This window comes from Ranitomeya imitator, chromosome 4 (assembly GCF_032444005.1).
Source record: "Ranitomeya imitator isolate aRanImi1 chromosome 4, aRanImi1.pri, whole genome shotgun sequence".
Classification (NCBI taxonomy): Eukaryota; Metazoa; Chordata; class Amphibia; order Anura; family Dendrobatidae; genus Ranitomeya; species Ranitomeya imitator.
In genome coordinates, this window is record NC_091285.1 from 399565159 (window position 1) to 399637247 (window position 72089).

Genomic DNA, 72089 nt, shown 5'->3' on the forward strand with positions numbered 1-72089 from the left:
TTTTTTTTCTCTATTTTCTAAAATTACTAAAACAGCAATACAAAGAGAAATTATTGCTTCACTATAATTTGGTGATTTTTTTTTTCTCCGGCAGATAAGACAGCTTAGAAAATATGATAACAGCATGCTGCAAATCTGCTAAAAGGACTAACCAAGGAGTATAGTACACAATACAAAGGCCTTAATGCCATATTAAAAAATGACCTGATATAACTCATTAGAATTCGGTAATCATGGATGACAAACTACCATAAAAGAAAGAAACGTGAAGAATTCCAGATTCTATACAATGGCGAATAAAATCATTCAGTGAGGATATTGTCCTAGATGTGCATTTACTTTATGACCCGGTGACTTCAGGCTACGTCTACAATGATAGCTATAGCTATATGTGAAAAATATCTTTATTTCTATCTATTTATCCATCTGTTGGTTCCATTTGTGTTCAATTATATAAAAAGTCACACATATAAAGCTGATTTTCAATGTTTCCTGTTTCCAGATGCAAGGTAAAAACCCTCAATTTTTCTGACATCTCTATCCTGCCCACTCAGCCAAAGCTTGGCTGCTAGGATGTTTTTGAACTTTTTTTGAGTTAAATGAGAAAGACACATGTAGAAATGCAAAAAAAATGGTAATTTTTTTAGAAGGAATCTGCCACTAGATTTTTGCTACCCCATCTGATAGCAGCGTGATGTAGGGGCAGAGACCCTGATTCCAGTGATGTGTCACTTACTGGTCTGCATGCTGTCAATACTTTATCTACCAGTTTTATGAATGCTGAGCTCCGTATAATCCCACCCACACCATTGATTGGCAGTTTTCTGTGTACACCGTGCATAGCCAGAAAGCTGCCAATCAGTGGTGGCTGTAAGGTTACACAGAACTCCTGAATATCTAGTGATTATCTCCTCTTAAAGTGAATTTATCAAAACTACAGCCCAGTAAGTAGTACATCACTGGAATCAGGATCTCTGTCTCTTCTTGGTGGCAAAAAATGGTGACAGATTCCCTATAACTTTTGCTATTGGCTTACTATGCAGTTTTATAGAAGTAAACTCAAAAGTGACAACCAACACAGCTCAACTTTAAAATATAATATAGCTGCACTTCCTGTTGTCACTTACCAAAAAAATGGCTGTGGCTGGTATTGGATCTCAGTCTCATCAGCATAGATTGGGGAGAAGTTAGCTGACCAGAGGAGTAACTATAGCAGGTGCATGGGGTTACAGTCGCATCCAGGTCCTATACTGCAGCATAAGGGGGCCCAAAAGGTCCCTTAAAAAGTCCAATATTATTAAAGACCTGTGATAGTTGTGGGCCCTTTTGCAGATTTTGCACTAGGGCCCATGAGTTTCAAGTAAAGAAACTAAAGCTGAACTTATAAACAATGGGGAGGTGCAGGCCCTTCGACCAGCTAATCGAAAAGTGCAGTAGGAATAGAATCCTAACAGATCTAATAATAATTGTGCATCTTTAGTATACTCCTGCTGACATACCCTCCATATTTGTAAAGCAGTCTTAAATGGCACAATGCACCAAATCAAATGAACACAAAACATATACTTCCAAACCGGCGCCATTTTAGCAATGTCAGCTGTGTGTCTCCAGGTAGTCACTTGACATTATGTCATGTGAGCACTGTAGCTGGTCAGAAACCATTTATGGGCTGCAATCTTTAGTCAGACGGAATTCTGTCTAACAGACTGTGAAGGCTGTAGCTCATCATCCATCATCCAATGGCAAAAATGCTGGAATGGTGCTGGTCCAGGAGGTATGTGTTGTTTTTATTTTCTTTGGTATAATGTGGCATATATAAAAAAGGGATTGTCTAGTAGTAGACAAACCCTTTAAATATGTCAGTGTAAAATATAATGATACATCTACATTTTTACAATATAAATATCCAATCTAATATATTAAATTAAATATTAAAATAATCAATATAATAATACATCACTAATAAAAATAAAATCATAATAAATAATCTAATGTTTCATAAAATCAAGGAGCATATTGCAAATGGACTATAAGCGACGTAGTATAGAAAAATCTAAAAGTCTCAATCATCAGTGTGTTTAGCAGATCACTGTTCCAGACGGGCAGCTTCGATTGGAACAGTTTGGCTTCTGTCCAGAACACCTCATTTGGGTCGTTGGATGACAGCACTTGTGTTAGTCCATCTTCATAGAACACGTTCTTAGACTCTTCCAGACACAATGAGCCGGAGTCACATTCCTCACTCATGAAGTCAGGTCTGACCCTTATTTAAGGGAATAGTTGTCAAATACCAGGTGTGCTGCACAACGTCCTTCATGCGTCTTTCAAGCAAAGCATCTTGAAAAGTACTTGAGATCAGAAAGATCGCATAGATATTAATTTGTAATATTCGTTGCATAGGAGGAAATAAGACATCTTGATGAAAAATGGCAATTAAATCATAATAAACAGTAGTAACATAAGATACTGCACAGTTTTTTTTCTACAGATCTATATGGCTGACATTCCTTTTTTAGGTCAAGGGGACAAAGTTACCTTTATAGCAACGATTACTATTGACCATGTTTTTTCATATGTAAAAAAATCAGCTGGCATCTCACTTATGTCTACATATTCGGAGCCACGTCATTTCCAGTCATGTGCTCCCTTCTACAGTGCCTTGAAAAAGTATTTATACCCTGTGAACTTTTCACATTTTTTCACATTACAGCCACAAGTTTAAATATATATTATGGGGATTTTATGTATGTGGGGAGTAAGTATTTGTGAAGTGTAAAGGAAATTATATATGGCTTTCTCATTATTTTAAAATTATAAATCTGAAAATTGTGATGTGCATTTGCATTAAACCCCCTGTAGTCTGATAGCCCTAAATAAATTCTTTAGTGACCAATTGCCTCCAGAAGTCACATAATTAGTAAATCGAGTCCATCTGTGTGTCATTCTAAGTATAACTACAGCTGTTCTTTGAAGGCCTGGGAGGTTTGTTGGAGAAGATTAGGAATAAAACGACATCATGAAACGCAAGGACCACACCAGACAGGTCAGGGATAAAGTTGTGGAGAAGAGTAAAGCAGAGTTAGGGTGTAAAAAAATATAGCCCAAACTCTGAACACCTCACGGAGTATTTTTCAATTCATCATCCAAAAATGGAAGGAGTATGGCAGAACTGCAACCCTACCAAGACATGACCGTCCACCTAAACTGACATCCCAAGCAAGGAGAGCACTAATTAAAGAAGCAGCCAAGAGGCCCATGGTAACACTAGAGGAGTTGCAGAGATGGTGACAGCTGTGGGGATGCTTTTATTGAGCATGGACAGGGAAGCTGGTCAGAGAAGATGGATGGAGCTAACTACAGTGCAAAATCTCTTAGAGGCTTCAAAATACTTGAGACTGGGGTTCACATTCCAACAGGACAACAATTTTAAACTTACTGCCAGAGCTAAAATAGAATGGTTTAGATTAAAGCATATTCATGTGCTTGAATGGATCAGTCACAGTCCAGACCTAAATCCCATAGATAACCTGTGGCAAGACTCGAAAATTGCTGCTCACAGAGACCTCCATCCAATCTCACTGAGCAAAGGCTAGTTTGTAAAGCAGAATGGACAACAATCTCAGCGTCTAGGTGTGCAATGCTGGGGAGACAGACCCCAAAAAACTTGCAGCAGTAATTGCAGGGAAAGGTGGTCTTAGAAATATCCACTCAGGGAAGCTGAATACAAATGCACGTTACAGATTTATATTTTTAAAATGTTTAGAAAACCATGTATCATTTCCTTTACACTTCAAAAATACTTATTACATTGTGTTGGCATATCATGTAAAATCTAAATAAAAAACATGTTTTGTTTATGGGGGGAAAATGTGGAAAAGTTCATAGAGTATGCATACTTTTTCACTGAACATCTACTATATAATTGACTAAGGGTCACTTCCGTCTGTCCTTCTTTCTTTCTGTCACGGTTATTCATTTGCTGATTGGTCTCGCCAGCTGCCTGTCATGGCTGCCAGGACCAATCAGCGATGGGCACAGTCCGGAAAAAAATGGCCGCCCCCTACTCCCCGCAGTCAATGCCTGTCGTCTGCATACTCCCCTCCGGTCACCGCTAACATAGGGTTAATGCCAGCGGTAACGGACCGCGTTATGCCGGGGGTAACGCACTCCATTACCGCCGCTATTAACCCTGCGTGTCCCCAACTTTTTACTATTGACACTGCCTATGCGGTATCAATAGTAAAAAATGTAATGTTAAACATAATTTAAAAAAAAAAATAAACCTGCTATACTCACCCTCTGTAGTCTGCTGAGCGGCTCCCGCTGGCCGCCATCTTACGCTGCTGTTTCTGGTGGCAAAGATGGTATGGCAGAAGGACCTGCCATGACGTCACGGTCATGTGACCGCGGCGTCATCACAGGCCCTGCGTGCCTGCGCTAGAAAGACCTGCCATGACGTCACGGTCATGTGACCGTGACTTCATCACAGGTCTTGCGCCCATACTAACGCTGGGACTGGAAGCTGCCGTGGACTACAAGGGGCCTTCCGAAAGGTGAGTATATGTTTATTTTTTCACCTGTGACAAACCTGGCTGGGCAATATACTACGCAGCTGGGCAATATACTACGTGACTGGCCAATATATTACGTGGCTCTGTGCTGTATACTACTTAGCTGTGCAATATACTACATGGCTCTGTGCTGTATACTACGTCATTCGGCAATATGCTACGTAACTGGGCAATATACTACGTGGCTCTGTGCTGTATACTATGTCGCTGTGCGATATACTACATCACTGGGCAATATACTACGTAACTGGGCAATATACTACGTAACTGGGCAATATACTACGTGGCTGGGCAATATACTACGTAACTGGGCAATATACTACGTGACTGGGCAATATACTACGTGGCTGCGCAATATACTACGTGACTGGGCAATATACTATGTAACTGGCCAATATACTACGTGGCTGCGCAATATACTACGTCACTGGGCAATATACTACGTCACTGGGCAATATACTACGTCACTGGGCAATATACTACGTGGGCTGTGCAATATACTACGTGGACATGCATATTCTAGAATACCCGATGCGTTAGAATCGGGCCACCATCTAGTGTAAAATAATTACACACAGAGCCAGCATCACTACCTGCTGCACCCAGGGAACTGCCGGGGCCCTGATCATGCGGGCGGGCCCACTGAACCTGGAGACACAGGCACGCTATGGAGTCCTTGAGTCAGGGGAGCCTGGTGACCCCCTTGTGTTTTAAACTGTTTGAAATACTCACCTCACCTCGTTCCCCGCTTGCTGTAGGTCCTGTCTCTTTCGCGTCTTCTGACTTTGATGTCTCAGGGCAGAGGGCGTGATGACGTAACTACAGCACGCCCTCTCCTCTGAGAAGTGCAGAGAGCCAGAAGAGGCTGAAGACTTCAGAGCTGAGGAGACCGAAACTGCAGCCAACAGGGAATGAGGAGAGGTATTTGATTATTTTTTATGCATGCAGCATTATATAGGTCTCATTCTGTATAGAGCGTTATATAGGGCCCATTATACTGTATGGAGCATTATATGAGGCTAATTCTCTATGGAAAATTATATGGGGCCCATTCTCTCTAGAGCATTATATGAGGCCCATTCTCTATGGAGCATTATATGGAGTCCATTCTTTATGGAGCCTTATATGGAGTCCATTCTCTATGAAGCCTTGTAAGGGTCCCATTCTCTATGGAGGATTATATGTGACCCATTCTCTATGGAGCATTATATGGGGCCCATTATTCTGTATGGAGTGTTTTATGGGGCCGATAATTCTGTATGAGAAAGGAAAGTCAGCTTTTCATGTTGTAGGAATGCAGATGAGAAGTCCTGCAGGGATGGCCTGGAGCGAGGCAAAATCATCAATAGGAAAAGGATTGGAAATTCAGTGAGGCATATGTGGTAAAATCCAGAAAAAACTTTATTACCAAAAATGAAGAAAATTCAAGAACAATGATAGTGTCTGAATAAGGCTATTAAGCCTAAACGCATTCGTCAGTGTGCCACTGGTGACTCCATCCTTGTTCTTGAATTGTATTCATTTTTTATAACAAAGTTTTTTCTGGACTTTACCACATATGCCTTGCTGGATTTAAAAATACTTTTCCTATTTAAGACTTTGCCTCTCTCCAGGCAAACAGGAATAGTTATACACAGGTGCTTCTCACTAAATTAGAATATCATCAAAAAGTTAATTTATTTCAGTTCTTCAATACAAAAAGCGAAACACATATATTATATAGAGTCATTATAAACAGGGTGATGTATTTCAAGTATTTATTTGTGATAATGTTGATGATTATGGCTTACGGCCAATGAAAACCCAAAAGTCTTTATCTCAGTAAATTAGAATACTTTATAACACCAGCTTTAAAAATGATTTTAAAATCCGAAATGTTGGCCCACTGAAACATACAGTACATGTTCAGTTAATGCACTCAATACTTGGTCGGGGCTCATTTTGCATCAATTACTATATAAATGTGGCGTGGCATGGAGGCGATCAGCCTGTGGCACTGCTGAGGTGTTATGGAAGCCCAGGTTGCTTTGATACCAGCCTTCAGCTCGTCTGCATTGCTGGGTCTGGTGTCACTCATCTTCCTCTTGACAATACCTCATAGATTCTCTATGGGGTTATGATCAGGCGAGTTTGCTGGCCAATCAAGCACAGTGATACTGTTGTTTTTAAACCAGGTATTGGTACTTTTGGCAGTGTGGACTGGTGCCAAGTTGTGCTTGAGAATTAAATTTTCATGTCTAAAAAGCTTGTTGAAGGAGGAAAGCATGAAGTGCTCTAAAATTTCCTTGTAGACGGCTGCGCAGACTTTGGTATTGATAAAACACAGTGGACCTACACCAGCAGATGACATAGCTCCCCAAACCATCCCATATTGTGGAAACCTCACACTAGACCTCAAGCAGCTTGGATTGTGTGCTTCTCCATTCTTCCTCCAAACTCTGGGACCTTGATTTCCAAATGAAATGCAAAATTGACCTTCATCTGAAAACAACACCTTGGACGACTGAGCATCAGTGCAGTTCTTTTTCTCCTTGGCCCAGGTAAGACGCTTCTGGCACTGTCTATTGGTGATGAGTGGCTTGACACAAGGAATGCGACACTTCTCCATGTCTGTGTGTGGAGGCTCTTGAAGCAATGACTCCAGCAGCAGTCCACTCCTTGTGAATCTCCCCCAAATTTTTAAACGGCCTGTTATTAACAATCCTTTCAAGGCTGCGGTTATCCCGGTTGCCTGTGCACTTTTGTCAACCACACTTTTTTCTTCCACTCAACTTTCCACTAATATGTTTGGATACAGCACTTTGTGAACAGCCTGCTTCTTTAGCAATGACCTTTTGTGGCTTACCCTCCTTGTAAAGTGTGTCAATGACTACCTTCTGGACATTTGTCAAGTCAGCAGTCTTCCCCATGATTGTGGAGCCTACTGAAACAGACTAAGGGACCTTTTTAAACACTTAGGAAGCCATTGCAGGTGTTTTTTTGATAATTATTTTAATTTACTGAGATAATGACTTTTCGGTTTTCATTGGCTAAGCCATAATCATCAACATTAACAGAAATAAACACTTGAAATAGATCACTCTGTTTGTAATGACTCTATATAATATATGAGTTTCACTATTTGTATTGAAGAACTTAAATAAATTAACTTTTTGATGATATTCTGATTTTGTGAGAAGCACCTGTAAGAGAGGTGAGGCAATAGACCAGTTTAAGGAATGCACAACAGAATCCAAGTCTTACATGTGGTGAACGAATGGAGAGGATGGTGCAGGAGTATCTAGAACTGAATATCAATACAATTAGGGAGGGACTGGACCCGTTCACATTTTGGTCTTCCAAAATTGATGAGTAGCCTGAGCTCGCCTCACACGCCTTGGAGGAATTATGGTGCTCGGCAGCTAGAGTTCTCTCAGAACGTGTCTTCAGCGCTGCCAGTGGGGTCCTGACAGATAAGTGCAGCCGGCTGTCCCCTGAAAGTGTAGGCCACCTAACTTTCATCAAGATGAACAAGACATGGATCTCCAAGGACTTTTGCACCCCAATCGCAGACTGTACAGACTAGGTGATAGTGCATTTTTTAGTGTGATGCACTAATGTCACCTAACTGCACTCTGTGATATCTTTTAGTGTGGCTTTTGTGCCTGCTGTGGCTGCTTCTGATGTTAACACAAATTTGTGGAAATGTGAACAGTCGGTTCCCTGAAAAATGCCCACAGGAAAATTGCCCACACGGAAAATTGCCCACACGGAAAATTCCCCACACGGAAAATTCCCCACATGGAAAATTCCCAACACGGAAAATTCCCAACATGGAAAATTCCCCACACGGAAAATTGCCTACACAGAAATTTGCCCACATGGAAAATTGCCCACACGGAAAATTGCCAATTGAAGCATCACAAAGATTCAGATCCATGATATTTGAGGTGCAAGGTGAAGAATGCTCCTTCCACCAGCCCAGAACAGCAGCACATGCAGAAACAGCAGCAGTATGATCCAGAGGAGCAATCACTGCTATCAGTACCCACAAAAGAATCACTGTATTATCTGTGTAGTTACATGGGACTGCAGGTCAGATCTAATGCATTATCATCTCAGTGGGTGCCCACCAAAAGCAGGGTGCTGCTGGCTGAGATAGATGGTCCTGGAAGCCCAGAAGGTACCGCAGAAAGGTGAGATTCTGTCAGAATCTGTCAGAGGAGCGGAAGTGCCATAGCAGCTCCGCTCTCCCATTGACTTCAGTGGCAGTGAATCTGGGGCCTGCACTTTCTTCCCTGTCCATTTATAACTACCAAGAGTAAGAGTGAACAGACCCTACCTAGTTATGTATCATACACATATACTGCAGGTGCAGGCAGGCATAGGATGGAAGGAAATGCAGAGTGGATTTGAATAAGGGTCTCTAGGCCCAGACACACCACAATGAGAGTGGAATAAGGGTCTCTAGGTCCACACACACCACTATGAGAGTGAGCCCAGACACACCACAATGATAGTGGTCTCTAGACCCACATACACCACAGTGAGAGTGGAATAAGGGTCTCTAGGCCCAGACACACCACAATGAGAGTGGAATAAGGGTCTCTAGGTCCAGACACATCACAATGAGCGTGGAATAAGGATCTCTAGGCCCAGACACACCACAATGAGAGTGGAATAAGGGTCTCTAGGTCCACATACACCACAGTGAGAGTGAAATAAGGGTCTCTAGGCCCAGACACACCACAATGAGAGTGGAATAAGGGTCTCTAGGCCCAGACACACCACAATGAGAGTGGAATAAGTGACTCCTTAATAAACTGTTCTTAAAAAACTTGTCGGTAGTTTTTTATGTGGGCAATTTTCGCCGACATTCTTCTGTGCTGCAGAGCATCTCACCTATAATTCTATACTATTCTCTGTTCTGCAGAGCATCTAACGTATACCTGCATACTATCCCCCTGTCCTGCAGAGCATTTAACCTATAGATCTTTGCTATTCTCTATCCTGCAGAGCAACTCACCTATAATTCTATATTATTATTCTTCCTGCAGAGCATCTCACGTATACCTGAATAATATCCCCCTGTCCTCAAGAGCATTTAACCTATATATCTTTGCTATTCTCTGTCCTGAAGAGCATCTCACCTATAATTCTATATTATTCTTCTACCATGCAGAGCATCTCAAGTATACCTGCATACATTTAACCTATATCTCTTTGCTATTCTCTGTCCTGCAGAGCTTCTCACCTATAATTCTATATCATTCTTCTGTCCTGCAGAGCATCTCACGTATAATTCTATATTATTCTTCTGCCCTGCAGAGCATCTCACGTATACCTGCATACTATCCCCCTGTCCTGCAGAGCATTTAACCTATAGGTCTTTGCAATTTTCTGTTCTGGAGAGCATCTCACCTATAATTATATATTATTCTTCTACCCTGCAAAGCATCTCATGTATACATGAATATACTATCCCCTTGTCCTACAGAGCATTTAACCTATAATTCAGCCTACAACACCTATAATATACCCTACGGTGGTAAGCCGCACATCAATTATCCACCTATAGAAAGAGGCACCACACATTGATAATATAAAAGACAACTTTATTAATATCAAAAAGGACCATGAATGGTCATAAAAAGCCTAAATAGGCAACAGGTGAGAGACAACAAACACAGAGAAAAAAAGGTAGACAACTGGCAAAAAAATCACAAAGATATGTATATACAGTATATATACTGGTATATCCATATAACTCACATTACAAAAGATAGCATGGTGAATTTCAACGGCTAAATATAGCGTGGCAGTTTAATAGATAACATTACAAAGTATCATATATAGGACTCAGCATGTAGTCTAAATATAAGGGGCTAATATGCCATATATATCCGCATGTAAAGTGTCCAAGAACCGCCATCCGCTATAGAGATATTATTTAGTACACCAACACATATTTACCAAGTAATGGAGAAAGAGCCAGGAGTCCACCACACCCGACACGTGTTTCACAATGAAATATAATTCAGCCTGTGGGCAATTTTCTGTGGGCATTCTTCACCTTGCACCTCAAATATCATGGATCTAAATCTTTGTGATGCTGCAATTGGCAATTTTCCGTGTGGGCAATTTTCCATGTGGGCAATTTTCCGTGTGGGCAATCTTCCATGTGGGCAATTTTCTGTGTGGGCAATTTTCCGTGTGGGCAAATTTCCGTGTGGGCAATTTTCCATGTGGGCAATTTTCATGTGGGCATTTTTCTTGTGGGCAATTTTCCTGTGGGCATTTTTCCTGTGGGCATTTCTCTGGTCACCTTTTTAATCGCGTGTTATTCCACTTTTTGTTCGGTGGTATGATGATAAAGCATTGTTTTTTGCCTCTTTTTTTTACGGTGTTCACTGAAGGGGTTAACTAGTGGGACACTTTTATAGGTCGGGTCGTTACGGACGCAGCAATACTAAATATGTGTACTTTTATAGTTTTTTTTATATAAAGAAATGTATTTATTGGAACAATTTTTTTAATTATTTATTTATTTAGGATTTTATTTTTTTTTACACATGTAAATATTTTTTTTTTTTACATTGTCCCTCCCAGGGTGTGACATAATGCTATAGTGTCAGATCGCTGATCTGACACTTTGCAAAGCACTGTGTCACATCAGCGATCTGACACGCAGTGCTGCAGGCTTGCCGGCGTCTGCTCTTAGCAGGCGCTTGCAAGCCACCTCCCTACAGGACCCGGAAGGAGCCCCGCAGCCATTTTGGATCCAGGGCCTGCAGGAAGGAGACGCTCAGAACCACGCGATCACATTGCGTTGTTCCGAGGGTCTCAGGGAAGCACGCAGGGAGCCCCCTCCATGCGTGATGCTTCCCTATGCTGCCAGAACACTGCGATCATGTTTGATCGCAGTGTTCCGGGGGTTAATGTGCCAGGAACGGTACGTGACCGCCCCTGGCACATAGTGCTGAATGTCAGCTGTGATAATCAGCTGATACCCGGCCACGATCGGCCGCGCTCCCCCCGCGAGCGCGGCTGATCGGTGATGACGTACTATCCCGTCGGTGGTCATAGTGGACCAGACCCAAGGCTTCCAGCAATGGAGGCCTACACCGATCCCTCACATCCTCGTCTTAGGCTGCCGTCACACTAGCAGTATTCGGTCAGTATTTTGCATCAGTATTTGCAAGCCAAAACCAGGAGTGGAACAATTAGATGAAAAGTATAATAGAAAGATATGCACCGCTTACAAATACCGATGTAAAATACTGACCAAATACTGCTAGTGTGATGGCAGCCTTACGGTGATGTTCAATTGAAAGCTGTAAATGCTGTCCCAGACCCCTATACCTCATGCCTAGCTGATTGCTGCAGTGCCATGCTACAGTTTGTATTGTGGGTAAATTGAGGTCACTTGCCTGGTGTCTGATCCTCATTTGAAGTGTTTTGGCAGCCTTTTGGGCCATTATAAGGTGTTGTGCATGCGTTTGTTTTTGCCTCCCATTGACTTGAATGTTCTGCGAATATTCAACGAATTAATCGTTGAATATTGCGAATTCGGAGATCGCAATCCGAACCGAACATTGAAATATTCGCTCATCTCTACTGACAATATTAAGTTGGACTTGTTGGGCTGGCCTTACAGTAATGTGAGTAAATGCATTATGTTCGCCCCTTCACTACTGTGCCAAAAAATATATCTTTCATAAATATCAGATCAATGCAAACACCGATATTCATCACTGACCACTGGCTCCAGAATGTATGGTATTTGAACAGAGGAAGCCCCTGTACTTCTCTGCCTCTGAGTACAGGCAGACTTAGTGGCTGGTTGTCAGTAGATCTATTTCTGTAAATACCTGTTAATTGTAGAAGGTCCTACTTCAATGGAGGATGAAGTGTGAGCTCTTTCTCAATTCCCCATTTATAATTAATTCCATATCATTAATGTAAGGGTGATGTGTCCCCTCTTCAGAGATATCTTAATGGATTTTAAACATTTTCTCTATAACAGCCACCACATGAGAGAGCAGAAGCGATGGTGGTGTCCGATCCAGGTTACAGTGAGAGCCAGAAGATTAAGGAAATTTTAAAGGTAAAGTCATGGATGTAGGAGAGTTTGTTGCAGACTGAATGTGGGCTCCAGAAAGAGAGACAGAAGGCATGCAAAGAATATTAATGAGATTTACAGGTTCTGTAGTGTAGCAGGAAAGGAGTTAAAACCGACCCCCTTCTTGTAATAGTAAGTTTAGGTGACCTATCTCCTGAGACTAGGAGAAGGAGAATACAGAGAGTGTTCAGATGGTTAAGTGATTTGCAAGAGCTTCTGTTGTGCTATATGGTGGGAAAGAATGGATCTGTGTGATTTAAGAATGTGTAAAGAGCGTGTGAGCTGTACATAGGAGAAGAGAGGAGAGAGGGGCTGATATGGAAGAAGAGTGCCTACTATGTGAAAGGGTGGTAGATATGAGTGACTGTAGCAGCTAGAAAATCAATGAAGTACAAAAGAACTGGGCAGAAGTTTGTTTAAATGTCTTGCATGTCTTACGTCTCTCCGGCCCAAGTGCCATGTTTTACTGCCATGGCACTTTAAAAAATATGGCACTTTTATAAGTCTGCACAAATGCCTTCCATTTAGCTCTGTCTAAATGTCTGGAAAGTTTTGTTCTTAGATCTAGCACTAATCAATCAACTTGAGACAGCAGGAAGCAATAAGATGAAGAGAGAAACAAACAAGCTTACAGGTCAACATGGATCTTAAAGGGACACTGTCACCTGAATTTGGAGGGAACAATCTTCAGCCATGGAGGCGGGGTTTTGGGGTTTTTGATTCACCCTTTCCTTACCCGCTGGCTGCATGCTGGCTGCAATATTGGATTGCATGCAGCCAGCGGGTAAGGAAAGGGTGAATCAAAAACCCCCAAACCCCGCCTCCATGGCTGAAGATTGTTCCCTCCAAATTCAGGTGACAGTGTCCCTTTAAACTGTAAGGCCACATTCACACATTCAGTATTTGGTCAGTATTTTACCTCAGTATTTGTAAGCAGAAAACAGGATTGGGTGAAAAATACAGAAGTGGGGACATGTTTCTATTATACTTTTCCTCTGCTAGTTCCACGCCTGATATTACTTTACAAATACTGAGGTAAAATACTGATCAAAAATTGAACGTGTGAATGTGGCTAACCTTACAGCATCAGGGAACAAATCCAGTAAGATGAATGAAATATATACCATTAATGGAGATTTGCAAAAATGGAGTGAGATGCAGCCTTCAAAAGGGTTAATCGCGGGAGATGAATGAAATCAGATAAAATTACATATACAGTATATATATATATATGTATAGTATTCAGACCCCTTTACATTTTTCACTCTTTGTTTCATTGCAGCCATTTGGTAAATTCAAAAAAGTTCATTTTTTTCTCATTAATGTACACTCTGCACCCCATCTTGACTGACAAGAAAAAGAAATGTACCATATTTCCCGGCATATAAGATGACTTTTTGACCCCTAAAAATTGTCCCAAAAATTCGGGGGTCGTCTTATACGCCGGGTACGGCGTGTGCAGGGAGCGATCCTTGCATGTCGGCGTGTGGTTCCCAGGGTCTGGAGGAGAGGAGACTCTCCTTCAGGCCCTGGGATCCATATTCATGTAAAAAATAAAGAATAAAAAAAAAAAACATGGATATACTCACCCTCGGACGGCCCATGGCTCAGAGCGCTGCTAGCGTCTGCCTCTGTTCCTTAGGAATGCGGTGAGTGAAGGACCTTCGATGACGTCGCGGTCAGGTGACCGGTCACCTGACCGCTCATGTGACTAGGATGGGGCCAGTCCCCTGACTGCGACCTGGTACCTACACCGACCACCCCGGTGGATACGGGCCCTTTTCATATTAAGTGCAAGGATTCAAAAAAACTTTCTCAATAAGACATTTTCTTAACAAGTCTCATAAAACTTTCTCTGTTAAATTCAGCCACCTTCAATGGGATCCCTTACCAGGGTATCCTACTCTTTAGTGCAATATGGGGGACCCATCTCAATCCCCCAACATAGGCTTGGCCATGACTACAAGGCATGTGTGGTCTCCTGGTTGGACTTCTTCTTTGGCCACACCAGATGGTTTTTCTTCTTGGTCATTAAGGCAAGTAATCTTTCGTGCAAATAACAGACAACATTGGCACTGGTTAATTGTAAAACTGATAAGGAACACCTTAAGAAGTGATAACTATATACATTGGAAAGTTTGTGGACCATTCACCGTCCATAATCACAGTGTCTCTTTATTAGCAAGAAATAAACCTTACCACATTAACTTAACCATTCACAGTCATTCTTCCATTTTGTTACTAATCCTGATTAGGGTTGAGCGAAACGGGTCGTTCATTTTCAAAAGTCGCCGACTTCTGGCAAATTCGGGTTTCATGAAACCCGACCCGACCCCTGTGTGGGGTCGGCCATGCGGTACGCGACTTTCGCGCCAAAGTCGTGTTTCAATGACGCGAAAAGCGCCATTTCTCAGCCAATGAAGGTGAACGCAGAGTGTGGGCAGCGTGATGACATAGGTCCTGGTCCCCACCATCTTAGAGAAGGGCATTGTAGTGATTGGCTTGCTGTCTGCGGCGTCACAGGGGCTATAAAGAGGCGTTCCCGCCGACCGCCATCTTACCGCTGCTGATCTGAGCTTAGGGAGAGGTTGCTGCCGCTTCGTCAGAAGCAGGGATAGCGTTAGGCAGGGTCCATTAACCCCCAAACCGCTTGTGCTGTAGCGATTTCCACTGTCCAACACCACCTTCGGTGTGCAGGGATAGTGGAAGCTACATTTTTTTTTTTCCTCAGCGCTGTAGCTCATTGGGCTGCCCTAGAAGGCTCCCTGATAGCTGCATTGCTGTGTGTACGCCGCTGTGCAAACCAACTGCTTTTTTCAAAGCACAAATCCTGTTGTTCCTTCCTTTCTGCACAGCTATCTTGTTTGCTTGTCCACACTTTTTATTTAATTTGTGCATCAGTCCACTCCTTATTGCTGCCTGCCATACCTGGCTGAGATTACTGCAGGGAGGTAGTAATTGTAGGACAGTCCCTGTTTTTTTTTTGTTTTTTTTTTAATTCTCCCTAAAAAAATAAGTTGTGGGAGATTAAGATTGGCATTTCTGCTAGAGTGCCATCCCTGTATGTGCCATCTCTCTCACATAGTGGGCCATAGAAAGCCTATTTTTTTTTTTGTTGATTTGGTTTCTAAATTCTACCTGAAAAAATCAATAAATCAATCAGTGGGAGATAAATATTGGCCTCTGGGCTTGTGTGCTACTCCTGACTCCTGTGTGTGCCATCTCTCACTCAGTGGGCCATAGAAAGCCTATTTATTTTTTTGTTGATTTGGTTTCTAAATTCTACCTGAAAAAATCAATAAATCAATCAGTGGGAGATAAATATTGGCCTCTGGGCTTGTGTGCCACTCCTGACTCCTGTGTGTGCCATCTCTCACTCAGTGGGCCATAGAAAGCCTATTTATTTTTTTGGCTGATTTGGTTTCTAAATTCTACCTGAAAAAATCAATAAATCAATCAGTGGGAGATAAATATTGGCCTCTGGGCTTGTGTGCCACTCCTGACTCCTGTGTGTGCCATCTCTCACTCAGTGGGCCATAGAAAGCCTATTTATTTTTTTGGTTGATTTGGTTTCTAAATTCTACCTGAAAAAATCAATAAATCAATCAGTGGGAGATAAATATTGGCCTCCGGGCTTGTGTGCCACTCCTGACTCCTGTGTGTGCCATCTCTCACTCAGTGGGCCATAGAAAGCCTATTTATTTTTTTTTGTTGATTTGGTTTCTAAATTCTACCTGAAAAAATCAATAAATCAATCAGTGGGAGATAAATATTGGCCTCTGGGCCTGTGTGCCACTCCTGACTCCTGTGTGTGCCATCTCTCACTCAGTGGGCCATAGAAAGCCTATTTATTTTTTTTGTTGATTTGGTTTCTAAATTCATAGTTACATAGTTATTAAGGTTGAAGGAAGACTATATGTCCATCTAGTTCAACCCATAGCCTAACCTAACATGTTGATCCAGAGGAAGGCAAAAAAACCCCATGTGCAAAGAGTAAGCTCCACATTGGGGAAAAAAATTCCTTCCCGACTCCACATACGGCAATCAGACTAGTTCCCTGGATCAACGCCCTATCAAGGAATCTAGTGTATATACCCTGTAACATTATACTTTTCCAGAAAGGTATCCAGTCCCCTCTTAAATTTAAGTAATGAATCACTCATTACAACATCATACGGCAGAGAGTTCCATAGTCTCACTGCTCTTACAGTAAAGAATCCGCGTCTGTTATTATGCTTAAACCTTTTTTCCTCCAACCGCAGAGGATGCCCCCTTGTCCCTGTTTCAGGTCTATGATTAAAAAGATCATCAGAAAGGTCTTTGTACTGTCACCTCATATATTTATACATTAAAATAAGATCACCCCTTAGTCTTCGTTTTTCCAAACTAAATAGCCCCAAGTGTAATAACCTATCTTGGTATTGCAGACCCCCCAGTCCTCTAATAACCTTGGTCGCTCTTCTCTGCACCCGCTCCAGTTCAGCTATGTCTTTCTTAAACACCGGAGACCAGAACTGTGCACAGTATTCTAAGTGTGGTCGAACTAGTGACTTGTATAGAGGTAAAATTATGTTCTCCTCATGAGCATCTATGCCTCTTTTAATGCATCCCATTATTTTATTTGCCTTTGTAGCAGCTGCCTGACACTGGCCACTGAATTTAAGTTTGTCATCCACCCATACACCCAGGTCTTTTTCATTGACGGTTTTGCCCAGAGTTTTAGAATTAAGCACATAATTATACATCTTATTACTTCTACCCAAGTGCATGACCTTACATTTATCCCCATTAAAGCTCATTTGCCATTTATCAGCCCAAGCTTCTAGTTTACATAAATCATCCTGTAATATAAAATTGTCCTCCTCTGTATTGATTACCCTGCAGAGTTTAGTGTCATCTGCAAATATTGAAATTCTACTCTGAATGCCCCCTACAAGGTCATTAATAAATATGTTAAAAAGAAGAGGGCCCAATACTGACCCCTGTGGTACCCCACTGCTAACCGCTACCCAGTCCGAGTGTGCTCCATTAATAACCACCCTTTGTTTCCTATCCCTGAGCCAGCTCTCAACCCACTTGCACATATTTTCCCCTATCCCCATTATTCTCATTTTATGTATCAACCTTTTGTGTGGCACCGTATCAAAAGCTTTTGAAAAGTCCATATACACTACATCCACTGGGTTCCCTTGGTCCAATCTGGAACTTACCTCTTCATAGAAACTGATCAAATTAGTCTGACATGAACGGTCCCTAGTAAACCCGTGCTGATACTGGGTCATGAGGTTATTCCTCTTCAGATACTCCAGTATAGCATCCCTTAGAATGCCCTCCAGTATTTTACCCACAGTAGAGGTTAAGCTTACTGGCCTATAATTTCCGAGTTCAGTTTTTGTCCCCTTTTTGAATATTGGCACCACATTTGCTATACGCCAGTCCTGTGGCACAGACCCTGTTATTATGGAGTCTTTAAAGATTAAAAATAATGGTCTATCAATGACTGTACTTAATTCCTGCAGTACTCGAGGGTGTATCCCATCCGGGCCCGGAGATTTGTCAATTTTAGTGATTTTTAGACGCCGCCGCACTTCCTGCTGGGTTAAGCAGGTGACATTTAATTGGGAATTTTTATCACTAGACATTTTGTCTGCCATGGGATTTTCTTGTGTAAATACTGATGAAAAAAAGTCATTTAGCATATTGGCTTTTTCCTCATCCTCATCCACCATCTCACCCAGACTATTTTTAAGGGGGCCAACACTATCATTTTTTAGTTTCTTACTATTTATGTAGTTAAAGAATATTTTAGGATTATTTTTACTCTCTCTGGCAATGAGTCTCTCTGTCTCAATCTTTGCTGCCTTGATTTGCTTTTTACAGAATTTATTTAATTTTCTGTATTTATTTAATGCCTCCTCACTACCTACTTCCTTTAATTCTCTAAATGCTTTCTTTTTGTCACTTATTGCGCCCCTTACAGCTCTATTTAGCCATATTGGTTTCCTCCTATTTCTAGTATGTTTATTCCCATACGGTATATACTGTGCACAGGTCCTATCCAGGATGCTAATAAACGTCTCCCATTTTCTTTGTGTATTTTTGTGTCTCAGGATATCGTCCCAGTTAATTGCACCAAGATCCTCTCTCATCCGTTGGAAATTTGCCCTCCTGAAGTTTAGTGTCCTTGTAACCCCTCTACTACACATCTTTTTAAAGGATACTTGAAAACTTATTATTTTGTGATCGCTATTTCCCAAGTGACCCCCAACCCTTATATTTGATATGCGGTCTGGCCTGTTGGTTAATATTAGGTCTAGCAGTGCCCCCCTTCTTGTTGGGTCCTGAACCAGTTGTGAAAGGTAATTGTCTCTCATAATTGTCAAAAACTGATTACCTTTGCTGGAACTGCAGGTTTCTATTCCCCAATCTATTTCAGGGTAGTTGAAGTCCCCCATAATAATGACTTCTCCTTGAGTCGCAGCTTTATCTATTTGCTTTACGAGGATATTCTCCATTGCTTCCATTATTTTTGGAGATTTATAACAAACCCCTATCAGTAATTTATTATTTTTCCCCCTCCCCTTATCTCCACCCACAGGGATTCTACATTTTCATTAAATTCACCTATATTATCGCGCAGGATGGGTTTTAAGGATGATTTTACATATAGACACACCCCTCCCCCTCGCTTATCTGTACGGTCATTTCTGAACAGGCTGTAGCCCTGCAAGTTAACAGCCCAGTCATGGCTCTCATCCAGCCATGTCTCAGATATCCCCACCATGTCATAATTATGCTCCAACAACATTAGTTCTAATTCGTCCATTTTGTTGGCGAGGCTTCTGGCATTAGTATACATGCACTTTATGTTCCTCTCTGTACTTCTATTTCTTAAATTATTAACTGTTCTGACCCCACCCCCATGCCACCGCCACCCCCAACTTCCTTATTTGTGCCCAGGACTCTGTCTGCACTATCTTCCCCTCCTATAAAATGAATACCCTCCCCCCCAATTCCTAGTTTAAACACTCCTCCAACCTTCTAGCCATTCTCTCCCCCAGCACAGCTGCACCCTCCCCATTGAGGTGCAGCCCGTCCCTAGCGTAGAGCCTGTAGCCAACTGAGAAGTCGGCCCAGTTCTGCAGGAACCCAAACCCCTCTTTCCTACACCAATTCTTGAGCCACTTATTAACCTCCCTAATCTCCCGTTGCCTCTCTGGCGTGGCACGTGGTACCGGCAGTATTTCGGAAAATACCATGTTGGAGGTCCTTGCTTTCAGCTTGCAGCCTAATTCCCTGAAATCATCTTTAAGGACCTTCCACCTACCTCTAACTTTGTCATTAGTGCCAATGTGCACCATAACCGCTGGGTCCTCACCAGCCCCTCCCAATAATCTGTCCACCCGATCAGCGATGTGTCGGACTCGAGCGCCAGGTAGGCAGCACACCGTTCGACGATCCCTGTCTTTGTGACAGATTTCCCTATCTGTTCCCCTAATAATTGAGTCCCCCACTACCAGCACCTGTCTGGCCTGCCCTGCTCTCCTATTTCCCTCCTTACTGGAGCAGTCACTCCTCCGGCTTTCAGAGGACATGCCTGGCTGCAGCAGTGCTACCCCTGTACTGGCACCCCCCTCATCTGCCAACTTAGCAAACTTATTGGGGTGTTCCAGATCAGGACTAGCCTCCCTGGCACTCTTCCCTCTACCCCGCTTCCTAACTGTCACCCAGCTTGCTACTTCATTGTCCTGCAGCTCCATCCCACCATCACCCCCCTCATCTGTCCCATTGAGCGTCTGCTCCGTGAGCAGAAGACTCCTCTCCATATTGTCTATGGATCTCAGTGTTGCCAGCTGCACATTTAGAGTCAGAATCTGGGTTTCCAAATGCACAACGTGCTCACATCTCGCACAGCAGTATGCACCCTCGATCGGCTGCTCAAGGACTGCATACATGTGGCAAGATGTGCACTGGATGGCATTAACAATCGTGGAGCACATTTCCTAATGGGGATTGCACCAGACAGAACAGTTCAATTAAAAAATAAATAAATAAATAAATAAATACAAAGTATTAATAAAAATCAGACAGCAATTCCTCCCCTGGAAACTCCCTGAATCCAAAGTCACTGAATCACAAGTCACACTTACCGCCGTCCACACTTACACTCAGCTCACACTCAGCTCGCTCACACTCGCTCTGCTGAAGATTTATAGATTTTTTTTTTTTCTAGTTCCCCTCAACAGCAATCAACCTTGCTGTTCAAATGCACTTCCAAAAAGGACTTGAGCCCCAAACAGCTGCCCCTTATAAACCCTTAACTATGAGCTCCCACCCTAAGTTAACCCTTATGAATATACCTACCCCCAATTCAGCAACTCACACCAATTCACACAGGTATTTGTTAAAGGCTTTCCAAATACCTCTTCACTGAATCACAAGTCACACTTACCGCCGTCCACACTTACGCTCAGGACACACTCAGCTCGCTCACACTCGCTCTGCTGAAGATTTATAGATTTTTTTTTTTTTTCTAGTTCCCCTCAACAGCAATCAACCTTGCTGTTCAAATGCACTTCCAAAAAGGACTTGAGCCCCAAACAGCTGCCCCTTATAAACCCTTAACTATGAGCCCCCACCCTAAGTTAACCCTTATGAATATACCTACCCCCAATTCAGCAACTCACACCAATTCACACAGGTATTTGTTAAAGGCTTTCCAAATACCTCTTCACTGAATCACAAGTCACACTTACCGCCGTCCACACTTACGCTCAGGACACACTCAGCTCGCTCACACTCGCTCTGCTGAAGATTTATAGATTTTTTTTTTTTCTAGTTCCCCTCAACAGCAATCAACCTTGCTGTTCAAATGCACTTCCAAAAAGGACTTGAGCCCCAAACAGCTGCCCCTTATAAACCCTTAACTATGAGCCCCCACCCCAAGTTAAACCTTATGAATATACCTACCCCCAATTCAGCAACTCACACCAATTCACACAGGTATTTGTTAAAGGCTTTCCAAATACCTCTTCACTGAATCACAAGTCACACTTACCGCCGTCCACACTTACGCTCAGGACACACTCAGCTCGCTCACACTCGCTCTGCTGAAGATTTATAGATTTTTTTTTTTTCTAGTTCCCCTCAACAGCAATCAACCTTGCTGTTCAAATGCACTTCCAAAAAGGACTTGAGCCCCAAACAGCTGCCCCTTATAAACCCTTAACTATGAGCCCCCACCCTAAGTTAAACCTTATGAATATACCTACCCCCAATTCAGCAACTCACACCAATTCACACAGGTATTTGTTAAAGGCTTTCCAAATACCTCTTCACTGAATCACAAGTCACACTTACCGCCGTCCACACTTACGCTCAGGACACACTCAGCTCGCTCACACTCGCTCTGCTGAAGATTTATAGATTTTTTTTTTTTCTAGTTCCCCTCAACAGCAATCAACCTTGCTGTTCAAATGCACTTCCAAAAAATAAAAAAATAAAAAAATCAATAAATCAATCAGTGGGAGATAAATATTGGCCTCTGGGCTTGTGTGCCACTCCTGACTCCTGTGTGTGCCATCTCTCACTCAGTGGGCCATAGAAAGCCTATTAATTTTTTTTGTTGATTTGGTTTCTAAATTCTACCTGGAAAAATCAATAAATCAATCAGTGGGAGATAAATATTGGCCTCTGGGCTTGTGTGCCACTCCTGACTCCTGTGTGTGCCATCTCTCACTCCGTGGGCCATAGAAAGCCTATTTTTTTTTTTGTTGATTTGGTTTCTAAATTCTACCTGAAAAAATCAATAAATCAATCAGTGGGAGATAAATATTGGCCTCTGGGCTTGTGTGCCACTCCTGACTCCTGTGTGTGCCATCTCTCACTCAGTGGGCCATAGAAAGCCTATTAATTTCTTTTGTTGATTTGGTTTCTAAATTCTACCTGAAAAAATCAATAAATCAATCAGTGGGAGATAAATATTGGCCACTGGGCTTGTGTGCCACTCCTGACTCCTGTGTGTGCCATCTCTCACTCAGTGGGCCATAGAAAGCCTATATATTTTTTTTTTGGTTTCTAAATTCTCCCGGTAAAATTCCTTTTATTTTATTTGGTTTCTAAATTCTTCCTGAAAAAAATCATTTTATTTTATTTTGTTTCTAAAGTCTCCCTGAAAAAAAAAAATCAGTGGGAGAATAATATTGCCCTTTCTGCTTGTGTGCCAGTCTTGACTCCTGGGTGTGCCATCTCTCTCTCTCAAATAGTGGGCACTGGGCCATAGAAAGGCAATATTTTTTTAATTTGGTTTCTAAATTCTCCCGGAAAAAATCATTTTATTTTATTTGGTTTCTAAATTCTTCCTTAAAAAATCATTTTATTTTATTTTGTTTCTAAAGTCTCTCTGAAAAAAAAAAAAATCAGTGGGAGATTAATATTGCCCTTTCTGCTTGTGTGCCAGTCTTGACTCCTGGGTGTGCCATCTCTCTCTCTCAAATAGTGGGCACTGGGCCATAGAAAGGCAATTTTTTTTTATTTGGTTTCTAAATTCTCCCGGAAAAAATCATTTTACTTTTTTTGGTTTCTAAATTCTTCCTGAAAAAATCATTTTATTTTATTTTGTTTCTAAAGTCTCCCTGAAAAAAAAAAATCAGTGGGAGATTAATATTGCCCTTTCTGCTTGTGTGCCAGTCTTGACTCCTGGGTGTGCCATCTCTCTCTCTCAAATAGTGGGCACTGGGCCATAGAAAGGCAATTTTTTTTTATTTGGTTTCTAAATTCTCCCGGAAAAAATCATTTTACTTTTTTTTTGGTTTCTAAATTCTTCCTGAAAAAATCATTTTATTTTATTTTGTTTCTAAAGTCTCCCTGAAAAAAAAAAAATCAGTGGGAGATTAATATTGCCCTTTCTGCTTGTGTGCCAGTCTTGACTCCTGGGTGTGCCATCTCTCTCTCTCAAATAGTGGGCACTGGGCCATAGAAAGGCAATTTTTTTTTAATTTGGTTTCTAAATTCTCCCGGAAAAAATCATTTTACTTTTTTTTGGTTTCTAAATTCTTCTTTAAAAAATCATTTTATTTTATTTTGTTTCTAAAGTCTCCCTGAAAAAAAAAAAAAAATCAGTGGGAGATTAATATTGCCCTTTCTGCTTGTGTGCCAGTCTTGACTCCTGGGTGTGCCATCTCTCTCTCTCAAATAGTGGGCACTGGGCCATAGAAAGGCAATTTTTTTTTTATTTTGTTTCTAAATTCTCCCGGAAAAAATCATTTTATTTTATTTGGTTTCTAAATTCTTCCTTAAAAAATCATTTTATTTTATTTTGTTTCTAAAGTCTCTCTGAAAAAAAAAAAATCAGTGGGAGATTAATATTGCCCTTTCTGCTTGTGTGCCAGTCTTGACTCCTGGGTGTGCCATCTCTCTCTCTCAAATAGTGGGCACTGGGCCATAAAAAGGCAATTTTTTTTATTTGGTTTCTAAATTCTCCCGGAAAAAATCATTTTACTTTTTTTTGGTTTCTAAATTCTTCCTGAAAAAATCATTTTATTTTATTTTGTTTCTAAAGTCTCCCTGAAAAAAAAAAAAAAATCAGTGGGAGATTAATATTGCCCTTTCTGCTTGTGTGCCAGTCTTGACTCCTGGGTGTGCCATCTCTCTCTCTCAAATAGTGGGCACTGGGCCATAGAAAGGCAATTTTTTTTTTTTTTGCTTTCTAAATTCTCCCTGAAATAAAAAAAAAATACAGTGGGAGATTAATATTGACATTTGTGCTTGAGTGACAGTCCTGCGTGTGTGGCATCTCTCTGATTTGGTGCCACAGAAAACAGAGTGTGTAACATTGTGCCTGATTTTCCTTGCGGTCTCACCAACCTGTAAAGGGATATCGAAATCATACTGAAGTTATAGCTCACCGTGTAAGTTGTTTGACAGCAACAAATACCGTTACTTTGGTTACGTTTTTAAAACAATGAGGAAGTCTGGTGGAAGAGGTCGTGGCCGTTGGCGTTCATTGTCAGCTGGTAATGATGGTAGTGGTAGTGGAGCATCAGGTGGTCGTGGGAAAAGAAATATTGCACCTAAGTCTGGAGCTGTGGAGCCAGGTTCGTCGTCTGGCTACAGAAGGCCTCGAACGGGAGTAGGAAAACCGCTTTTAAAGCCGGAGCAGCAAGAGCAAGTTTTGGCTTACCTTGCAGACTCAGCCTCTAGCTCTTTTGCCTCCTCTTTTGAAACTGGTAAATGTAAAAGCAGCGCGTCGTTAGTGGATGTTCACGGTCAGGGACAAGTCGCTTCCTTGTCCTCTTCAGCAAAAACAACAACAGAGAAGGATGCAGCAGGCGACACAACGGGTTACTCCATGGAGCTTTTTACACATACCGTCCCTGGCTTAGAAAGTGAAGCAGTTAACAGGCCATGCCCATTACAAGTTGAATCTGACATGGAGTGCACTGATGCACAGCCACAGCCAGACTACTATGCTGGTCCTTTGACTCAGACCACAACATTGCCCTCGCAGGGTACTGATCCAGAATCAGACCCTGATGAGACTATGTTGCCCCATCACGAATGCTCTACCACCGACTTACACGGTGACACAGACGAAGTTGCGCACGAGCTAGAAGAGGAGGTTATAGATGACCCAGTTGTTGACCCCGATTGGCAGCCATTGGGGGAACAGGGTGCAGACAGCAGTAGTTCTGAAGCGGAGGAGGAGGGGCCGCAGCAGGAATCAACATCGCAACAGGTTCCATCTGCCGGGCCCGTATCTGGCCCAAAACGCGTGGCAAAGCCAAAAACTGTTGGAGGACAGCGTGTCCATCCGGTTAAAGCTCAGTCTGCAATGGCTGAAAAGGGATCAGAGGCTCGAAAGAGTGCAGTCTGGCATTTTTTTAAACAACATCCAATTGATCCGCACAAAGTCATCTGTCAAAAATGTTCAACTACCTTAAGCAGAGGTCAGAATCTGAAAAGTCTCAATACAAGTTGCATGCATAGACATTTAACCACCATGCATTTGCAAGCCTGGACTAACTACCAAACGTCCCTTAAGGTTGTAGCACCCTCGGCCAATGAAGCTAGTCAGCAACGCTACATCCCTTCCGTCACTGTAAGGCCACCATTTTCCGCACCACCAGCAGTATCTGTGCAGGTTTCTTTGCCAGCCCAAAGCAGTCAGGGTCAGGGAATTACCAGTTTCGTAGGAGGAAATACTGCTCTAGGGCACCGGCGGAAACAATACCGTCTCCAACCGTCTCTCAGTCTGCCATGTCCACCGGCACATCCGCTAGTTCCACGATCTCCAGCTCTCCAGTCCAGCTCACCCTACATGAGACTCTGGTTAGAAAAAGGAAGTACTTATCCTCGCATCCGCGTACACAGGGTTTTAACGCCCACATAGCTAGACTAATCTCGTTAGAGATGATGCCCTACCGGTTAGTTGAAAGCGAAGCTTTCAAAGCCCTGATGGAGTACGCTGAACCACGCTACGAGCTACCCAGTCGACACTTCTTTTCGAGAAAAGCCATCCCAGCCCTGCACCAGCATGTTAAACAGCGCGTCGTCCATGCACTCAGGCAATCTGTGAGTACAAAGCTGCACCTGACTACAGATGCATGGACCAGTAGGCATGGCCAGGGACGTTACGTATCCATCACGGCACACTGGGTGAATGTGGTGGATGCAGGGTCCACAGGGGACATCAATTTCGGGACAGTTGTGCCTAGCCCACGGTCTAGGAAACAGTTGGCTGTAGTCGTTTGCACCCCCTCCTCCTCCTCGTCCTCCTGCAGAAGCGAGAGCTCTTCCACAGACCGCAGTCGCCCAACCACTCCATCGGCAGCTGTCACTGTTGCACACCAGTTGTCCCATTATGGCCCAGCTACTGGCAAGCGTCAGCAGGCTGTATTGGCTATGAAGTGTTTGGGCGACAACAGACACACCGCGGAAGTTCTGTCCGAGTTCTTGCAGCAAGAAACGCAGTCGTGGCTGGGCACAGTAGATCTTGAGGCAGGCAAGGTAGTGAGTGATAACGGAAGGAATTTCATGGCTGCCATCTCCCTTTCCCAACTGAAACACATTCCTTGCCTGGCTCACACCTTAAACCTGGTGGTGCAGTGCTTATTGAAAACTTATCCTAGGTTCTCCGACCTGCTCCTCAAAGTGTGTGGACTTTGCTCACATATCCGCCGTTCGCCTGTACACTCCAGCCGTATGCAGACCTATCAGCGGTCTTTGAACCTTCCCCAGCATCGCCTAATCATAGACGTTGCAACAAGGTGGAACTCAACACTGCACATGCTTCAGAGACTGTGCGAACAGAGGCGGGCTGTTATGTTTTTGTGGGAGGATACACATACACGGGCAGGCAGTAGGATGGCAGACATGGAGTTGTCAGGTGTGCAGTGGTCGAAGATACAAGACATGTGTCAAGTCCTTCAGTGTTTTGAGGAATGCACACGGCTGGTTAGTGCAGACAACGCCATAATAAGCATGAGCATCCCCCTAATGTGTCTGCTGATGCAAAGTTTGACGCACATAAAGGATCAGGCGTCTGCACCAGAGGAAGAGGAAAGCCTTGTTGACAGTCAGCCATTGTCTGGTCAAAGCAGTGTACAGGACGAGGTAGCGGGCGAAGAGGAGGTGGAGGACGAAGAGGATGATGGGGATGAGTATATTTTTAATGAGGAAGCTTTCCCGGGGGCACTGGAAATTGGTTGCGTGGCAGGGCCGGGTTCTGGTTTTTTGAGGGACACAAGTGACGTAGATTTGCCTGAAACTGCCCCTCAATCACAACCGCAGATTTGACAACTGGAACTTTGGCCCACATGGCGGATTATGCCTTACGTATCCTCAAAAGGGACACACGCATTACTAAAATGATGAACGATGACGATTACTGGTTGGCCTGCCTCCTTGATCCTCGCTATAAAGGCAAATTGCAAAATATTATGCCACATGAGAACTTGGAACTAATATTAGCAACCAAACAATCAACTCTTGTTGACCGTTTGCTTCAGGCATTCCCAGCACACAGCGCCCGTGATCGTTCTCACACGAGCTGCAGGGGGCAGCAGACCAGGAGTGTTAGGGGTGCACACATCAGAAGTGGCGTTGGACAGAGGGGTTTTCTGACCAGGTTGTGGAGTGATTTTGCTATGACCGCAGACAGGACAGGTACTGCTGCATCAATTCAAAGTGACAGGAGACAACATTTGTCCAGTATGGTTACAAACTATTTTTCATCCCTTATCGATGTTCTCCCTCAACCGTCATTCCCATTTGATTACTGGGCATCAAAATTAGACACCTGGCCAGAATTGGCAGAATATGCATTGCAGGAGCTTGCTTGCCCGGCAGCTAGTGTCCTATCAGAAAGAGTATTCAGTGCTGCAGGTTCAATATTAACCGAAAAAAGGACTCGTCTAGCTACCCAAAATGTTGATGATCTAACATTCATTAAAATTAACCACAACTGGATTTCGAATTCTTTTGCCCCACCTTGCCCGGCCGACACCTAGCTTTCCTATGAAAAGCTCTTGCCTGTGGACTACTGTGAATTACTTTTCTAATGTCTTAATTTGCTGCAGCTGATTGTCCAGCATACGACATGTTTAGACCTCCCTAAATGGCCAAACTCCCCACACGGGGGCGTGGTATCGCGACTTGGCGCAAGCACCCGTGAGAGTGATGTTTGTCTGAAGAGGTGGGTGTGCCCGCTTTTGGTCGACAGCACTGCCACAGGGAACCTCATAGTACAAAAAAGTGTCTCTGGCGGTGGTGGTGCGCACCCAACGTCAGACACACTGTTGTAACATGAGGGGCCCTGGGCCTGTACCGCCGGCCACAAGAGAGTTCACCTACCCCCAGGTCAAACATTGCTCTACCACTTCCACAATTATCTCTCACACTTCCACCAATGTTTAGTCTATACGCTGACATCCTTCCATTCCTGCCACTGACAATACCATTGTGTTGACATGTATGATGGTACTTAACATAGTCAGGGGCAGTGTCCCCTCTTTACCCAAGTAAATACTTTGCGCCAAATTAGTAGGTCTGAAACTACGCAGAGGATCCCACCCCTGTACCTAATGATTGCACCCTTTAGTGTTTTCGTTTTGTTTTAATGCGAGACATTCACATTTATGTATTGTTTTGGACTACTAACTGGCAGACACTCATTACAATCGGCCTCCGCTGACCAGACCACTGCTGCCCGTGTACCCCTGGAACCAATTGTAAAGTGCCTACAGCCAGCCCAATTTTATTATGTTAGGCCTTCGAAGCCTGTCTGCGGCCCGTTCTTTCTACTACTCCTACACTGACCAGACCACTGCTGCCCGTGTACCCCTGGAACCTATTTAAAAGTGCCTACAGCCCAATTTTATTATGTTAGGCCTTCGAAGCCTGTCTGCGGCCCTTTCTTTCTACGACTCCTACATTGACCAGACCACTGCTGCCCGTGTACCCCTGGAACCTATTTAAAAGTGCCTACAGCCCAATATTTTATTATGTTAGGCCTTCGAAGCCTGTCTGCGGCCCATTCTTTCTACTACTCCTCCACTGACCAGACCACTGCTGCCCGTGTACCCCTGGAACTTATTTAAAAGTGCCTACAGCCAAATTTTATTATGTTAGGCCTTCGAAGCCTGTGTGCGGCCCGTTCTTTCTACTACTCCTACACTGACCAGACCACTGCTGCCCGTGTACCCCTGGAACCTATTTAAAAGTGCCTACAGCCCAATATTTTTTTATGTTAGGCCTTCGAAGCCTGTCTGCGGCCCGTTCTTTCTACTACTCTTCCACTGACCACACCACTGCTGCCCGTGTACCCCTGGAACCTATTTAAAAGTGCCTACAGCCCAATTTTATTATGTTAGGCCTTCGAAGCCTGTCTGCGGCCCGTTCTTTCTACTACTCCTACACTGACCAGACCACTGCTGCCCGTGTACCCCTGGAACCTATTTAAAAGTGCCTACAGCCCAATTTTATTATGTTAGGCCTTCGAAGCCTGTCTGCGGCCCGTTCTTTCTACTACTCCTACACTGACCAGACCACTGCTGCCCGTGTACCCCTGGAACCTATTTTTAATTGCATAGAGCATCCTTTTTTTAATAGTAGGCGTACAAAGTCTGTCTGCGGTCCACTATTGAAATTGTCCTCCACTGCCCAGAGCAATGCTGCCTGTGTACCCCTGTAACCTTTTTTAAACTGCAGTGAGCCACATTTTTGGTTTAAGGCCTACTACCTGTGTCTGTCTGCGCCACTCAATACAGCTGTGTTCCTTTGAAAAAAGCTGAGCGCCAATAGTCTTGTTTTCAGCCTCTAGGAATTTTAAAACTGCATTGGGGCTACAACTTTGGTAGGGCCTACTAACGGTGTCTGCCGCCCCAAGGTGTGCCCCAGGTTTCGTCCACATTGCTTCGATCTTCCTACTCTCGTTTAGTAGTTGGTGAAAACTACACTGCATTAGGCCTACAAATTGGGTATGGGGTGTAGAGACGGTGTGTTCCACTCCAAGGTGTTCCCCAGGTTTCCTCGCCATTGCTTCGGTCTTCCGACTCTCGTTTAGTAGTTGTTGGATACTACACTGCATTAGGCCTACAAATTGGGTATGGGGTGTAGAGACGGTGTCTTCCGCTCCAAGGTGTTCTCCAGGTTGCCTTTCCTGAGCTTCTATCTTCAGGCTCTTGTTAAATAGTGGTTAAATGGAACAACTGCATTTGGCATACTAGTTGGTTTGGGGCCTACTAACAGTGTCTGCCGCTCCTTGCTGTTCTCCTGGTTTCCTGTCCTGAAATTCCATTTTCAGGCTCTCGTTAAGTAGTTGTTAATGTTAGACTGCATTTGGCCTACTAGTTGGGTTGGGGCCTACTATCGGTGTCTGCCACTCCTTGCTGTTCTCCTCCACTGAACAAAGCTGTGCCGCCTGTTTACTACTGTTGCCAATTTTGAACTGCATTTCGACTACTTACTGATTTGGGCCTACTCTCTGTGTCAGCCTCTCATTCCAGTTGTCCTCCACTGCAATGCCCCCTGGTTACTCCTGTGTTACCAATTTTGAACTGCATTTAGCCCACTTTATTCTTTGGGCCTATATCTGTGTTTCCTCCTCATCCTGCCCATTGCCCAGCCAGTGATAGATGAGTCTGCTGGTACACTGACCCATAACGCAACATTTCCTGTGCACGCTACACTGCAAGATTGTGACCCTGCTGAAAGTCAGGTCCCCCTTCCCGCATACCATACCACCTTACACGGGGACAAAGAGGAAGGTGCAGATGAAAGTGCAGGTTCCTTCATCAGGTGGGGGGAGGAATACTAGTTGGCGACGTCACTGGCACAGGGCCTCTCATAGTACGAAAAAGTGTTGCTGCCGGTGGGAGGCGCCCCCGCCGTGCAAACACACCGCTGTACTTTGAGGGGCCCTGTGCCAGTGCCAACGAGTGGGCCCCCCCTGCTTGCTCAGGTTCACAGCACTTGCAAAGTTGAAATACTTACCTCTCCCTGCTCCACTGCCGTGACGTGGTCCAGATTTACTGGGCCCACTAATTACTTGAACCAGCCCTACCCCCCACAACTTTAGCCAAATAACCCCCAATTTCAAATGCCTTCCAATTATTATAAGCTAAATTACGATTGACAAGCTTCTGTAACAAGAATGGATGTTTTTGCCATTAAAATGGGCAGTGTAGGTGTTTCCTGGCCTCCACTCACTGCCGACTATGCTCCCCCATTGACTTGCATTGGGTTTCGTATTTCGGTCGATACCCGACTTTTCGTGATAATCGGCCGATTCCACTCGACTCGACTTCTAAGATAGTCGGGTTTCGCGAAACACGGCTCGACTCTAAAAAGGTCAAGGTCGCTCAACCCTAATCCTGATGTTTCCACGACAACACCTGGATGTTGCTCACTCCGGACCCGGAGTCTAGTCTTATTCCATGTAAGACCAAGAGTTGATCTGTTCCCACTATGGGGGTTTGAGTGCTCCGAGACCGCATTTTCACAGTGGTCTGCATGGCCCTGGAGCATACTGCAGTCAGAGTTTTTGTAGTTGCAGATACTTATGCTACCCTCCCAGGTAGTGGACCTGCACTGGTTGCAGGTAGCTGATGTGGGTTGTGGCTCAGGATCACATGTGGGTGACTTAGGTACTACTGCGGGCTGTGGCTCAGGATCACTTGTGGGTGCCCCCTCCTTACCTCAGAGTGGAATACCACACCTCTGGGTGGGGTGCAGTACTCTGTGGCGACTGGACCCCCAGGGGCCTCATCACTACAGCCGTTTATCCCTGCTCCCTGTCAGCTCCATTACCAGTATATATCCATATCCTGTCATACAGATAATTACCTTGACAAAAGCCATAAGGCCGAAACGTTGGTGCTGTATGACTGGTCATAGGAATAAACTTTTTTGGCATTTACATCTGGTTTTATTACCTCGGGTTTTTCTATTTAACTATCTATCTACCTATCTGTATCACCGAAAGATCACATTTGCAGTGACTTGTTGGACACTTGCAGGTAACTTTTTACAAATAAGAAAATAAGCATTACTTTACTGTTAAAATCCCTGACACTTCAGTGTCATCTCTCCTCTGCTCCCTACCAGTCTCTATTTGCAAGACAAAAGTGTTGACATCCCTAAGCAGTCTTGTGCCGTCAGCCTCGCCCTAAAGGTACCTTCACACATAACAATATTGTTAACGATATCGTTGCTTTTTGTGACGTAGCAACGATATCGTTAATGAAATCATTATGTGTGACAGCGACCAACGATCAGGCCCCTGCTGGGAGATCGTTGGTCGCTGAATAAAGTCCAGAACTTTATTTCGTCGCTGGACTCCTGCTGACATCGCTGGATCAGCGTGTGTGACACCAATCCAGCGATGTCTTCACTGGTAACCAGGGTAAACATCGGGTAACTAAGCGCAGGGCCGCGCTTTGTAACCAGATGTTTACCCTGGTTACCATCCTAAAAGTAAAAAAAACAAACGCTACATACTTACCTACCGCTGTCTGTCCCCGGCGCTGTGCTCTGCACTCCTCCTGTACTGGCTGTGAGCGTCGGTCAGCCGGAAAGCAGAGCGGTGACGTCACCGCTCTGCTTTCCGGCCGCTGTGCTCACAGCCAGAGCAGGAGGAGTGCAGAGCACAGCGCTGGAGGACAGACAGCGTTAGGTAAGTATGTAGTGTTTGTTTTTTTTTACTTTTAGGATGGTAACCAGGGTAAACATCGGGTTACTAAGCGCGGCCCTGCGCTTAGTTACCCGATGTTTACCCTGGTTACCGGCATCGTTGGTCGCTGGAGAGCAGTCTGTGTGACAGCTCTCCAGCGACCAAACAGCGACGCTGCAGCGATCCGGATCGTTGTCGGTATCGCTGCAGCGTCGCTTAATGTGAAGGGGCCTTTACTGCTGAACCCACTGAATGGATGCAAAGTCACAGATTGTAGATGCAAACTGTGGAAATAACTGGCACTGTCTGCAGCTCAGTGTAGGAGCTACCTGCCATTACATGCAATATCCTGATGTACTAGGAAACTGACCAAAAACATGGTAGTCTGAATATGGCCTTAGCACTGGAACAACAGGGGATTCAACAGCTAAGAAATTATTATTTTATTATTTTAAATCATTACATATGGATGCTCAAATTTTGTGAAAATGGACAACCCATTAACGGATTAGCAGACATTACAGATAAGCACCTAAAATGGTCTTCGTAAAATAGATAACAATAAGATTTAAAACTATTTCCGTATTGAGTAGAAATATCTGATGAAATATGGAAAACGTTGACATTTCCTAATGCATTTTTATTGGTTAATGCTGGCTTAATTTCATGAAGCATTAGATTATCTGTGGCAGCACACCTGCCAATACTCCTCACCACAAGGACTGGTGGTTTAAATGTGGAGGCGACTTGTGGTCATGTAGAAAATCACGTGTAAAAGTAATATGACCTACTCGTGATAATAGATGGATGGATGTTTATATGCAAACTGGTTTGACCTGTGTGTATTTAGCCCTTAGTGACTGAGCCAATATTGACCTTAAGGGCTCATACTCATCTGTGAGAAAAACAGAAGAGTGCAATCCGATAATAAATGTTAATCTATGAGTCCTTGCTCATCTGCGATTTTTTTCGCAGCTAAAATCAGACTGAGAAAAAGAAATCGCAGCGTGCTGTAATTGTCCTCGTATTTTGGACGAGACTTGTCAATGCAAGTCAATGGGTGAGAGAAAAAATAAATAAAATCACATGGCACTCGGACCATACAAGTGCTGCCAGATTTTTACACACCCATGTCCTTGAAAACCCGATATTTCATGTGTCGCGTATAGTAAAATCACATCGTGATCCAACAGGAATAGAATAAATAGAATCGACATATACACATACACTACCGTGTAAAAGTTTAGGGTCACTTAAAAATTTCCTAATTTTTTAAAGAAAAGCACAGGTTTTTTCCAATGAAACTAACATTAAATGATTCAGAAATACACTCTATACATTGTTAATGTGGTAAATGACTATTCTAGCTGCAATCGTCTGATTTGTAATGCAATATCTTCATAGGTGTATAGAAGCCCATTTCCAACAACCATCACTCCAGCATTCTTATGGTACTTTGTGTTTGCTAACTGTGTAAGAAGGCTAATGGATGGTTAGAATACCCTTGAAAACCCTTGTGCAAGTATATTAGCACAGCTGAAAACAGTTTGGCTCATTAGAGAAGCTATAAACCTGACCTTCCTTTGAGCTAGTTGAGAATCTGGAGCATTACATTTGTTGGTTCCATTAAACTCTCAAAATGGCCAGAAAAAAAGAACTTTCATGTGAAACTCGACAAACTATTCTTGTTCTTAGAAATTAAGGCTATTCCATGCGAGAAATTGCCAAGGAACTGAAGATTTCCTACAACAGTGTGTGCTACTCCCTTCAGATGAGAGCACAAACAGGCTCTAACCAGAGTAGAAAGAGAAGTGGGAGGCCCCGCTGCACAACTGAGCAACAAGACAAGTACATTAGAGTCTGTAGTTTGAGAAATCAACGCCTCACAGGTCCTCAACTGGCAGCTTCATTAATTAGTCCATGCAAAATACCAGTCTCAATGTTTACAGTGGATGCTGGCCTTCAGGGCAGAGTAGCAAAGAAAAATCCATATCTGAGACTGGCTAATAAAATGAAAAGATTAATATGGGCAAAAGAACACAGACATTGGACAGAGGAAGATTGGAAAAAAGTGTTATGGACAGACAAATCCAAATTTGAGGTGTTTGGATCACACAGAAGAACATTTGTGAGATGCAGAACAACTGAAAAGATACGCATCTGTCAAGCATGGTGGAGGTAATGTGATAGTCTGGGGTTGTTTTGGTGCTGGTAAAGTGGGAGATTTGTACAAGGTAAAAGGGATTTTGAATAAGGAAGACTATCACTCCATTTTGCAATGCGGACAGCGCTTGATTGGAGCCAATTTCATCCTACAACAGGACAATGACCCAAAGTACACCTCCAAATTATGCAAGAACTATTTAGGAAAGAAGCAGGCAGCTGGTATTCTATCAGTAATGGAGTGGCCAGCGCAGTCACCAGATCTCAACCCCAGTGAGCTGTTGTGGGAGCAGCTTGACCATATGGTATGCAAAAAGTGCCCATCACCCCATCAAGCCAAACCAACTTGTGGGAGGGGCTTCTGGAAGCATGGGGTGAAATTTCTCCAGATAAGGCTAGTTTCACATTTGCGTTAAAAAACGCAGCGTTTTTAATGCAAACGCAGGTGGTGCAAAAAATGCATGTAAACGCGTGCAAACGCTGCATTTTTTTAGACGCATGCATTTTTGCATGTGGTAAAAAACGCGGCGTTTTGATGCGTTTACATGCGTTTTTTCCTGCGTTTGCGTTTTTGAAACGCATGATGAGAAGTGTGTGACAGCTGCCAATCATCAAAATCAACTAGAAAACCCATTATAAACAGAAATAGCTAGGGTTAGGATCCCTAGTAACCCTAGGGATCCTAACCCTAACCCTAGGGATCCTAACCCTAACCCTAGGGATCCTAACCCTAAGCCTAGGGATCCTAACCCTAGGGATCCTAACCCTAACCATAGGGATCCTAACCCTAGGGATCCTAACCCTAGGGATCCTAACCCTAACCCTAGTGATCCTAACCCTAACCCTAGGGATCCTAACCCTAAGGGTTAGGATCCTAACCCTATCCCTAAGGGTTAGAGTTAGGATCCCTAGGGTTAGGGTTAGGGTTGTGGCTTATCAGTGTGTATTCTTGTGTTTTTCTATTGAAACGCATGCGTTTAAAAATGCAAGCAAACGCATGTGCTTAAAAACGCATGCGTTTACATAGACAGTAATACGTTTTTTTGCCACAAAAAAAGCATGCGTTTTTTTGCGGCAAAAAACGCCTCTAGAAATTACTACAGGTTGCATTTCCGCAACAAAACGCAAGCATAGAAACGACGGATGCATCGTCAAAACGCGGCAAAACGCATGCAAAAAAAGCATGCATTTTTAATGTTAAGTATAGAAAAAAAACGCATGCTTTTTTTGCGCTAAAACACAGCGGCAAAAAATGCAAATGTGAAACCAGCCTTACCTCAGCAAATTACCTGCTAGAGTGCCAAAGGTCTGCAATGCTGTAATTCCTGCAAAGGGAGCATTCTTCCACGAAAGCAAAGTTTGAAGGAGAAAATTATTATTTCAAATAAAAATCTTTTTTTTGAATCTTGTCAATGTCTAGACTAGATTTTAAATTCATTTGGCAACTCATTTGATTAATAAAAGTATGAGTTTTCATGGAAAACACAAAATTGTCTAGGTGACCCCAAAATTTTGAACGGTAGTGTATAATAGATAGATAGAAATATGTCAGTCACATGTATTACTATTACAGTTCTTGTGTAGCTTACTGTACAAGTATTTTATGACTGAATAAATTATTTTCTGAAAAAAATGGTGTGGGTTCCCCTTAATTGTTATTAACCAGCAGAGGGAAAGTGGACAGTTGGGGCAGATGTTTATAGCCTTGGAAGGTGGTAATACCCATGGAGCTTCCCAGGCTATTAATATCAGTGAACAGCTGTATACTTAACTTTTACTGGTTATTAAAGTGGGGGAGCCTCAAAAAAATTATGTAGGGTCCCCGATAATTAATAACCAGCAAAGGCATGGCAGACTGATATTAATAGGCTAGGATGGGACGATGGATATTGGCCCCATCCCAGACTAAAAACATCAGCTCTCAGCCACCCCAGAAATGGTGCCAAGATGCGCCAAGTCTGACACTTAGCCTTGCTCTTCCCTCTTGCCGTTGTTCATTGCAAGTGGGGTGATAGTATTGGGATTGATGTCACCCTTGTTTGGTCAGGTGACATCAAACCCTGGGGTTAGTAATGGGGAAACGTCTGTAAGACACCCTCATTTCTAACCCAATAGTCATTTTGTGAAAAAAATAACACCCAGAATAAAGTCCTTTATTTGAACAAATGATACAGACTCCTTTATTGACTCTTATTTAACATAAAACCCTTATACTCACCTTACACCCAATCTACTGAAGCCAGTGTCACTTGTAAAAGAATAAAAATAATAAACAACCATATTCTGCACCTGTCCGCTGAGAATATAATAATCCAATTGTCCTGTGACTCGTCTAGCTCTGCTACATCTAAATGACAGGTTGCATTGTTGCATGATGCGACTATACAGCCTGCCATCTAGCAAAGACACTGAGCTGCACTTGCTACTTAGCTCAGTGCCTTGCGGTGATGTGCTAAAGTTAAGCGGAGGTCATACTTTACTTGTTTTTATTATGTATACCCCTCCTCACATGTAAAGCGCCATGGAATAAATGGCGCTATAACAATAAATAATAATAATAATAATACCCAGTGAACTCATTTCACTTCACTGACGTCACTGCAAACATGAGAAAGTTCTCAAGTTCGCGGTGCCATAAGAAAGGTCATTGGAGTTCAGAGCCAATGAACTCAGTTCAACTCAATGACGTCGTCACGAGCAAAACAATTGCATGACATTTGCATGATATTTGTCCCACTTTTTTGGACTGAAATCGGACAATTTTTTTTTTTACTGTGATGAGTATGAGCCCTAAAGGGTATATCCAGAACTTTATTAAAAAAATGTACCTAAGCACTAACAGGCAGGTAATTGCAGTTTACCTGCCTGTTGTACACGGCGCCGTTCTTCCCTGACAGAGTGGTCACAGATCGCTCCTGCCGGGAATTCACATTTGGACGTTTTGGGTTATCATTAGTGATGAGCGAGTATACTCGTTGCTCGGATTTTCCCGAGCATGATCGGCGATCTCCGAGTCTTTATAAGTTCTAGGATATTTAGTTTTCATTGCCTCAGCTGCATGATTTACAGCTGATAGACAGCTTGAATACATGTGGGGATTCCCTAGTAACCAGACAACCCCCACATGTACTCAGGCTGGCTAACAGCCGTAAATCATGCAACTGGGTCAACAAAAACTAAATCTCTGAGCAGTTACAAATACTCGGAGACCCCCCGAGCGTGCTCAGGAAAACCCGAGCAACGAGTATACTTGCTCATCACTTGTTGTCATTATGATTTAAAAAGAGAAAGTAGACTAGTTTGACTTAGTTTGAATGGCTTCACTCAACCACTAAGGCCTCTTTCACACTTCCGTCTTTCTGCTCCCGTCACAATGTGCTGTTTTGTGAAAAAAACGCATCCTGCAAATTTGCCCGCAGGATGTGTTTTTTCCCATAGACTTGTATTAGCGACGGATCGCGACGTATGGCCACACGTTTCGTCCGTCGTGCACTGGATCTGTCGGAATTTGGCGACACGTCGTCTGGAAAAAACGTTCAATGTAAGTGGAGAAAACGTTTTGTTAACGTTCTCTGAAAAAAGGTCAAGAAAGCAAAAATTCTGTCGGGGCATGTAATGTGTTGAGCACTGTAAGGCTTCTTTCACACTTGCGTCGTGTGACGTCCATCGCAATCCGTCGTTTGGGGGAAAAAACGGATCCTGCAAATGTGCCCGCAGGATGCGTTTTTTTCCCATAGACTTGTATTGCCAACGGATTGCGCCGTATGGCCATACGTTGCGTCCGTCGTACACTGGATGCGTCATGTTTTGGCAGATCGTCAGCACGAAAAAATGTTCAAGGGAACTTTTTTTGTATGTCGCGTCCGCCATTTCCTACCACGCATGCGCGGCCGGAACTCTGCCCCCTCCTCCCCAGACTTTAGAATGGGCAGTATATGCGTTGAAAAACTGCATCCGCTGCCCACGTCATGCCACATTTTCACAACATGCATCGGTACGTCGCGCCGACGCTTAGCAACGGACCCGTACCGACGGAAGTGTGAAAGAAGCCTAAGTGACATTTGTCTATTATGCTATGTGCTATTTATTTGGTGTTCTTTTAAACTAATCTAATAAAATTAGATTTGAGGGTATTTTTTGTGTAAACCACTAGAATATTATTCCTCCGTGTGTATCTATTAATATAAGCTGTTTTGACATACTGCAGTTGTTACTGTGGTCGTTTATATATTTATTAATGCTTGCATGTGCTGTTAAGGTCCGTCAGAGATTGTTTCGTTTGAAGGTAACCTCAGACATAGCTCCAGCTTACCAATGCACCTCTACTAAGATGAGCTGCTGAAAATAAACTTTGTTATTAATGAACTTTTCTTGGAAAAATTTAATGTTGACTTCACCAATTGCCCTCTAATTCCTGACGTTGGCGAATTTATTAGCCATTTGCCATGTTCTAAGAGATGTTTCTTTTTGCCGCATGAAACATTACAGAAAAACCTGGCTGATTTATTAAACATAGTCTCTGCATTTATCTCTGACAAGGGTTAAGCGCCTCTGTAGGAAAGGGTACAACTTGTTTTGTGCTAGTGAAGGTTTTTACATTAAAAATGAGCAAGGCATTGTTCCCACAATGTGTATTTGGTGTGTTTATGTTGCTTTTTTTTGCAGTATTTTTGCACCTATTAACTAAATTAGATTACTTGCTTTTTTACAGCCATTTTTATAGCTGAGAGTTTTGTCTCCTTTTGGTGTGACATGATTTAAATAAAGCCGCTTTGTTTTTGGTATTTTATGATATTTGGCAAAACGTTATTGATAAAGTTATATGTGAATTATGCAGGAAAACACAATAAAAAAACTTCCTTCTTTGCGGACAAATATTTGACATTTTGATTTAGTTCAGAACGTCTGCTGCCATTTTCCTGCACCCCGGTTCCTATATATAGGAACAGCACATGCAAATTAGCAGGCAAGTGTCCACTGGATGTTCCTTAAATTGTGAGATGTCCAGACAGTTCTGTTTAGCCCTTCCCTTATGCTGTTGATTACATTACTTGGGGGTGCAGCATCAATATACCCTGGATTATGGGTCCGTAGAAGAGCCAGCAAGGGGTGAAATGGCCGTAGTCAGGCAGGTCTCACTATTCATAAAAAATCTCACCTGCACCTCCGCATATCAATGTAACCAATTTTATGGAATAAATCACATCATGAAAGGGTATGTGCACACGTTGCGGTTTTTACTGCGGATCCGCAGCGTTTTTGACGCTGCGGATCCGCAGTAGTTTTCCATGCGGTGTACAGTACCTATGGAAAACAAAAACCGCTGTGCACATGCTGCGGAAAAAACCGCACGGAAACGCTGTGGTTTATTTTCCACAGCATGTCAATTCTTTGTGCGGAATCCGCAGCGGTTTAACACCTGCTCCATATTAAAAAACCGCAAGTGTAAAACCGCAGCAGAATCCGCACAAAAACCGTGGAAAATCCATAGAAAATCCGCGATAAATCTGCAGGAAAAACGCAGTGTTTTTGCCCTGCGAATTTATCAAAATCAGTGCGGTAAAATCCGCACACCAGGCCGCAGCATGTGCACATACCCAAAGAAGGATCGGGTGAGTGCTGTTTTTCTTGTTACTTTTTTGCAATATTGTCTTGTATTAATTGACATCTATAGTGAAAAGTTCATCAAAATAAGCGCATGTGGATCGCCAATGTTGCTCAAAATAAAAAGTGCAATTTATTTCAGCTTTTCAATTTTCTTGCTACTTTTTAGCACAAAATCATGCAATATGGTGGCGCAAAGTGTCAATATGGCTCTGTCTCTTTGCAGCGAAACCAACAATTATCCACCAAAAAATTGTCCAGCAAAATGTAAATAAATGAATAGTATATACAGGTTCGCGCTAAGTGATAGCCAAAAAAATATCCTGTGCAATAACCGCAATAAATAAACAGCGTCCTGATACTGATAAAAAAACATCCAAGGTTCTGGCAGAATCTTAGATTAATTCAAGGGTTAATAAAGGTAAATGGTGCTTATCTTACCCCAACTGATGAGGTTCCTGAGAACTTGGGGGCGACCACAGTAATGTCCTTGTGATAGGATGAGTCTGGAACAAAGAACTTCTTTAAGCAGGTGGCTGCCCTGGCTGGCAGCAGCCCCGACAAACTAACCTTCGGGTGAGAGCGGGATCTTGCAAAGCCTGCGCCGCGTGTAGTGTTAGCGGTGATTCCGGCTGGTGCGCAGGACCTTCCGTGACGTAGTGGATCATGTGACCGCTTCTAAACCCGAAGGAGTGAATGGAACGCGGTAAGGACCAAACAACCAACGCGTTTCGGAGACCATGGCCGGGGCAGCCACCTGCTTAAAGAAGTTCTTCATTCCGGACTCATCCTATCACAAGGACATTACTGTGGTCGTCCCCAAGTTCTCAGGAACCTCATCAGTTGGGGTAAGATAAGCGCCATGTACCTTTATTACCCCTTGAATTAATCTAAGATTCTGCCAAAACCTTGGATGTTTTTTATCAGTATCAGGACGCTGTTTATTATTGCGGTTATTGCACAGGATATTTTTATTGGCTATCACTTAGCGCGAACCTGTATATACAGAGGTATACACCTTTTAGCACAAGAAGTCACATGTTCTGCTAAAAGGTTATAAAAATTGCGCCAAAGTTTCAGGCATACAAAAAATCTCTCCATGGTTGGACAGGAGAACATTTGCACCAAATTTTGAGACTTTTTCAAAGGTTGCAAAAATGAATCAGGTTAAAACCCTAAACTCCGTGACATCACAGATCTATACAATGCTAAGAATGTAAAGAGCCATTATGCAGTACTCATACACGGGGCCCTATTGTACCTACATTTTCCTGAAACCATGCTATGATACAATTCTGTATGAGGATTGCAGAGACTCATACAGCTCATGTTCATGAGCCCTAACGCAAATGATGGTCAATGGGAAGGAAACAAAAGACTTATTTTCACCTGTTATATGGCAATTTTAGCATCAAATAAAAACAAACCCATATGAAAGCCACAGGTTACAAATGTATTTAGGCTGAAATATTAATTCCAGTAGTTATGTATTTTAAAATTAAACTAGAAGCATAGGGAAGTAACATACCGGAACATAATAATTAACATCCTTGTGGCTTCGCTTTAGAGAAAAGAAACTTTAAAATTGAAATGAAACTTAAAATTAGGAGAACATTCATGTCTTACACAGAAAGGTGAAGTTTTGAAATCCTGTTGTTATATATCCTGGCACTACATACAGATACACTCAGTACACTAACATAATAGGGATAACATCACTATAAAGTATAAAACAGATTATGCTATACCATTAGTTTTTTTTAACAAACATTTTGATCAAGATTATTGCAGTTAACATTTACCGTTCCTGAGGCACCATGTGCACAAATGTTTTACAACTTGCCCAAAGACATCACACAAATAACCATGTCACAATTCCAAAAACTACTTGCTCTTTATCTACTGCTACTGATTTCAGGGGATATCTCCCCCAACCCTGGTCCACCATCCACCAACCTCAACCCCTCCGCCACCTCACATTGAAACCTTACTAACCTGATTAACATTTGTCGTACTCCTTCATCTCCCACTTTTAATTGTGCACTCTGGAATCCATAGTCTGTATGCAATAAGCTTACTTTCCTGCATAACTACTTTATGAACAACTATCTTAATCTGCTGGCCCTCACTGAAACCTGGATTCAGGATTCTGACATGGTCTCCCCTGCTGCTATTTCCCATGCGGCTTACATTTTTCCCATTTTCCAAGACCCGCAAACAGACTTGGTGGTGGGGTCGTCATACTCCTGCCACCACAATACACTTTCCAGGTCATCCCCCCAGTTCCATCACTCTCATTCCCTTCTTTTGAGGTCCACACCATCAGGCTCATCCATCCCCTCTCCTTCTGAGTAGCGGTCATTTACCGTCCCCCAGGCTCACCCACCCACTTCCTTGACCATTTTTCTGCCTGGCTGCCACACTTCATATCTCCAGAACTACTAACCCTTATTCTGGGAGACTTCAACATCCCGTTAACAATCCACTTCCCCATCTGCATCCCAGCTCCTAACTCTAACCGCTTCTCTTGGCCTCTCACAGTTCTCAACCTCAGAAACACACAAAGATAGTAATACCCTTGATCTGGTCTTTGTCTGATGCTGTTCAGTCTCCTACCTAGATAACTCACCTTCTCCCCTCTCTGACTACAATATCCTCTCCTTCACGCTCACAAATCCACGCCCACCCCAGCACACTTCTACCTACCGTACTTGCAGAAATTTACAACTGTTAAAGACCTATAACTCTGCCCTTCATCTTGCCAAACAGACCTACTTCACCACCCTGATCTCCTCACTATCTAACAACCCAAAAAATCTTTTTGACACCTTTCACTCCCTTCTCTTCCTATCTTTCTGACCGCTCCTTCAGTGTATCGTTGGCTGGCTCCAATTTGTCTCCTCTTCCTATCACTGTTGGGGTCCCTCAGGGATCAGTCCTTGCCCCTTCATGTCTCTCTCTACACGGCCCCATTTGGACAGACCATCAGCAGATTTGGCTTTCAGTACCATCTTTAAGCTGATGACACACAACTCTACATGTCATTCCCTGACCTAACCCTCGCTATACTACAGAACACTAGTGACTGTCCGCAGTCTCCAACATCATGTCCACTTTCTATCTATTGCCTGACATAATGCAGAGATGAAGCATTTCTTTCCATGGTGGCATCGGCCACCAGGACTGGAGGCAATCTGTAGCCTGGGCAGAGATGGGACTGCGTTTAGAGGCCTGGTGGCTGGAAGGACTATAGAAGTGGCACCCTTTCCGGCGGCCGGACAAGCAGCCGAAGTAGGATGAAGAATTTGCGGGACTGGTGACGCCCAAACCAGAACTGAAAGGAGGTCGGTAGACCCTGGTGAGCAACCATCTCCATGTGCAAGGTGCCAGGGTGTTCACTGACTGTTGCTTAATAGACTTGCCCACGACTACCACCCCGTGCCACCTTGTTACACTTGTGATCAGTCGGGGTCCCAGTGGTAAGATTCCAGTGATCAGGAAGTTGTCCCCTATTCCATGGATAGGGAAAAACCTCCAAATATGAAATTGCCCCATTAATCAAGTACTACAAGTATTTGTATTGATTTTAAATTGTTTTCCTTGTCTGCAGTATATATGTCCACAGTACACTAATTGTATGCATCATTGTACTCCATATACAGTCGAAACCAAAAGTTTACATACATTAGATAAAAAGATACATATGCAAGTTTTTCTCAATATCTGACATGAAATCAGAATAAACCTTTCCCGTTTTAGATAAATTAGGATTACCATAATTATTAATATTTGCCAAATGCCAGAATAATGAGAGAGAGAGAGAGATTTTAAGCCATTTTTATTACTTACTGCAAAGTCAAAAGTTTGCATACACTGAGATAACTATGCCTTTAAAGAATCAACTGGTTTCAACTGTAAATATAGACCTTCTGCCTATATCTACAGTAACTGAGAACAGCTCTAAGGATGTTCATTCAAAATACGCTGCTTAAATAACACGTCTACATAAAGTAATACTATGATTTTTATGAAATGTACAGTGGGGGAAATAAGTATTTGATCCCTTGCTGATTTTGTAAGTTTGCACAAAGAATTGACATGCTGCGGAATAAACAACGTAGCGTTTCTGCACTTTTTTTCTGCAGCATGTGCACTGCGGATTTTGTTTTCCATAGGTTTACATGGTACTGTAAACTCATGGAAAACAGCTGCGAATCCGCAACGTCAAGACCGCTGCAGATCTGCAGCAAAATCCGCAGAGTGTGCACATACCCTTAGAGTTCTGGCTCCTACAGACCAGTTAGATGCTCCTAATCAACTCATTACCTGCATTAAAGACAGCTGTCTTACATAATCAACTTTATAAAAGACTCCTGTCCACAGACTCAATCAGTCAGACTCTAACCTCTACAACATGGGCAAGACCAAAGAGCTTTCTAAAGATGTCAGGGACAATATCATAGACCTGCACAAAGCTGGAAAGGGCTACAAAACCATAAGCAAGACGCTGGGTGAGAAGGAGACAACTGTTGGTGCAATAGTAAGAAAATGTAAGAAATACAAAATGACTGTCAATCAACATCAATCTGGGGCAACATGCAAAATCTCACCTTGTGAGGTATCCGTGATCATGAAGAAGGTGAGAGAGCAGCCTAAAACTACATGGGGGAACTTGTTAATGATCTCAAGGCAGCTGGGACCACAGTCACTAAGATAACCATTACTAACACATTACACCATAGAAGAAGGCACATGTGCAGGCTCGTCTGAAGTTTGTCAGTGAACACCTGGATGATTCTGTGAGTGATTGGAAGAAAGTGCTGTGGTCAGATGAGACAAAAATTTAGCTCTTTGGCATTAACTCAACTCTCTGTGTTTGGAGGAAGAGAAATGCTGCCTATGACCCAAAGAATACTGTCCCCACTGTCAAGCATGGAGGTGGAAACATTTTATTTTGGGGGTGTTTCTCTGCAAAGGGCACAGGACTACTTCACCGCATCAATGGGAGAATGGCTGTAGCCATGTACCATAAAATCCTGAGTGACAACCTCCTTCCCTTCGTCAGGACATTAAAAATGGGTCTTGGCTGGGTCTTCCAGCAAGACAATGACACAAAACATGCAGTCAATGCAACATAGGAGTGTCTCAAAAAGAAGCACATTAAGGTCTTGGAGTGGCCTAGCCAGTCTCCAGACCTTAAGCCCATAGAAAACTTATGGAGGGAGTTGAAGCTCCAAGTTGCCAAGCGGCAGCCTCAAAATATTAATAATTTAGAGATGATTTAGAGTGAGCCAAAATTTCTCCTGACATGTGCGCAAACATCATCATCAACTACAAAAAATGTCTAACTGCTGTGCTTGCCAACAAGGGTTTTGCCACCAAGTATTAAGTCTTATTTGCCAGGGAATCAAATACTTATTTCTCACTGCAAAATGCAAAGAAATTTATATAATTTATACAATGTGATTTTCTGGATTTTATTTTTGATATTCTATCTCTCAATGTTAACATTAACCTATCCTTAAAATTATATAAAATTATAGACTGTTCATGTCTTTGTCAGTGGGCAAACTTACAAAATCAGCAAGGGATGGTTAACATTTTTATTGTAAATAACAAGCAGTGATCCACCCACTACGGATGAAAAAAAAGTATATCACACGCCGTTTGTGCTGCTTCTATTGAGGTAGTCGTAAATGTAAACCTAACCTGATCTGCCATTACATTTGTCTGTAAAAGCTTTAGGATGGGGACAGACAATCATTTGAAAAATCGTCTGAGTTTCATCTAGAAAATTTCTACACTTTTCGCACAATTTTCAACTGTGCGTTCGTGTGCAATTCGTTTTCATACATCTACATTCAGAAATGTACATGATCAAATAGTTTCCTAGGCTAGCAATGAAAATGTATTCTTAAAGATGGCATGCCACACAGATGTTCCACGAGGGATAAGATTTTTTTTTCTGCACATGTAGACTTTAATGGGCGAGTATCATGCAAAACTTGAAGAGTAAGTGCATGCTGAGATTTTTTTTCTCACGGATAGGATTGACCAAGAGAGAAATTGTTCATCTGTTCATCCTATTGAATAACATGGGCCAGTGCACTGTCAATGTGCTATCGGATAAAAAATCAAACCAAACACGTCCGATTTTTACGCTCATATACATGAGCCCTTAGACTGAAACCACACGTGGCCAATATACACAACAGTTTTGTTTCAAAATCATGTGTCTATGGCTGGTACAAGTGGGCCATTGATAACATAAGAGGATCCAAGTGATTTTGGGGGTCTGGTCTTTTCCCACAATATATTCAGAATTATTAGGCACTACTTCTACTTATGGAAATCAATCAATAATCAATTTAACAAATGTGGGCTTGAAGACTGCTATTCACCTGCTGCTGGCATAGAGAAAGGGAAGGTACTGGCACACTCTTTCAACCTGCAAATTACTTAATCTCTTGAGTACGAAAGTCCAATTCCACACCCTCTTTACTAATAACACAAAAGTTGTGGAAGTGGCTAAAATGTGGAGCACAAGGGCACATCCGGGGACCTAATTCTTGGGTATATTTGAGTTTGATAATCTCTCAAAGGAGTGTTTCCTTCTCTTCCTTTGTGAATATGTTCTTATTGTTAGTCTATGCTTTTATGTTATATTGTATTTTATACTCCAGGTTTGGATGATCCACTATTGTGCATGTTGTGACATCGTGTCTAAAATGGAACTAGGTAGAGATTGAACCCTGGCATCATAGTGCGTTCCTCAACAAATGTTGGGTCATAATAGCTGCAAGACCATCCGTTTTCCATGTGGACAGATGTGAGAGGATGAATAAAGGTCTCGTTCTGAATGTGACAGGATACAGCACATGTGTGAGCTGGTTCCTGTGATCACGCGACTTACAAAGTTGTGCCTTTTGTCTTTTATTGCCCTAATATCAGGAAGCCGCAATCCATGATATCAAAATTTGTGAAATCACCCTGTCCTAATAATCAGGTGGACTGACTGCTGATCTCTTGAGAGCACCAAGCCCCAGAACCAGAGCATTATTGGCACTGTGCACATTTAGAATCATTTGCATCATTTTTGTGTCTTTCCACGCACGGAAAAATGTTCTTTATGGTTTTAAATTTAACCACAACTTAAATAGAAAAAATAATTGTGGAGCATCAGGTAAACTGTACTATGAGAGTCTGGACCAGGCGATGTCTGCACAGTGTTGACATTTAGAAGAACTCTATTGGATGTAATCAAGAGATAAAATGTTGGCGGCTGATTAGGAGATACTGTTCTCTTCCTAATGCCCAAATACCAGCAACCTAAAATGCTGTCTCATTAATCTATGACCAGACACTGCAAAGAACAATTTTACAATATCAATAATTTACAGAGTAAACAAATGAACAAGAACATGATGTGCAAAAGATAATTTTGGAAGCGTCCACATAACAAAACATGATCTGAATTTATGCTCTGGGCTAAAGGGACTGCGCACTTAAAAAATTGGTTATGTAACGAATGAGAAAGCAAATGACGTAGCTATTCGTGAAAAAAGCAAAGGCCGCAGAAAAGTATCCATGCTTTCGGCAAACAAGTCCCACAATGCATCACAGTCTGCTAGTTTTATTATACCACATGGCATGGGCGCACCATCAATGAGGCCAGGTGAGGGCTCCAACAGAGGTCACCAATTTTTCAGAGATACTGTCAATACATATAAGTCCAATTTAAAAAAAAAAGTCGAGATGCTGTGTGAAATGTAAGGGAAACAAGAAACAATGATTTGGAAACCTCTTGAAAGTTAGACATTTTGCCATTTAATTTGAAAAAGTCATTTAGAAATTGATAGCAACACAGCTCAAAAACGTTGAGATACGGCCATGTCTGCCATTGTGTAGCATCCCTTATTCTTTTTGCAACAGCGTGTAAACGTCTGGGAAGTGAGGAGACCAATCACTGGAATTTAGGGAGAGGAATCATATCCCATTTTTGTCTGATGTACAACTGCTCAACAGTCTTAGGTCTTCTTTGGCAGATTTTTTCCTTTCATAATACATTGAGGGGGCGATTCAATAAGACTGGGGTAGCTCATGCCAGTCTTAAAGGGAACCTGTCACCCCCCAGGGCGCAGCCATCCATCATCTCTGTCGTGACGTCACTGGTGCCTTCATGTAGCTGAGGCCCCAGATCCTGCCCCACAGTGTGTTATGATGTATTCACACTGCGGGGCTGGGAATCTGGCACCTGCGCAGTGGAGCGGGTCACCGTGCTCCACTGAACATAGTGCCGAGGTTTCGTGAGATTTGTGAAATCTCGCAAGACTTCAGCACTATCTTCAATGGAGCATGGTGACCAGCTCCACTGCGCAGGTGCCAGATTCCCAGCCCCGCAGTGTGAATACATCATAACACACTGCGGGGCGGGATCTTGGGCCTCGGCTATACGAAAGCACCGGTGACGTCACCGCTCTGCTTTCCGGCCGCTGGGCTTACACAGGGCAGAGAAGCAGAGCGCCGAGGAACAGACAGCGGAAGGTAAGTATGTAGTGTTTTTTTTTTTTTTAAACTTTTACGCTGGTAACCAGGGTAAACATCGGGTTACTAAGCGCGGCTTTGCGCTTAGTAACCCGATGTTTACCCTGGTTACCGGCATAGTTGGTCACTGGAGAGCTGTCTGTGTGACAGCTCTCCAGCGACCAAACAGCGATGCTGCAGCGATCCGGATCGTTGTCGGTATCACTGCAGCGTCGCTTAGTGTGACGGTACCTTAAGAGACCTGCTCTGGGAGAAGACAATGCTGGTAAATTTTTAAAGATTTATGACAGCGGCTTGTCAGCTGAGAGAGAGGGGGGAGGAAGGTAACAGCTAACTGCTGTAATAGAAATCAATGGGCTGAAAGGAGCCGACTGGATGTTACTAGGGTTGAGCGAAACGGGTCGTTCATTTTCAAAAGTCGCCGACTTTTGGCAAAGTCGGGTTTCATGAAACCCGATCCGACCCCTGTGCGGGGTCGGCCATGCGGTACGCGACTTTCGCGCCAAAGTCGCGTTTCAATGACGCGAAAAGCGCCATTTCTCAGCCAATGAAGGTAAACGCAGAGTGTGGGCAGCGTGATGACATAGGTCCTGGTCCCCACCATCTTAGAGAAGGGCATTGCAGTGATTGGCTTGCTGTCCGCGGCGTCACAGGGGCTATAAAGGGGCGTTCCCGCCGACCGCCATGTTACTGCTGCTGATCTGAGCTTAGGGAGAGGTTGCTGCCGCTTCGTCAGAAGCAGGGATAGCGCTAGGCAGGGTCCATTAACCACCAAACATAGTAACATAGTAACATAGTAACATAGTTAGTAAGGCCGAAAAAAGACATTTGTCCATCCAGTTCAGCCTATATTCCATCATAATAAATACCCAGATCTACGTCCTTCTACAGAACCTAATAATTGTATGATACAATATTGTTCTGCTCCAGGAAGACATCCAGGCCTCTCTTGAACCCCTCGACTGAGTTCGCCATCACCACCTCCTCAGGCAAGCAATTCCAGATTCTCACTGCCCTAACAGTAAAGAATCCTCTTCTATGTTGGTGGAAAAACCTTCTCTCCTCCAGACGCAAAGAATGCCCCCTTGTGCCCGTCACCTTCCTTGGTATAAACAGATCCTCAGCGAGATATTTGTATTGTCCCCTTATATACTTATACATGGTTATTAGATCGCCCCTCAGTCGTCTTTTTTCTAGACTAAATAATCCTAATTTCGCTAATCTATCTGGGTATTGTAGTTCTCCCATCCCCTTTATTAATTTTGTTGCCCTCCTTTGTACTCTCTCTAGTTCCATTATATCCTTCCTGAGCACCGGTGCCCAAAACTGGACACAGTACTCCATGTGCGGTCTAACTAGGGATTTGTACAGAGGCAGTATAATGCTCTCATCATGTGTATCCAGACCTCTTTTAATGCACCCCATGATCCTGTTTGCCTTGGCAGCTGCTGCCTGGCACTGGCTGCTCCAGGTAAGTTTATCATTAACTAGGATCCCCAAGTCCTTCTCCCTGTCAGATTTACCCAGTGGTTTCCCGTTCAGTGTGTAATGGTGATATTGATTCCCTCTTCCCATGTGTATAACCTTACATTTATCATTGTTAAACCTCATCTGCCACCTTTCAGCCCAAGTTTCCAACTTATCCAGATCCATCTGTAGCAGAATACTATCTTCTCTTGTATTAACTGCTTTACATAGTTTTGTATCATCTGCAAATATCGATATTTTACTGTGTAAACCTTCTACCAGATCATTAATGAATATGTTGAAGAGAACAGGTCCCAATACTGACCCCTGCGGTACCCCACTGGTCACAGCGACCCAGTTAGAGACTATACCATTTATAACCACCCTCTGCTTTCTATCACTAAGCCAGTTACTAACCCATTTACACACATTTTCCCCCAGACCAAGCATTCTCATTTTGTGTACCAACCTCTTGTCCGGCACGGTATCAAACGCTTTGGAAAAATCGAGATATACCACGTCCAATGACTCACCGTGGTCCAGTCTATAGCTTACCTCTTCATAAAAACTGATTAGATTGGTTTGACAGGAGCGATTTCTCATAAACCCATGCTGATATGGAGTTAAACAGTTATTCTCATTGAGATAATCCAGAATAACATCCCTCAGAAACCCTTCAAATATTTTACCAACAATAGAGGTTAGACTTACTGGCCTATAATTTCCAGGTTCACTTTTAGAGCCCTTTTTGAATATTGGCACCACATTTGCTATGCGCCAGTCCTGCGGAACAGACCCTGTCACTATAGAGTCACTAAAAATAAGAAATAATGGTTTATCTATTACATTACTTAGTTCTCTTAGTACTCGTGGGTGTATGCCATCCGGACCCGGAGATTTATCTATTTTAATCTTATTTAGCCGGTTTCGCACCTCTTCTTGGGTTAGATTGGTGACCCTTAATATAGGGTTTTCATTGTTTCTTGGGATTTCACCTAGCATTTCATTTTCCACCGTGAATACCGTGGAGAAGAAGGTGTTTAATATGTTAGCTTTTTCCTCGTCATCTACAACCATTCTTTCCTCACTATTTTTTAAGGGGCCTACATTTTCAGTTTTTATTCTTTTACTATTGATATAGTTGAAGAACAGTTTGGGATTAGTTTTACTCTCCTTAGCAATGTGCTTCTCTGTTTCCTTTTTGGCAGCTTTAATTAGTTTTTTAGATAAAGTATTTTTCTCCCTATAGTTTTTTAGAGCTTCAATGGTGCCATCCTGCTTTAGTAGTGCAAATGCTTTCTTTTTACTGTTAATTGCCTGTCTTACTTCTTTGTTTAGCCACATTGGGTTTTTCCTATTTCTAGTCCTTTTATTCCCACAAGGTATAAACCGCTTACACTGCCTATTTAGGATGTTCTTAAACATTTCCCATTTATTATCTGTATTCTCATTTCTGAGGATATTGTCCCAGTCTACCAGATTAAGGGCATCTCTAAGCTGGTCAAACTTTGCCTTCCTAAAGTTCAGTGTTTTTGTGACTCCCTGACAAGTCCCCCTAGTGAAAGACAGGTGAAACTGTACAATATTGTGGTCGCTATTTCCTAAATGCCCAACCACCTGCAGATTTGTTATTCTGTCAGGTCTATTAGATAGTATTAGGTCTAAAAGTGCTGCTCCTCTGGTTGTATTCTGCACCAATTGTGAAAGATAATTTTTCTTGGTTATTAGCAGAAACCTGTTGCCTTTATGGGTTTCACAGGTTTCTGTTTCCCAGTTAATATCCGGGTAGTTAAAGTCCCCCATAACCAGGACCTCATTATGGGTTGCAGCTTCATCTATCTGCTTTAGAAGTAGACTTTCCATGGTTTCTGTTATATTTGGGGGTTTGTAAAACCGCTTGTGCTGTAGCGATTTCCACAGCCCAACACCACCTTCGGTGTGCAGGGACAGTGGAAGCTACATTTTTTTTTTCCTCAGCGCTGTAGCTCATTGGGCTGCCCTAGAAGGCTCCCCCTAGCTGCATTGCTGTGTGTACGCCGCTGTGCAAACCAACTGCTTTTTTCAAAGCACAAATCCTCTTGTTCCTTCCTTTCTGCACAGCTATCTTGTTTGTTTGTCCACACTTTTTATTTAATTTGTGCATCAGTCCACTCCTTATTGCTGCCTGCCATACCTGGCTGAGATTACTGCAGGGAGATAGTAATTGAAGGACAGTTCCTTTTCTTTTTTTTTTTGTGGGAGATTAAGATTGGCATTTCTGCTAGAGTGCCATCCCTGTCTGTGTCATCTCTCACTCAGTGGGCCATAGAAAGCCTATTTATTTTTTTGCTTGATTTGGGTTCTAAAATCTACCTGAAAAAATCACTACATCAATCAGTGGGAGAAAAATATTGGCCTCAGGGCTTGTGTGCCACTCCTTACTCCTGTGTGTGCCATCTCTCACTCAGTGGGCCATAGAAAGCCTATTTATTTTTTTGCTTGATTTGGGTTCCAAAATCTACCTGAAAAAATCACATCAATCAGTGGGAGAAAAATATTGGCCTCAGGGCTTGTGTGCCACTCCTGACTCCTGTGTGTGCCATCTCTCACTCAGTGGGCCATAGAAAGCCTATTAATTTTTTTGCTTGATTTGGGTTCTAAATTCTACCTGAAAAAATCAATAAATCAATCAGTGGGAGATTAATATTGGCCTTTGGGCTTGTGTGCCAGTCCTAAGCGTGCCATCTCTCTCTCTCAGATAGTGGGCCATAGAAAGCCTATTTATTATTTTTTTTATTGGGTTTATAAATTTTCCCTGGAAAAAAAAAAAAAAGTGGGAGATTAATATTGGCCTCTGGGCTTGTGTGCCAGTCCTGAGCGTGCAATCTCTCTCACAAATAGTGGGCCATAGAAAGCCTATTTATTTTTTTTTTTTTGGTTTTATAAATTCTCCCTGAAAAAAAAAAGGGAGATTAATATTGGCCTTTGGGCTTGTGTGCCAGTCCTAAGCGTGCCATCTCTCTCTCTCAGATAGTGGGCCATAGAAAGCCTATTTATTATTTTTTTTATTGGGTTTATAAATTTTCCCTGGAAAAAAAAAAAAAGTGGGAGATTAATATTGGCCTCTGGGCTTGTGTGCCAGTCCTGAGCGTGCCATCTCTCTCACAAATAGTGGGCCATAGAAAGCCTATTTATTTTTTTGGTTGATTTGGGTTCTAAATTCTACCTGAAAAAATCAATAAATCAATCAGTGGGAGATAAATATTGGCCTCTGGGCTTGTGTGCCACTCCTGACTCCTGTGTGCGTCCTCTCTCACTCAGTGGGCCCTACAAAGCCTATTTTTTTTTTATTTGTTTTCTAAATTCTCCCTGAAACAATCATTTTATTTTATTTTGTTTCTAAATTCTTCCTGAAAAATTCATTTTTTTGTATTTTTTTTTCTAAAGTCTCCCTGAAAAAAAAAAAAATCAAATCAGTGGGAGATTAATATTGCCCTTTCTGCTTGTGTGCCAGTCTTGACTCCTGGGTGTGCCATCTCTCTCTCTCTCTCCAATTGTGGGCCATAGAAAGCCTATTTTTTTTTTGCTTGATTTGGGTTCCAAAATCTACCTGAAAAAATCACTAAATCAATCAGTGGGAGATAAATATTGGCCTCTGGGCTTGTGTGCCACTCCTGACTCCTGTGTGCGTCCTCTCTCACTCAGTGGGCCATAGAAAGCCTATTTTTTTTTAATTTGTTTTCTAAATTCTCCCTGAAACAATCATTTCATTTTATTTGGTTTCTAAATTCTTCCTTAAAAAATCTTTTTTTTTTATTATTTTTTTTTTCTAAAGTCTCCCTTTTAAAAAAAAAAAAACAAATCAGTGGGAGATTAATATTTACATTTGCGCTTCAGTGACAGTCCTGCGTGTGTGGCATCTCTCTCATTTGTTGCCACCAACAACAGAGTGTGTAACATTGTGCCTGATTTTCGTTGTGGTCTCACCCACCTGTAAAGGCGTAGCTAAATCATACTGAAGTTATAGCTCACCGTGTAAGTTGTGTGACAGCAACAAATACGGTTCGTTTGGTAACGTTTTTAAAACAATGAGGAAGTCTGGTGGAAGAGGTCGTGGCCGGGGGCGTTCATTGTCAGCTGGTAATGAGGGTAGTGGTAGTGGTGGAGCATCAGGTGGTCGTGGGAAAAAAAATATTGCACCTAAGTCTGGAGCTGTGGAGCCAGGTTCGTCGTCTGGCTACACAAGGCCTCGAACGCTCCCTTTTCTGGGAGTAGGAAAACCGCTTTTAAAGCCGGAGCAGCAAGAGCAAGTTTTGGCTTATCTTGCTGACTCAGCCTCTAGCTCTTTTGCCTCCTCTCGTGAAACTGGTAAAAGTAAAAGCAGCGCGTCGTTAGTGGATGTTCACGGTCAGGGACAAGTCGCTTCCTTGTCCTCTTCAGCAAAAACAACAACAGAGAAGAATGCAGCAGGCGACACAACGGGTTACTCCATGGAGCTCTTTACACATACCGTCCCTGGCTTAGAAAGTGAAGCAGTTAACAGTCCATGCCCATTACAAGTTGAATCTGACATGGAGTGCACTGATGCACAGCCACAGCCAGACTACTATGCTGGTCCTTTGACTCAGACCACAACATTGCCCTCGCAGGGTGCTGATCAAGAATCAGACCCTGATGAGACTATGTTGCCCCATCACGAACGCTATACCACCGACCGACACGGTGACACAGACGAAGTTGCACACGAGCTACAAGAAGAGGTAATAGATGACCCAGTTCTTGACCCCGATTGGCAGCCATTGGGGGAACAGGGTGCAGGCGGCAGCAGTTCTGAAGCGGAGGAGGAGGGGCCGCAGCAGGCATCAACATCGCAACAGGTTCCATCTGCCGGGCCCGTATCTTGCCCAAAACGCGTGGCAAAGTCAAAACCTGTTGGAGGACAGCGTGGCCATCCGGTTAAAGCTCAGTCTGCAATGCCTGAAAAGGTATCCGATGCTAGAAAGAGTGCAGTCTGGCATTTTTTTAAACAACATCCAATTGATCAGCGCAAAGTCATCTGTCAAAAATGTTCAACTACCTTAAGCAGAGGGCAGAATCTGAAAAGTCTCAATACAAGTTGCATGCATAGACATTTAACCACCATGCATTTGCAAGCTTGGACTAACTACCAAACGTCCCTTAAGGTTGTAGCACCCTTGGCCAATGAAGCTAGTCATCAACGCAACATCCCTTCCGGCAGTGTAGGGCTACCATTTTCTGCACCACCTGCAGTATCTGTGCAGGTTTCCTTGCCAGGCCAAAGCAGTCAGGGTCAGGGAATCACCAGTTTCGTAGTAGGAAACACTGCATCTAGGGCACCGGCGGCAACAATACCATCTCCAACCATCTCTCAGTCTGCCATGTCCACCGGCACCCCCGCTAGTTCCACGATCTCCAGCTCTCCAGTCCAGCTCACCCTACATGAGACTATGGTTAGAAAAAGGAAGTACTTAGCCTCGCATCCGCGTACACAGGGTTTTAACGCCCACATAGCTAGACTAATCTCGTTAGAGATGATGCCCTACCGGTTAGTTGAAAGCGAAGCTTTCAAAGCCCTGATGGACTACGCTGTACCACGCTACGAGCTACCCAGTCGACACTTTTTTTCCAGAAAAGCCATCCCAGCCCTCCACCAGCATGTTAAAGAGCGCATCGTCCATGCACTCAGGCAATCTGTGAGCACAAAGGTGCACCTGACAACAGATGCATGGACCAGTAGGCATGGCCAGGGACGTTACGTGTCCATCACGGCACACTGGGTAAATGTGGTGGATGCAGGGTCCACAGGGGACAGCAAGTTTGGGACAGTTCTGCCTAGCCCACGGTCTAGGAAACAGTTGGCTGTAGCCGTTCGCACCCCCTCCTCCTCGTCCTCCTGCAGAAGCGAGACCTCGTCCACAGACCGCAGTCGCACAACCACTCCATCCGCAGCTGCCACTGTTGCACACCAGGTCTCCCATTATGGGGCAGCTACTGGCAAACGTCAGCAGGCTGTATTGGCTATGAAGTGTTTGGGCGACAACAGATACACCGCTGAAGTTCTGTCCGAGTTCTTGCAGAAAGAAACGCAGTCGTGGCTGGGCACTGTAGATCTTGAGGCAGGCAAGGTAGTGAGTGATAACGGAAGGAATTTCATGGCTGCCATCTCCCTTTCCCAACTGAAACACATTCCTTGCCTGGCTCACACCTTAAACCTGGTGGTGCAGTGCTTCCTGAAAAGTTATCCGGGGTTATCCGACCTGCTCCTCAAAGTGCGTGGACTTTGCTCACATATCCGCCGTTCGCCCGTACACTCCAGCCGTATGCAGACCTATCAGCGTTCTTTGAACCTTCCCCAGCATCGCCTAATCATAGACGTTGCAACAAGGTGGAACTCAACACTGCACATGCTTCAGAGACTGTGTGAACAGAGGCGGGCTGTTATGTTTTTGTGGGAGGATACACATACACGGGCAGGCAGTAGGATGGCAGACATGGAGTTGTCAGGTGTGCAGTGGTCGAAGATTCAAGACATGTGTCAAGTCCTTCAGTGTTTTGAGGAATGCACACGGCTGGTTAGTGCAGACAACGCCATAATAAGCATGAGCATCCCCCTAATGCGTCTGCTGATGCAAAGTTTGACGCACATAAAGGATCAGGCGTCTGCAGCTGAGGAAGAGGAAAGCCTTGATGACAGTCAGCCATTGTCTGGCCAGGGCAGTGTACAGGACGAGGTAGCGGGCGAACAGGAGGAGGAGGACGAGGAGGATGATGGGGATGATTATATTTTTAATGAGGAAGCTTTTCCGGGGCCAGTGGAAATTGTTGGCGCGGCAAGGCCGGGTTCTGGTTTTTGGAGGGACACAAGTGACGTGGATTTGCCTGAAACTGCCCCTCAACCAAGCACAACCACAGATTTGAGAACTGGAACTTTGGCCCACATGGCGGATTATGCCTTACGTATCCTCAAAAGGGACACACGCATTACTAAAATGATGAACGATGACGATTACTGGTTGGCCTGCCTCCTTGATCCTCGCTATAAAGGCAAATTGCAAAATATAATGCCACATGAGAACTTGGAACTAATATTAGCAACCAAACAATCAACTCTTGTTGACCGTTTGCTTCTGGAATTCCCTGCACACAGCGCCCGTGATCGTTCTAACACGAGCTGCAGGGGCCAGCAGACCAGAGGTGTTAGAGGGGCAGAAATCAGAAGTGGCGTTGGCCAGAGGGGTTTTCTGACCAGGTTGTGGAGTGATTTTGCTATGACCGCAGACAGGACAGGTACTGCAGCATCAATTCAAAGTGACAGGAGACAACATTTGTCCAGTATGGTTACTAACTATTTTTCATCCCTTATCGACGTTCTCCCTCAACCGTCATTCCCATTTGATTACTGGGCATCAAAATTAGACACCTGGCCAGAATTGGCAGAATATGCATTGCAGGAGCTTGCTTGCCCGGCAGCTAGTGTCCTATCAGAAAGAGTATTCAGTGCTGCAGGTTCAATACTAACAGAAAAAAGGACTCGTCTGGCTACCCAAAATGTAGATGATCTAACCTTCATTAATATGAACCACAACTGGATTTCGAAATCTTTTGCCCCACCTTGCCCGGCTGACACCTAGCTTTCCTATTTAAAGGTCTTGCCTGTGGACTATTCTGAACGACTTTTCCAATCTCGTAATTTGCAGCACCTGATTGTCCAGCATCCGACATGTTAACACCTCCCTAAATGGCCAAAGTCCCCACACGGGGCCGTGGTATCGCCACTTGGTGCCAGCACCCGTGAGAGTACTGTTTGTCTGAGGAGGTGGGTGTGCCCGCTTTTGGTCGACGGCACTGCCACTAGGTCCCTCATAGTACAATAAAGTGTCTGGCGGTGGTGGTGCGCACCCAACGTCAGACACACCGTTGTAATATGAGGGGCCCTGGGCCTGTACCACCGGCCACAAGACAGTCCCCCCCCCCAGCTCAAACAGTGCTCTACCACTTGCAAAATTTTCTCTCACAGCTCCACCAATGTTTAGTCTATGCGCTGACATCCTTCAATGCCTGGCACTGTCAATACCATTGTATTGACATTTTTCTTATGTTAGGCCTTCGAAGCCTGTCTGCGGTCACTCCTTCCACTAGGCCTCCACTGACCTGTCTACTGCTGCCCGTGTTCCCCTGGAACCAATTTTAAATTGCCTACAGCCCAATTTTTGTTATGTTAGGCCTTCGAAGCCTGTCTGCGGCCCGTTCTTTCCACTACTACTACTACACTGACCAGGCCACTGCTGCCCGTGTTCCCCTGGAACCAATTTTAAATTGCCTACAGCCAGCCCAATTTATTATGTTAGGCCTTCGAAGCCTATCTGCGGTCCCTCCTTCCACTAGGCCTCCACTGACCTGTCTACTGCTGCCCGTGTTCCCCTGGAACCAATTTTAAATTGCCTACAGCCAGCCCAATTTATTATGTTAGGGCTTCGAAGCCTGTCTGCGGTCCCTCCTTCCACTAGGCCTCCACTGACCTGTCTACTGCTGCCCGTGTTCCCCTGGAACCAATTTTAAATTGCCTACAGCCCAATTTTTGTTATGTTAGGCCTTCGAAGCCTGTCTGCGGCCCGTTCTTTCCACTACTACTACACTGACCTGGCTACTGCCGCCCGTGTTCCCCTTGAACCAATTTAAAATTGCCGACAGCAAGCCCAATTTATTATGTTAGGCCTTCGAAGCCTGTCTGCGGTCCCTCCTTCCACTAGGCCTCCACTGACCTGTCTACTGCTGTCCGTGTTCCCCTGGAACCAATTGTAAATTGCCTACATCCCAATTTTTGTTATGTTAGGCCTTCGAAGCCTGTCTACGGCCTGTTCTTTCCACTACTACTACACAGACCAGGCCACTGCTGCCCGTGTTCCCCTGGAACAAATTTTAAATTGCCTACAGCCAGCCCAATTTATTATGTTAGGCCTTCGAAGCCTGTCTGCGGTCCCTCCTTCCACTAGGCCTCCACTGACCTGTCTACTGCTGCCCGTGTACCCCTTGAACCAACATCAGAAAATATAAAAATAAGTATTTTGCTTATAAAAAAGAAAATACTGGAGAGATATCAAATGCAGACATTTTAACATTAAAAACAAACACATACAACAAAAATCTGGTACAGTACTAAAAATGGCCACCAGCTACAATAACTTTCTCCTGCAAGTAGTTAACTGAAAGTTTTTTTCAATTTAAAACACAGATATGGCATCCACCGAGTGTTGTCCTGTCGCGTCTTCTTTATATTATTGCCAAGAAGATGCAAAACAATGAAAATAATAAAATTATTATTTACCAAAAAAATAGAGTAAGTCAAAACCACATTGCAAATAAACATTCATTACAAATAAAGAAGCAGGGCGCGTCCGAGGGTGAGTATATACCTAATAAGAATATAATCACCCTCGGACGCGCCCTGCTTCTTTCCGACAGCCTTCCTTCCTAAGAATCAGCCCTTCCGTGGTGTAGAGAGAGGGTGTGTTACACTCCAAGGTGTTCCCCAGGTTGCCTTTCCTGAGCTTCGATCTTCATGCTCTCGTTTAGTAGTTGTCGGAAAGTAGGCTGCATTAGGCCTACAAATTGGGTATGGGGTGGAGAGAGATGGTGTGTTACACTCCAAGGTGTTCCCCAGGTTTCCTTGCCATTGCTTCGGTCTTCCGACTCTCGTTTAGTAGTTGTAGAAAACTACACTGCATTAGGCCTACAAAATGGGTATCGGGTGGAGAGAGATGGTGTGTTACACTCCAAGGTGTTCCCCAGGTTTCCTTGCCATTGCTTCGGTCTTCCGACTCTCGTTTAGTAGTTGTACAAAACTACACTGCATTAGGCCTACAAAATGGGTATCGGGTGGAGAGAGATGGTGTGTTACACTCCAAGGTGTTCCCCAGGTTTCCTTGCCATTGCTTCGGTCTTCCGACTCTCGTTTAGTAGTTGTACAAAACTACACTGCATTAGGCCTACAAAATGGGTATCGGGTGGAGAGAGATGGTGTGTTACACTCCAAGGTGTTCCCCAGGTTTCCTTGCCATTGCTTCGGTCTTCCGACTCTCGTTCAGTAGTTGTAGAAAACTACACTGCATTAGGCCTACAAAATGGGTATCGGGTGGAGAGACATGGTGTGTTACACTCCAAGGTGTTCTCCAGGTTGCCTTTCCAGAGCTTCGATCTTAATGCTCTCGTTTAGTAGTTGTTGGAAACTACACTGCATTAGGCCTCCAAATTGGCTATGGGGTAGAGAGAGATGGTGTGTTACACTCCAAGGTGTTCTCCAGGTTTCCTCGCCATTGCTTCGATCTTCCGACTCTCGTTTAGTAGTTGTAGAAAACTACACTGCATTAGGCCTACAAAATGGGTATCGGGTGGAGAGAGATGGTGTGTTACACTCCAAGGTGTTCCCCAGGTTTCCTTGCCATTGCTTCGGTCTTCCGACTCTCGTTTAGTAGTTGTAGAAAACTACACTGCATTAGGCCTACAAAATGGATATGGGGTGGAGAGAGATGGTGTGTTCCACTCCAAGGTGTTCTCCAGGTTGCCTTTCCTGAGCTTCTATCTTCAGGCTCTCGTTAAATTGTGGTTAAATGGAACAACTGCATTTGGCGTACTAGTTGGTTTGGGGCCTACTAACAGTGTCTGCCGCTCCTTGCTGTTCTCCTGGTTTCCTGTCCTGAAATTCCGTTTTCAGGCGCTCGTTAAGTAGTTGTTAATGTTAGACTGCATTTGGCCTACTAGTTGGGTTGGGGCCTACTATCGGTGTCTGCCACTCCTTGCTGTTCTCCTCCACTGAACAAAGCTGTGCCGCCTGTTTACTACGGTTGCCAATTTTGAACTGCATTTCGACTACTTACTGATTTGGGCCTACTCTCTGTGTCAGCCTCTCATTCCAGCTGTCCTCCACTGCAATGCCCCCTGGTTATTCCTGTGTTACCAATTTTGAACTGCATTTAGCCAACTTTATTCTTTGGGCCTATATCTGTGTTTCCTCCTCATCCTGCCCATTGCCCAGCCAGTGATGGATGAGTCTGCTGGTACATTGACCCATAACGCAACATTCCCCGTGCACGCTACACAACAACATTGTGACCCTGCTGAAAGTCAGGTTGCTCTTCCCGCATACCATACCACCTTACACGGGGACAAAGAGGAAGGTGCAGATGAAAGTGCAGGTTCCTTCATCAGGTGGGGGGAGGAATACTAGTTGGCGACGTCACTGGCACATGGCCTCTCATAGTACGCAAAAGTGTTGCTGCTGGTGGTAGGCGCCCCTGCCGTGCAAACACACCGCTGTACTTTGAGGGGCCCTGTGCCAGTGCCAATGCCAACGAGTGGGCCCCCCCTGCTTGCTCAGGTTCACAGCACTTGCAAAGTTGAAATACTTACCTCTCCCTGCTCCACTGCCGTGACGTGGTCCAGATTTCCTGGGCCCACTAATTACTTGAACCAGCCCTACCCACCACAACTTTAGCCAAATGACCCCCAATTTCAAATGCCTTCCAATTATTATAAGGTAAATTACGCTTGACAAGCTTCATTAAGAAGAATGGATGGTTTTGACATTAAAATGGGCACTCTAGGTGTTTTCCTGGCCCCCACTCACTGCCGACTATGCTGCCCCATTGACTTGCATTTGGTTTCGTGTTTCGGTCGATCCCGACTTTACGTCAAAATCGGCCGATTTCACTCGACCCGACTTTTGAGATAGTCGGGTTTCGCGAAACCCGGCTCGACTCTAAAAAGGTCAAGGTCGCTCAACTCTAGATGTTACTAAATGTTTTGCTAAATTTTCCTGGAATGTAGCTACTGCACAAACTTGGCCAGGGTCTGGGCAGGCACTAATGGCCAAGCTCCATGCAAACCAGCTGTACAATATGGAAGATAAAAGCTCTAATTGCAGGCGAACGACAGCAGATAGAAAAAACAACTCAGTTGCAATTTTGCTTGCTTCCATGTTGTCTAACTTATAAAATTAATTTAATAACTTTAGAATGAATTATTACTCTCATGAGAATGAGTTGTACTATATTATTAATAATATATTTAAAGGGGCAGAATGGTGGCTCGGTAATTAGCACTGTAGTCTTGAAGCACTGGAGTCCTGGGTTCAAATCCCACCAAGGTCAACATCTGAAAGGAGTTTATATGTTCTCCCTGTGTGCATGGGTTTCCTCCTACAGTCAAAAGACATACTGGTAGGGAATTTATATTGTGAGCTCCATTGGGGACTGTGATGACAGTGTATGTAAAGCGCTGCAGAACACAGTGGTACTATATAAGCAAAGTATAATAAATAATAAACTGTTCAGAGTCTATGATAACCATGGTTCCAGTTTTTATGCCTCCAGCAAACTGCTAGCAGCTGTTAAAATAGGTACAGCTGCAATTGAACATATCTCTGTTCTGCCCAGTAAAGCAGTCTCTTGACTGGAGAACCCCCATCTATAACATCCATATGCATGAAGAGGTGAAATGGTCAGAGGTTATCTCAATAAGATAATTATACCTGATGTAATATAGCTGATTAGCCCTAGGGACGTGACATTTACATGCAAACACATGCTCATAGCTTATTTGTGTGGGTACTGCGATTGGTGGAGGCAACTCAGTCATGCTATCAGGTAGCCCTATGTTTTGAGCCAGAAGCTAATTTTGTTGGAAAAATACTGTAGGGAAAACAAAATACTAAAATCTAGCAAGAGTTAATTTACTAGAAAAAGCAGACAATAGCTGACCTCCATCTAAAAGATGGGTGACAATGGGGCAAACCTGTAATTTTCTAAGCAAATCCTAACAATTATCCAGACTTATGGGTGCTTGTCCACACACAAAAGTGCTCCGTTTTATTTTCTGAGGTGGAAAAATGCTGTTCTATGACAAGACTTACCTACTAAGCTCAATGGTAATGGGTGACAAGTCAAGGTTAAAACAAAAAATCCCTGTTGTGTGCAATAAAAAAATACTTGTCTGTTCTAATGATTTCTTAGCTCCTAGAGGTTTTTCCATGCCAGTCTGTGCCACATGAGACAACACTGAAATTTGGATACTTGCAGATACTTGTAGATATACTGCTATAGATAGATCTTTGTTTTCCTATTCTCTAACATTTGAGATGACTAGAGTCCTCACTTATCGGAAGTGTTCAAAAGAAACCTGCCTTATTTTGTCCAGGGCAACCAATCACATCATAGTTAGCAACATAGTAATATAGTTAGCAAGGCCAATAAAAGACATTTGTCTATCCAGTTCAGCCTATATTCCATCATAATAAATCCCCTGATCTATGTCCTTCTAAAGAACCTAATAACTGTAAGATACAATATTGTTACGCTACAGGAAGACAACCAGGCCTCTCTTGAACCCCTTTGACCAAGTTTGCCATCACCACCTCCTCAGGCAAAGAATTCCAGATTCTCACTTCCCTAACAGTAAAGAATCCTCTTCTATGTTGGTAGAAAAACCTTCTCTCCTCCAGACGCAGAGAAGGTCCTCTTGTGACCATATAAACAGATCCTCGGAGAGATATTTGTATTGTCTCCTTATATACTTATACATGGTTATTAGATCGCCCCTCAGTTGTCTTTTTTCTAGACTAAATAATCCTAATTTTGCTAATGTCTCTGGGTATTGTAGTTCCCCATCTCCTTTATTAATCTTGTTGCCCTCTTTTCTACTCGCTCTAGTTCCGTTATATCCTTCCTGAGCATGGTGCCCAAAACTGTACACAGTACTCCATGTGCGGTCTAACCAGAGATTTGTACAGAGGCAGTATAATGTTCTCATCGTGTGTATCCAGACCTCTTTTACCCATGATGCTGTTTGCCTTTGCAGCCGCTGTCTGGCACTAGCTGCTCCAGGTATGTTTATCATTAACTAGGATCCCCAAGTCCTTCTCCAGGTCAGATTTACCCAGTTGTTTCCCGTTCAGTGTGTAATGGTGATATTGATTCCTTCTTCCCATGTGTATAACCTTACATTTATCATTGTTAAACTGCATCAGCCACCTTTCGGCCCAAGTTTCCAACTTATCCAGATACATCTGTAGCAGAATACTCTGTAGCAGAATACTATCTTCTCTTGTATTGTCTGCTTTACATAGTTTTGTATCATCTTCAAATATTGATATTTTACTGTGTAAACCTTCTGCCAGATCGTTAATATCTTGAAGAGAATAGGTCCTAACACCGACCCTTGCGGTACCCCCACTGGTCACAGCGACCCAGTTAGAGAATATGCCATTTATAACCACCCTCTTCTTTCTATCACTAAGCCAGTTACCCATTTACACACTTTTTCCCTCAGACCCAGCATGCTAATTTTGTGTACCAACCTCTTGTGTGGCACGTATCAAACACTTTGGAAAAATCAAGATATACCACGTCCAATGACTCGCATTGGTCCAGTCTATAGCTTACCTCTTCATAAAAACTGATTAGATTGGTTTGACAAGAGTGATCCTCATAAACCCATGCCGATATGGAGTTAAACAGTTATTCTCATTGAGATAATCTAGAATAACATCCCTCAGAAACCCTTCAAATATTTTACCAACAATAGAGGTTAGACTTACTGGCCTATGATTTCCAGGTTCACTTTTAGAACCCTTTTTGAATATTGGTACCACATTTGCTATGCACCAGTCCTGTGGAGCAGACCCTGTCGCTATAGAGTCCCTAAATATAAGAAAAAGTGGCTTGTCTATTACATTACCGTACTTAGTTCTCTTAGTACTCGTGGGTGTATGCCATCCGGACCCGGAGATTTATCTATTTTAATCTTATTTAGCCGGTTTCGCACCTCTTCTTCTTTGATTGGTGACCTTTAATATAGGGTTTTCTTTGTCTCTTGGCATTTCACATAGCATTTTTATTTTCCACAGTGGAGAAGAAGGTGTATAATATATTAACTTTTTTCTCGCCATCTACAACCATTCTTTCCTCACAATTTTTTAAGGGGCCTACATTTTCAGTTTTTATTCTTTTACTATTGATATAGTTGAAGAACAGTTTGGGATTAGTTTTACTCTCCTTAGCAATGCACTTCTTTGTTTCCTTTTTGGCAGCTTTAATTAGTTTTTTAGACAAAGTATTTTTCTCTCAATAGTTTTTAGAGCTTCAACGCTGCCATCACGCTTTAGTAATTTAAATGCTTTCTTTTTACTGTTAATTGCCCCTCTTATTTTTTTGCTTAGCCACATTGGGTTTTTCCTATTTCTTGTCCTTTTATTCTCACAAGGTATAAACCGTTTACAGTGCCTATTTAAAATGTTCTTAAACATTTCCCATTTATTATCTGTATTCTTATTTCTGAGAACATTGTCCCAGTCAACCAGATTAAGGGCATCTCTAAGCTGGTCAAACTTTGCCTTCCTAAAGTTCAGTGTTTTGTGACTCCCTGACAAGTCCCCCTAGCGAAAGACAAGTGAAATTGTACAATATTGTGGTCGCTATTTCCTAGATGCCCGACAACCTGCAGATTTGTTATTTTGTCAGGTTTATTAGATAGTATTAGGTCTAAAATTGCTGCTCCTCTGGTTGGATTCTGCACCAATTGTGAAAGATAATTTATCTTGATTATTAGCAGAAACCTGTTGCCTTTATGGGTTTCACAGGTCTCTTTTTCCCAGTTAATATCCGGGTAGTTAAAGTACTCCATAACAATGAAATCATTATGGGTTGCAGCTTCATCTATTCATCTATCTGCCTTAGTAGTAGACTCTCCATGATCTCTGTTATATTTGGGGGTTTGTAACAGACCGCAATGAGAATTTTGTTAGTATTTTTCCCTCCATGTATTTTGATCTATATGGACTTGACATCCTCATTCCCTTCGCTAATATCATCCCTTAAAAAGGACATTAGACAAGTATTTACATAAAGACAAACCCCTCCTCCTCTCTGATTTTACGATCCTTTCTAAACAGACTTTAACCCTGTTAACTGCCCAGTCATAGCTTTTATCTAACCATGTCTCAGTTATTCCCATTCCTATGTCATAGTTACCTGTAGATATTTCTGCTTCTTGTTCTTCCATCTTGTTTGTCAGGCTTCTGGCATTTACGAACATGCAGTTTAGAGGATTTTGTTTTGTTCCAATCTCCTCCCTGTGGATTGTTTTAGAATTTTTTTACCTCCCTTCCGAGTATATTGTCTTCGGTCTTCTTTGCTGCGCCTCATTAGTATATTTTCTGGCTTCATGTTTGTGTCTAACATTTTTCTTCCGGTCCCCGCTTCTTCTAGTTTAACGCCCTCCTGATGAGTGTAGTGAGTCTTCTGGTGAATGTGTGTTTCCCAGGTTTGCTGAGGTGTAGTCCGTCTTTGGTGAGAAGTCCATCGTACAGGTAATTCACAGTGGTCCAGGAATCCGAATCCTTGTTGTCTGCACCATTGTCTTAGTCAGTTGCTCGCATCAAGGATCTTGTTCCATTTCCTGGTGCCATGCCCGTCTACTGGAAGAATAGAAGAAAAAACTTCTTGTGCATCCAGTTCCTTTACTTTCTTCCCCAACTCTTCAAAGTCCTTGCAGATTGTCCTTCCTTGCCGTGTCATTGGGGCCAATCACTAACTTTCATTTTTTTTTAAAAACGGATACAGTAAAATTACATCTGCACTGTGATTGGTTGCTATAGACCAATACTAAGGAAATCCTGAGAACATGACCTGGGGGTCCGTGAGAACTGGAGTTTGGGAAACAATGCTATAGACCATAAATTCATTTTTATGTTAGCCACTTTGGATAACTTATTCACACTTCCGCTGCATTAGGTTGGTTTCACACACACACATTTTGGAAAAATTATGCAGTTTTTTTGAGTCAAAACCAGGAGTGAAATCAAAAGAAAGTGGAAAATGCAAAGGAAGATTTTCTACATCTACTTCCTGGTGGATCCACTAAAAATTGCATCACATCAGCAGTAGCGTTTTTTGTAAGTTGTTTGTGAAACCAGCCCACACATATTTGTATTTTGGGGTCCAAGTATGGGCCACCATGAATGGACTGGCTAAAGGTCTCCTGATCAAAAATTGACAACCTTAGGGGCAAATATGAGGCTAAGTTCAGTTCAGGAGACCCACTGCTGATCAGGACTTATGTGATTACGGTTTTATAAGGAAAAGTTTCTTTGAACCAGAAGTTTCACATATTTATTTTTTATTTAGCAACTGCTAAAATGGAGTCAAGTAATTCACACTTTACAGCCAGCGTCACAAGTAGCTGTAGATGAGTAAGGTTATGTGAAGGTTCTCCTCTAGCAGTAATGATTTATTGGAAGATAAATTGAAGCAGGGGCCCCAACCTGTGGCTTGGGAGCCACATGAGATTCTCAAGCCCATGTTGTGTGGTCAGCGGTAGCCTGCCAGCTTGGTGCGCTAGGTTTAGCAAAGAACTATGAAGAAAAGGTCTTCAGATAGTGACTTTTGTGAATAGCCTGCAGATCTGGATGTGTGTACGCAAGTAGAGGGGGGGAGATGCAACTAGATAAAAGGGTGCTTGATGCTGGGTGAGACAGTGTGGTAAATGTGCTTGATGCAAGAATACCAAAAGAGAGTAACGTGGAAACCCTTGGATGTACGTGTACTGCCTACAAGAGAGGTGGGCACAAGGTTTCAGTATTCTTTATATAGGGAAGCTTTGGCTGTCATTATATGGGGACTGTGGGTCTCTTGGTGTAACTATAGGCTAAGTTGGAGGGGCCCCACTGAATGTGGCTCTTAAGGTAAGAAAGGTTGGGATCACTGAATTAGTCTCACTGGCACTGCTGTTCCCCGATCCTTAATTGGCACATACTAATATGGTGATCCAGAAATGATCCGCACCTAGTTGTAATTCTTATATCAACATTAATCGTAACCTCTTACATTCTTTATTTTAATTTAAAAATACATTAAAAATGAAAAAAACAATGACTGATTCCTCCATCTATCTGTGCTTAATTAAAATAAAGAACTTAACAAGTTACAATGAGTGCCGCTGTTATGTCTTACGACTATGCATTCTTCGGTGAGTACCTCTCAGACAAGTGGCACGATCAAAGACACCCGTGCAACTTGTTGTCGTGCGACTATTTTAGACCTTGTCTATTTTAGACAAAGTCGCAGCCAGATTTGACTTGCATTCAAGTCTATGACAAGTGAGTAGGGTGAGATTTGAGAGCGACAGAAAATCCACAGAAAACACATTTGGAAACATTTGTGACGGTCACAAGTTGCCTTAATGAGAATAAATGACTGTATGAAGTAGGAAGCAGACAGATGTATAGGACCATAGATTGCTATTGGTAGCTGGTAAAACATGGATCCTTGACATGAGTCCAGGGATGAGAATTCCCTTCTATCACCTTTACAATGTGGAGAATACTGAACTAGATGAACGTTTCTACAAGGAAAAGTGCAGCCCCTAATACTAAAGGCTTGTAGAGTATTCTTTGTATTTGTTTTTATTGCAAGTTAATGTAATGAGACATTAAGGACAAGTTTCCATTTTCCTGAATAACCTGAGGCATTTCCTCTAAAATTGTAAATGATAGCTGATCCCTTTAGATTGGGAATGTCCTGGCTATTTGCCCAAACATCCATTATTTGAATCTAGACAGAAGCAGCATCTTATGTTTTTCTTAGGAACAAGTTAATTCTTGCCTGTGAAAACCATTCCAAATGTTTAAAGGGCTATTCCCCCTACCTTGTAACAAAATACTGGACTAATGTAGCTTCTTGGCCTTTTACCTGCGCGTGCTGTGTATGTGAAGTATACTACTTCTCCGTTTTAATAGCCTATAGTCTCTTCTAGTTCACTAATCTTTCCCACATTATCATTTTATGGATTTCTTAAAGGGAGTCCGTCAGCCCAAACTGACTGCATAAATAAACCCCTTAACATCCAATGACGGATATATCCGACATTGGACATCTCCCCCTCATCGCCGGAGCCCGCACCTTTCCCCGCAGATGACAGTTGATCTGATCAGCTGTCATGTGCTCCTAACAGCCGAGGGTAGAATTGCGATTCACCCACGGCTATTAACATGCACGCATAGGAAGCACGTCATTAACCCCACCCATCAGCGCCCATGTCACATGACCGTGGGTTGCCGATGGGTTGGCATGACAACCCGGGGTCTGCAGCAGACCCCTGTGGTTTTCATTGTCGGATTGCTATGAGTGTTGCCCCATTCAAAATTAGAAAATTAAAAAAAAATTAAAAATACACATATTTGGTATTGCTGCATTCAAAATTGCCCGATCTATCAATATATAAAAAGAATGAATACAAACGGTAAATGGTGTAGCGACAAAAAAAATCAAAAAGCCAGAATTGGCTATGTGCACACGTAGGAAATGTGGTACAGAATTTTCTGCACTAAATCTGCATCTCCTGGCAGAATCCGCAGGTGCAGATTTTGTGGTTTTTTGTGCGTTTTTGTTGCAGTTTTTGTGCAGATTTTACCACTGCAGATTTCTATTAATGGAGGGGTGCAGAAACACTGCAGAAGTGCACAAAAGAAGTGACATGCACTTCTTTGAAATCTGCAGCGTTTCTGTGCAGATTTTTCTGCACCAAGTGCACATCTTTTTTTTCACATTGATTTACATTGTACTGTAAGTCATAGTGCAGTTCTGCAGCGTTTCTGCTGCAGAAAAAACATTGCAGATCTGCACTAAACCTGCATTGTGTGCACATAGCCTAAGTTTTTTTTTGGTCATTGCAATAAAATGCAATAACAGGCAATCAAAAGATTGTATACACACCAAAATGGAATCAATTAAATGTTAGATCGGTGTGCAATAAATAAGCCCTCACACGGCCCAAATCCCAAAAAATAGAGACTATACGAGTCTCAGAGAATGGTGACATGTTTGGGGTCTACGAACTTGTAATGACCTGGAGAATCATAATAGCAGGTCAGGTTTAGCATTTTGGGAACATTGTAAAAAAAAAATGTAAAAAAACAATTGTGAAATTACACTATTTTTGTAATTTCACCGCACTTTTTTTCTCCTGTTTTCCAGTACAGGATATAGTAAAATCAATAGTGCCATTCAAAAGTACAACTTGTCCCACAAAAAACAAGCCCTCACATGGCCATATTGACAGACAAATAACAAAGTTATGGCTCAGTAAAGAAGGGGAGCAAAAAATGGAAACGCAAAAATGGAAATACCCCTGGTCCTTAAGGGGTTTTAGGGGATATAGAATATAAAATTCTCACTTTTAAGGCTCGTTAACACTTGCAATGAAATCGGATGAATGCAAGCCGATAAAAAAAATCAGATTGCATTCAAACCAATGTTATTCTATCATTGTGGGTTCATCTGCGTTTTTTTCCAGCTCGGATAGGATCACAATCACCTTGAGCAGCATGTCCATGGTCAACTTTCCTCCCACCTCTTATCTAACTCTCTCCTTGACAACCTCCAATCTGGCTTCCGCCCCCACCACTCCACCGAAACTGCTCTGACCAAAATTACTAATGACTTACAGCCAAAGCTGACAGTTCTCCATCCTCCTCCTTCTCGACCTGTCCTCTGCTTTTGACACAGTCGACCACTGCCTACTGCTACAGATTCTTTCTTCCCTCAGCATCAAAGGCCTTGCCCTGTCCTGGATTGCCTCAGACCTTTCTGACCGCACATTTGTTTCCCACTCCCACACTACCTCCTCACCCCACCCCCTCTCTGATGGAGTCCCTCAAGGCTGTCCTAGGGCCTCTATTTTCCATCTATACCCTTGGCCTGGGACAACTCATAAAGTTCCATGGCTTCCAGTACCACCTATATGCGGACGACACTCAGATCTACTTCACTAGCTCAGATGTTGCCTCTCTTCTGTCCAGAATCCCGGAGTGTCTGTCAGCCATATCCTCCTTCTTCAACTCTCGCTTCCTAAAACTCAATGTAGACAAAACCGAACTCATCATCTTTCCCCCATCTCGCGTATTCCCCTACCTGATCTATCTATTATGGAAAATGGCATCACGCTCTGTCCCGCACCTGAAATCCGCTGCCTCGGGATAACTCTCGATTCTGCCCTGTCCTTCAAACCGCACGTCCAAACTCTTGCCACCTCCAACTCAAAAATATTGCCAGAACCTGTCCCTTCCTCAGCCCACAATCTACTAAAACTCTTGTGCATGCTCTCATCATCTCCCGCCTCGATTACTGCAACACCCTCCCCTGTGGCCTCCCCGCTAACTCCCTTGCACCACTCCAGTCTGTCCTCAACTCTGCTGCTCGGCTAATCCACCTCTCTCCTCGCTATTCCCCTGCTTCTCCCCTCTGCAAATCTTTCCACTGGCTCCCGATTCCCCAACGAATCCAGTTCAAACTACTAACACTGATCTACAAAGCCATCCACAACCTGTCCCCTCCCTATATCTCTGAACTAATCTCCCAATATCTTCCCTCACGTAATCTCCGATCCTCCCAAGACCTCCTACTCTCCTCCACACTTATTT